The sequence below is a fragment of the Nicotiana sylvestris genome, chromosome 2 (assembly GCF_000393655.2).
Source record: "Nicotiana sylvestris chromosome 2, ASM39365v2, whole genome shotgun sequence".
NCBI lineage: Eukaryota > Viridiplantae > Streptophyta > Magnoliopsida > Solanales > Solanaceae > Nicotiana > Nicotiana sylvestris.
The window spans coordinates 172,827,640-172,899,728 of record NC_091058.1 but is presented as its reverse complement, the minus strand read 5'-3'; the positions used below and the strand labels follow the sequence as shown (position 1 = coordinate 172,899,728).

The 72,089-nt window shown below is 40.0% G+C and overlaps 2 protein-coding genes across 2 annotated transcripts; both read left to right on the top strand.

The window, feature by feature from the left end:
- Nucleotides 1-17,960: 17,960 nt before the first annotated feature.
- Nucleotides 17,961-19,056, top strand: LOC138885978 (uncharacterized). Its single transcript, XM_070166996.1, has 2 exons — nt 17,961-18,534; nt 18,704-19,056. The coding sequence occupies exons 1-2, from the start codon at nt 17,961-17,963 to the stop codon at nt 19,054-19,056; spliced, it is 927 nt and encodes a 308-aa protein (XP_070023097.1).
- Nucleotides 19,057-41,811: 22,755 nt separating this feature from the next.
- LOC138885977 (secreted RxLR effector protein 161-like) lies at nt 41,812-42,327 on the top strand. The gene has a single exon (XM_070166995.1). The coding sequence runs from the start codon at nt 41,812-41,814 to the stop codon at nt 42,325-42,327; it is 516 nt and encodes a 171-aa protein (XP_070023096.1).
- The last annotated feature ends 29,762 nt before the right edge of the window (nt 42,328-72,089 follow it).

The window sequence follows — 72,089 nt, the reverse complement described above, 5'->3', positions numbered from 1 at the left end:
GGGGATTATAAGAAGTGTTGCGATATTTAAACACATAGTGCAAAAATGTAAATCGTGTCCTAATTTGGGAGCCTCGTTGTGCCCGAGGTAGGCCTAGCGACAAATTGATTTGGAGAACTTAGAATGCTAAATGCCTCATTTTATTGATAAAAAGTAGACGAATCCCAAAATGAAACTAAATAACAAGGAATAAAATGTCACTAGTGGCCATTGGCCTTATTACATTTCATAAAGGAAAAGAAAACTCCTATCTATTTTGTCCCAGAAGGACCTTCCCCAAACTCGGCATCTTTGGCTCCATCGAACAGCTTCAGCAGCTCACGAAGTCCCAGTAGCAGGTAGGCTCTGGCAAGGTGTCCACCTTCATTTCCTTCAGCATTCTGGCAGTCCTCGATCCTCTTGAGAAACTTCCTTTCCAGCTCCACTAAACCTCGTTCCAGGTATCCTAATCGCTTGTTGGCACTGACAGCCATGTCTTTCCACTCTTCAATGAGTTTTTGGTGGGCTTCTTGAATCTCACGGTGCTCGCTTTCACATTCCCGAATCCTCTTGCGCAGTTGGTTGTATTTGACCTGTGCTTCAGCCCTATCATAGATGATTCTGTGACCTCGAACAAACCTGGGTTGGCCTAGACTATTGTGATTATCCTCCAGCCAGCCTGAATAGTATGGGGTGCATCTAGCATGGTATCTGTCTGGTTCGATAGTATCTCTTCCCATGATGATCTTGCAATGCCACATATGCTGAGGTTGGCACTTATAAGGACTGTCATCAGCTTGGAAGTCAGCCCGGAAGTGACTCATCTTGTCGACCCTTGGTATAACCTGCTTCCTACCAGTCTGTCTCATAACTCGAAGAGGGACATAAAGGTAGGTTCCTCTAAAACTGATCAGTATCAGAAATGGTGCGTCCCTGGATCGGGCGATGAACTCTTTAGTAGGGAACCACTCGAACATCCATTGTATTTGATCCTCAGTTAGATTTTCAAACAGCTCCACCCACCCCTTGGCATCTTCTGGCTGAGCAAACATGTTGGGCATGTAGTTCATTCCCCTTGGTTGATGGAAGGCTATATGATCGTCCCAGTCTCTACGCTGAATCTCTTGGCGATATTCACCCCTTTGAAGGTGCTCCATGAGCCAGAGCTGGAGTAGCAAGTTGTATCCCTCGAAGTGTTGGGCTCCTTGTTGACACTTTTCCAAGGCTCGGTATATCTCTACGATGATCATGGGCACTATACTAAATGGTTGTCCACCAATTTCCTCCATCAAAGTTTTGGTGACCATGGCTAGCCTGGTGTGGATCCTTGCTTTCTTCATTGGAAACACTATCATCCCCAAGAAGCAGAATGTGAAGACAAAGACCCTTCGGTGAATATGCCCCAACGATGTAAGGGCGAACTCATCCGGATAAGTACGGTAGGATTTGCTGTGACCGTACCTCTCGTACAAATAATCAAAGGGAATGTAGGACTCCTTCAAACATGTCAAGTTTGGATTCTTCTTTAGGCCCATCATTTTGAGAAAACCTCTACCCTTGCGATTTTCCGACATTAACAACCCGGGGTATCCCATGGTATACCAGCCAATCCTCCTATTTCCTCTAGCAGAAGTGTCATCTCAATCTCTCCAAAGTGAAACACAGACCTATCACAATCCTAGAAAAGAGTAGCAGCTTCTATGATTTTGTTGTTGGGTTGGACCTCCAGGAGGGAAGGTAGATTTCCTAGGTATTTCCGGACAGGAGTCTGATCACTCGAATGAAGATCCTCCCACCAGCTTAGCAACCTTGGGTGGATGTTTGTGACTATACCGAATTTGGGGACTTCATGCCTCATGTTTCTGCAAGACAAAAGGGTTAAGCTCTTACCCCCACCAGACTCGACTATTAAATACCAATAATTGGCATAAAAGCATTTAGTTCTCCAAATAAATGTACAGAACATGATAGTGTCCGTTTGGGTTTTTAGGAAACCTAGTGGACTTTGGATAAGGCTATCTTAAAGAGTTATTATGCGGACAACATAACTAACTCGGCTAGGTTTGACCATGATGCATGCACAATTAAATATATTAAGGTTTTTATGGGGGTTTTTAGATTGGTACCCTTGAGCAGACAACTCAAGAGGGAAAGGCATGGAACCGTCAACTATAGCATTGATCGACTGGTTTTACCGCAAATACGCCTTTGCCGGATTTAAAGGGTGATAATATCGGAAGAGCGCAACCATTCAATATAAGCGTTGCTATGGTATTTGTTTGGCACGAGTGGAATATAATGTTGAAAACATGCTTATGCAATAATTAAAATAAGTTGTCACATATTTGCACGTTCATAAAGTAATAATTACAATAATTTAAAACAGTAATAAATGAGTGCAGTAAAGGAAAGCAGTGAAAGAAACAAGGGAAAGAAACAAGAGACAAGTTAGTTTTTGTAGTAGAAGAGGGAATTAAATACTTACAGGTATTAAACAAATAAAGCACATAAGAAATGTAAAGTCATAGTAATAGCTTGAAATGGTAAAAGCCTAAAAGTCATCCCCAGCAGAGTCGCCACGCTGTTGCGCCCCCTTTTTCTTGCAAAATTGGGTTTATGACATTTGGGAGAAACACTCGTTCCCTTTCGGGAATTGGGTTTTGAATTGAAGAGTCGCAACCTAATGATTAAAGTACATTAGGACACTAGGAGGGGTTTGTTTTGAGTAACCAGAGATTGGGTAAGAGCTTGAAATTATCCCAAGGGGAAGGTGTTAGGCACCCCTCAGGATCCACTAGTGTGGTTCCCGGTCAAACTATTGTTGTGACTTAAGTGCAATTAACACATAGGCAAATGAAGGCCTCAAATAAGAGGGGATTTTCACGTAATGGTTACAAATAAACAAAAATAAGAAAAAGGAACTAAAAAGAGTTGATTTCCTAAAAAGAAATAGTTTAAAAAGAATTAAAAGAAACAAAGAAAACAAAGGGAAGGGGGGGGGGGTCCTAAGTTTATTGATAATATGGATCACCCCACACAACATCCGGTAATCACTCCTCAGTGAGGGTCTACACGTGATGTTATCGCATGGTCATCATATCCATATCTACCCTTTCCCACTCCGTTAATGTATTAAAGCGCGGAATGATCTCGTTTACTTATTATATGCTATTACCCGCCCCAATCCTATCAGCCCCAGAGGGCTCATTTGTGGTTTCAAAAGGTAAAATACTAAGGCGACAAACAAAACACATATAGCAAGTTTGGGGAAGCATATAAACAAATAAAAAGGGCTCAAACAGACCTCCTTTAAACCAAAGAAAGAACATAATGTAGCATGACTCACATGTACTGTTTAGGGTCTGATTAAAACTTAAAGGGTCGAGGCAGACTGATTTATTACATAGCTCAGATAAGAAGCTCGAATCAGGCCTGCCTGCTGGTTGTAGCATATAAAATCTGATTTAGTTTATAAACTTTCACCCTATGACTTGTGTAAGTATTAGACGAAGACCCTATAGGCATGATATCTACTGATTCTAGAAATAATGAAGTGAATACATACTGGTTTAAGAAAAAAATCGTTTGTTATTAAAGAAAGACGAGTTTTAGCAAAATAGCACAAGTCATTTGTGACTGGTTTTAAACTTATAAGCAAATGAAGTGGTTCAGATTCGATTAAAGCTCCTCTAGGCATGCTTTCTATGTGTTGTCGATTTTGGACACTTTTACAGGCATATCAAGAGTGCAGAAATCCTATAGGCATGACATCTAAATATTGTACTTCGTTTAAGCCTATGAACATGATATCTAGATGCAGTTAGTTATTTAAGCCCAATAAACAGGTTTGCCTAGTGACAGATGCATATGCATGATTCGAATTTCCGGTTAACTATAAGCACGGTCTCTATATGAGAGATGCAGAAATTTAACTATAGGCAGGATATCCATATGAATGCAGAATTTCAGAAAACTATAGGCAGGATATCTATATGGGTGCAGAATTCCTTATAGGCATAGTATCTACATATGAAAGTGCAGAATTCCTATAGGCAGGATATCTATGTGATATGCAGAGATCAGAAATTTCCTATGAGCAGGATATCTACCCCTTTTACATACATTGTTATTCCCCCCTTTTTCACTAGCCATCCCAATAGTTTATTACAAAGTTATTACAGTCCAGAAAAATAAAGTAAAGAAAATACATCAGAAGTTGAAAATTACAACAAATGAGAGCCTGATTCAGACTTCATGTCTGAAGTATGAAGTAAACCAACTCCAAAGATCATGTTTCAAAGCCTTTCTACCACTTAGGTGTGTTAGAGTTCCCTAAGAGTTTCATAAGAACTCCAGGCAGTCCATACATCCAAATGTATCGCCATATTAAGCCAAAGTGCAGTGTGGAAGGGCCATCCCTCAGGTGTCCAAGTTAAGAGAGAACTCAAGGTCCCAAGGCAAGGCTCACAAGAGAGAGGGCAGAACTTAAAGACTAGAAGATAGTGTAAGTGCAGAATTCTGAAAGGGGAAAAAAGGGAAGTGAAACAGTACACATAGGGATATAGGGAATGGGGGATTGCGAGAGCATAAGAAGAGCAGGCTGATGGGCATACCCAGTAATGGGATATGCTGGCACAGCCTCCAGCCTGTTTAGAGGTTAAGACCCCATTGGTTCAAAGCTCAATTCATGGACAACAACTCATATTGCCATGCCCTAAGCCACCATTTACAAATACATAGGGGTAATGGGATAGGGAGCAAAGATTCACAATAGAAACAGGCAGTAGAACATAGGCATACTAAGCTAAATGTCGAACTCTACAAAAAACAATAAAGTAGACATGGATACAAAGACTGTAAGTAAACACATTGGGGTGATGCTGAAACTTAAATCAGGACATACCAGTTTCGAAGAAGTAAGTAGAAAAAGCAGTAATCTTGTAATAGCCAAAGTGCAAAAAAGAAGACATAATACTATAAGTGTGAGTTTAGAAGAGATTGTGAAATTGTGAAGTCTGAAGTGTGTGTTTGTGAAAAGGGTCGTGCCTTTTATAGTGTAGAAAGCATACAGAAATAAGGTAAGAAAATAGTTTGAAAACTGATTATTAATCAATTACACAAGGCTTCCATTAATTAAGGGATTCAGATTCAAAATGAGTAAAACCATTTAAGGAAAGGAATTGAATAAACACTTTGTGTAAAGCATGCAATTGAGGGCAAATACATAAAGGTTATTTAAGGACAGAGGTTTGACAGTACACGATTTGTGCAAATAAGGTAAGGGAGTCAATTAATAGCTAGTAAATCACAAGGTCTGAGATTTGGTATGAATGAAGCAAGTCAGAAAAGATGAAGAAGGGTTTTACTTAAGTCAAGTAACAAAGGAAATCAGTAAAAGATGGAAAGAAGTCAATCAAGCTATATTCAGAAGGAAGTGTGCACTAATTGCAAATTTGAAAACCATTTAGAGGAAAATTCATCATATATAAGGAGCATGAGAGCATGAAAGAAGACTGTCGTGTAAATCAGTAGAAAAAATTCAGTGTAGAAGAGTTTAGCAAAAAGTTCAGCATTGTATGAAAATAAAGATGTCCAAACTCAGTTCAGAGACTCGAGGTCAGTCTGAAAGAGTTAAGGGTTCTAAAATAAAACCCTAGTTCAATCAAACCTCGGCAGAACCCCCAAATTCTAGGGTTTCCACCTTGAATTAAGTACACAGATGAGGAGGCAAGTAGTCGAATCTAAACATGTTTAGAGGTTTCAGAAAAGAACTGAAACTTTTAACATGCTTCTTCCAGCAACAGAACTCATGAATAGCATGTAAATACAGCAGAGGGGTTCAAGGCAAACAGAGTAAAGAAAATAATTCGAAACATGATGAGAAAAGACTGATAAGAACAGTAGAAGAAAGCATGCTTAAGAAGATCCTTTTAAAAGAAACTTAAACAAAGTTCAATAGAAAAAAAATAGTAAGAACACTTAAGAACACGGTAGAAGAATACAGTAGGCGAAACATACCAGAACATAGTAGAAGAAAATAGCAGGAGATAGTAGAAAAGCATACAAGAACAGACTAGAACGAAAATATAGAAAGCACAGTAGAAGAACATACATGGTAGAAGGAAAACATAGAACACAGTAGAGGCAAATACACACAAAAGAAAAGGAAAAGAAAGGTAGAGAAACACTTAAGAATTTTCAGAAATCCCTGAATCGTAAAAGAAAGATCTTCAACAGAACCTTCTCGCCAACCATGTAGAACACATTTCGAAACTTCCTATCCGCATAACTCTTTTGCCTCGACTGCACAGTACGAAGCCTCTCCTGAATCACCTTCACCTTCTCCAAAGCATCCTGTACCAAATCAGTCCCCAATAGCCTAGCCTCACAGGGCTCGAACCAACCAATTGGAGATCTACACCGCCTCCCATACAAAGCCTCATATGGAGCCATATGAATACTCGACTGGTAACTGTTGTTGTAGGCAAACTCTACAAGCGGTAGAAACGCATCCCATGATCATCCGAAATCAATGACATAAGCACGCAACATGTCCTCCAATATCTGAATAGTATGCTCGGACTGCCTGTCCGTCTGAGGATGAAAAGCTGTGCTCAACTCTACCTGAGTACCCAACTCTCTCTTCACGGCTCTCCAAAATTGCGAAGTAAACTGAGTTCCTCTATCTGAAATGATGGAAACCGGAACACCATACAAACGAACAATCTCCTGGATATAAATCCCTGCCAATCGCTCTGAAGAATAGGTAGTATAGACAGGAATGAAGTGCGCGGACTTGGTAAGCCGATCCACAATCACCCAAATAGCGTCGAACTTCTTCATAGTCTGCGGGAGTCCAACAACAAAGTCCATAGTGATCCTCTCCCGCTTCCACTCAGGAATAACTATCTGCTGAAGCAAGCCACTCGGTCTCTGATGCTCATATTTCACCTGCTGACAATTGAGACACCGAGCTACAAATCCCACAATATCTTTCTTCATTCTTCTCAACCAATAATGCTGCCTCAAATCCTGATACATCTTCGCGGCACCCGGATGAATGGAATACCGTGAGCTATGGGCCTCCTCCAGAATCAACTCCCGAGGCCCATCCACATTGGGCACACAAATCCGTCCCTGCATCCTCAACAAACCATCATCACCGATGGTCACATCTCTAGCATCATCATGCTAAGCTCTATCCTTAAGGACAAGCAAATGCGGATCATCATACTGGTGCTCTTTGATGCGATCATATAAGTAAGACCGAGAAACCACACACGCCAACACCCGACTGGGCTCCGAAATATCCAACCTCACGAACTGATTGGCCAAGGCCTGAACATCAACTGCAAGAGGTCTCTCCCTAACTGGAATATATGCCAAACTCCCCATACTCACGGCCTTTCGGCTCAAAGCATCAGCCACCACATTGGCCTTTCCCGGATGGTACAATATAGTGATATCATAATCCTTAAGCAACTCCAACCATCTCCGCTGCCTCAAATTAAGATCCTTTTTCTTGAACAAATGCTGAAGACTGCGATGATCAGTGAACACTTCACAAGATACGCCATACAAGTAATGCCTCCAAATCTTCAATGCGTGAACTATGGCAGCCAACTCCAAATCTTGAATGGGGTAGTTCTTCTCATAGGGATTCAACTAACGAGAAGCATAAGAAATAACTCTACCCTCCTGCATCAATACACAACCAATCCCAACTCTCGAAGCATCACAATAAATGGTATATAAACCTGAAACTGATGGCAAAACCAATACTAGAGCTGTGGTCAAAGCTATCTTGAGCTTCTGAAAGCTCTCCTCCCACTCGTCCGACCATACAAATGAAACACCTTTCTGAGTCAACTTGGTCAAGGGCGATGCGATGGATGAGAATCCCTAAACAAACCGACGATAATAGCCTGCCAAACCAAGAAAGCTACGTATCTCTGTGGTTGAAGACGGTCTAGGCCAACTCTGAACCGCCTCTATCTTCTTTGGATCAACCTGAATACATTTAATATTTCTTGGCCCACTATTGGCCAAACCACCTGGGCACTAGGCCCAATGTGAGTTGGATCACTTAGACACACTACATAATTAGAAAAATGAGCACCATGGAAATACATGCCGCTCAGCCCCTCGCTAGACACCATGTGCCCCAAGAAAGCCACTGAGCTGAGCCAAAACGCATACTTGGAGAACTTTGCATAAAGCTTCTCCTCCCTCAATCTTTGCAATACAATTCTCAAATGCTCTGTGTGCTCGTCCTGACTACGAGAGTACACCAGAATATCATCAATGAAGACTATAACAAACGAATCAAGATAAGGCCGGAACACGCTGTTCGTCAAATACATGAACACTGCTGGGGCATTAGTAAGCCCAAAAGACATTACAAGGAACTCATAATGACCATATCTGGTCCTGAAGGTTGTCTTAAGAATGTCTGAATCCCTGATCTTCAACTGATGATAGCCCCAACGGAGATCAATCTTGGAGAATACTCTCGCCCCCAGAAGCTGCTCAAATAAATCATCAATGTGAAGCAAATGATACTTGTTCTTAATTTTTACCTTGTTCAATTGCCTATAATTAATGCACATTCTCATCGTGCCATCCTTCTTCTTCACAAACAGAACTGACACACCCCAAGGTGACACACTAGGCTGAATGAACCCCTTATCTAGGAGTTCCTAAAGCTGATCCTTCAATTCTTTCAACCCCGCTAGAGCCATACGATACGGCGGAATAGAAATGGGATGAGTGCCCGGCACCAGGTCAATACCAAAATCAATATCCCTATCCGGTGGCATGCCCGACAAGTCTTTAGGAAACACATCAAGAAAATCCCTCACAATTGGGACAGAATCAATACTAGGAGTCTCAGCTCCGACATCCCACACGAATGCTAGATATGAAAGGTAACCCTTCCCAACCATATGCTGGGCCTTCAAGAAAGAGATCACTCTACTAGGGACATAATCAGTCACACCACACCACTCGATCCGCGACACACCCGGTATAGCCAAAGTGACTGTCTTAGCATGACAGTCCAGAATAGCACGATATAGAGATAATCAATCCATGCCCAAAATGACATCAAAATCCACCATGCTCAATAGCAAAGATCCACTCGGGTTTCCAGACCCCCAATAGTCTCCACACATGACCGGTACACACGATCTACAATAACTGTATCGCCCACCGGGGTAGATACATGAACATGTAAAGCAAGAAACTCACGGGGCATACCTAAATAACGAGCAAAGCATGATAACACATAATAAAAGGTGGAACCGGGATCAAATAATACAGAGGCATCTCTGTGGCAGACTGAAACAATACCTATAATAACAACATCTGAAGCAATAACTTCTAGCCTGCCTGGGATAACATAGAAATGAGCCTAGCCACCGCTTGATCGACCTCCCCCTCTGGGGCGACCCTTAGCTGCCTGACCTCCACCCCTAGTTGGCTAGGTGGGTGATGAAGTAACCAGAGCAGAAGTCAAGGGCTGACCCCTCTGCTGAGACGAACTAGCAACTCGACGAGGACACTACCTCCACATGTGGCCCATCTCGCCACACTCATAACAACTCCCAGGTACTGGAGAAGGCAACTGAAGGGAACCCCTCACACCGGAGTAACTAGAAGATGCGCTCGGCATAGAAGAACCCTAAGCCGATATGGCACGAGATGAACTCTAAGCTAGGAGGGCGCTGAGTGATGACTGGCCCTGCTGAGATCCATGATGACCATGACCTGAAGATGCCCCACGATAACCTGGATGGGCGGACTGAACAGGACTGAATGAACAACCTCTACCATGCTAAAACTGGCCCCTCAAAGGAGCACCACTATAACTGCCCAATCCTTGAGGCCTCTTGGCCTTCCTCTCCTCTCGCTCCTGACGACGAACAGTCTCAATCTCCCGGGTGATATCAACAACCTCCTCGAAGGTAGCACCTATCACACTCTCTCTGGTCATAAGAATACGGAGCTGATAAGTAAGACCATCAACAAACCTCCTGATCCTCTCTCGATTTGTCGGAACCATCCAGATGGCATGACGAGCCAACTCAGAAAACCTCGACTCATATTGTGACACAAACATATCCCCCTATTGCAACCACTCAAACTGTCTACGCAACTCCTTTCTGCGGGACTGCGGTACATACTTCTCGAGGAAGAGAATGGTAAACTACTGCCAAGTAAGGGGCGCTGCACTAATAGGCCTACACCTCTCATACGCCTCCCACAAAGTGAAGGTAGCCCCCGAGAACTAAAAGGTGGTAAATGCCACACCACTAGACTCAAGAATCCCCGCTGTACAAAGCATCCACTGGAACTTATCCAAGAAACCCTAGGCATCCTCGCCCTCTCCTCCGCTAAAAGTCGGAGGCTAGAGTCTACCAAACCTCTCAAGCCAATGCTGCTCATCATCCGGCATAACTGGCACAACAAACTCCTGAGCTGGTGCAAACGACTGGGCTAGAGGTGCCCCCGGCGTCTGAAGTCCCTGCACTACCTGCTCAGGTGTGCGAGCAGCGGGAGTCTAATTGCCTCCCCCGACTTGTGAAGTAGCTTCTGCTGTAGTGGCTGAAACTACCTGAGCCAGGCCAGTGCAAACTGATAATATCTGTGCCAAGGCCTCCTGAAGACCCAGAATCACGATGGGCACAGCTGGTGCCTGAACTGGTGCTGCTGGAGCATCCATAGCTGGAGCCTGATCCTGAGCTAGGGCAGCTAGTGGGTCTACAGGTGTTGCCCTTGCTGCTTTGCCTCTGCCACGATCACGACCGCATCCACGACCTCTGGTGGCCTCTACTGGTGGCACTAGTGGTCATCCACCACATCCGGTAGCTCGTGTCCTCACTATCTATGAGAGAATAGAATAACAGAAGTTTAGTACTCGGATCAACAAGTTTACACGATAAGAATTTCAAGAATATGAAGTTTTTGTCCTAAAGGTTCTGCAGCCTCTCGAGGATAAATACAGACGTCTCCGTACCGATCCGCGAAACTCTACTAAACCGGCTCATGACTCGCGAGACTAAGGGCGGGCATCGATCGGTTTGGTTCGGTTTTGAACATTATCGGTTTTGCCTATCGATTATCGGTTTACAAATATCATAACCCGATAACCAAACCGATAAGATATTGGTTATCGGTTATCGGTTAATCGGTTATATATCGTTATCGGTTCGGTTATCGGTTTACCCGATAAGATAAAACAACTAAAATTTTTTGCAATATATAAAACAAAGAAATCAAACTGCCAGAACGTGTAAACTGCCAACTTTTGTTGTTTCTTAACAAAAGCACGCTCCCACTTCTGTGCAGTATCTACTGATGTCTGGCGGAGAACTGGTGGTGAGTCTTGCGTCTTGACTCTTGGGGGCTGCGACGGAAACAAGAATGAGAACTGAGAGACAAACGACTGAAGAGTGAAGAGTGAAGAGGGAATTAGGAAAATAAATAACCCTAGTATATACTTAAGGGTAAATTAGTAAATTACATCATTCTTATTGGGTTATCGGTTTTTACCCAATAACAAAAATGCAAACCGAGCCCGAACCGATAACCCAATAAAAAAAATTTAACCCGTTACCGAACCGTTAACCCAATAACCCAATACCGATAACCCAATAAAGAATTAACGGTTCGGGTTATCGGTTTTACCCGATATATGCCCACCCCTACGCGAGACCTATGTAACCTAGGCTCTGATACAACCTTGTCACGACCCCAAATACCGGTTGTGATGGCGCCTATCATATTACTAGGCAAGCCAGACCAATGATAAACCACAACCCATTTTCATTTTAAATAAATCATTTACTAACACGGTTTAATTACCAATTATCATAATAAGTGTTTAAAATAGCAAGATAGATATGTGAAAGTCAACAATACATAGAAACTACACAACCCACACTGATCTGGTGTCACAAGTCTAGAGCCTCTAATACAAGTCTGAACAACCTACTACGTAGATAGTCTAGGAATGCGTAAAAGTAATAAGATATAAGGGAGAAATCAGGGCTGCGGACGCCATGCAACTACCTCAAAATCCCTGACAAATTTTGAACGACTGAAAGCTCTCACTCGGCCTCTGGGGTATATAGATCTGCACGCAAGGTGCATGAAGTAATGTGAGTATTCCGACCCAGTGAGTACTAAAGGTAAATAATGACTAAAAGTAAGAAAACACGTATACACAAGGTATTCTATAATGAAGCAATTAAATAGGTAATTTGTAAGCAGTAAATCAATGAAAAGCGAAATAAAGTACTTCTACAACAAATAAGCAGGTAATTGACAGACAATTATGATAAAGTAAACACATAGAAGTTCGCCCCTCGGGCCCAATATCAACAATTTCCGCCCCTCAGGCTCAATCTCACATCACAATGGGTACCCACACTCACTGGGGGTGTGCAGACTCCGGGAGGGGCCCCTTACGACCCAAGCGCAATAACAAGCCATCTCGTGACATCAAATCTAGGCCCTCAGCCTCATTTCAATCAAGCCACCTCGTGGCGTATATATGTATCTCAGGCCCTCGGCCTCATATCAGTATCAATGTTCCTCACAATATAGGCCCTCGGGCTTAATTAGTCCAAAAATCATCACAAACCTCTCGGGCTGTAGTAAAACAGTAGTTCTCAGCCCAAAACATCATTTAAAATATTATTTAAGTCTCAAAACTGGGTAAAAGTGGTTGAGTTGCAAAATAGTGGAAAACAACATGACTGAGTTCAAGTAATAAGTCAAAACAGTGAAACAAATCCCCGAAGGGTTCAAATAGTTGGCATGAAGCCCAAATATGGCAATCAGCCCAAATCATGATGATAACAAATAAGTTTCAGTCAAATACGCGGTAAAATCATCAATCCGGACAGACCAATTAACAATCCCCAATAGTAAACGACCCCACGCTCATCATCAAGCGCATGTATCGCCTTAACATAGCACTACAATGTGCAATCCGGGGTTTCAAACCCTCAGAACATCATTTACAATCATTACTCACCTCTAACCGGCTAAATCTCTAGCTCGCGATGCCTTTGCCCCTCGAATCGGCCTCCACGCACGTCGAATCTATCCAAAATCAGAACGAATACGTCATAATATGCTAAGGGAACAAAGCCCAAGCGAAAAAAATCGAAAAATACCAAAAATCCCGAAATTAACAAAATCCGAGCCCCGGGCCCACTTCTATAAACTTAGAATTTTTCGCATCAACGGATTCCTTATCTCCCCACGAGTTCACACACACCAAAAGTTCTCAAATCTGACCCCAAATGGTCCTCCAAATCCCCAAATCAAAAGTCCAAAATTCCAAGCCTTAGTTCTTCCATTTTTAGCTTAAGATTCCATAATTTCTAGGTGGATTTCACAATAGATTCGAGTTTTAGGTTCGAAATTCTTACCTCCAAACGTTTCTACTTGAATCCCTCTTCAATTTCCTTCAAAAAGCTCTCAAAAGACCAACTATGGAGTAAATGAGCTCCATAAATCGCGGATGAAATGAATTAAAACATTCTGCCCAGGCCTATTTTTTCCTTCATCGCGATCGCGACACTTCCCACGCGATCGCGAAGAACAATTTTAAGCTCCCCAAAATAACTCTATGCGATCGCATCCAAGACCCTGCAATCGCAATGCCTAAGCCACTGACCCTATGCGACCGTGAACCACCTCACGCGTCGCGATGCACACTCTCCCCGAACAATGCGATCACAAGTCAAGGTCTACGAACGCAAAGAGAAACTGGGCCACTTCCTCAATTCCTTCTATGCGATTGCAAGACTCCCCTCGCGATCGCGAAGTGCAAAACCCTGCAACAGCTGAACCTGAACTTCTGCAATTTTTCAAACGTAGAAATGGTCTGATTGACCACCCGAAACTCACCCGAGGCCCCCGAGACTCAACCAAAGGCACCAACACATCCTAAACCTTATACAAGCTTGCTCCAATCATCAAAACACCTCAAATAACATCAAATCACTCAAAACACATCGGATTCAAGCTTAAGTTTCTAAAATCTTCCCAAATACACTTTCGATAAAAACCCCAACCAAACCACATCCGAATGACATAATATTTTCTACACACATCCCAAATGACATAACGAAGCTACTGAAACTCTCGGAATTCCATTCCGACCCTAATATCATCGCCAAAATATCAACTTCGCCAATTCAAGCCTAATTCTACTCTGAATCTCCAAAACCAATTTTGATCACGCTCCTAAGCCATAAATCACCTTCCGAAGCTAACCGAACCATCGGGACTTACATCCAAGCTCTTTAACACATAAGTCAACATCCGGTTGACTTTTCCAACTTAAACCTTCTTAAAAATGACTAAGTGTCTCATTTCTTACCAAATCCTTTTCGAACTCAAACTGAACAATATGATCACATAAAACACGGATAATGAAGCATAAAGAAGCAGAAATGGGAGAAACGGAGCGGTAACTCATGAGACGACTGACCGGGTCGTCACATATATAATTGAGAAATAAGGATGTAACAATTATTGAAGTTTGAAGTATTGGAACGTATATATATATATACGGTGAGGTATTGAAAACATTGTGGGTTCTAACACAAAGGATCACAACAATAAAGGGATTAAATAGCTTAAACATTTGAATTGAGAACAACAAATAAACATAGCAGCAGAAAGTACACGACATCACCCTTCGCGCTTTTACTCTCGTTCTCACCATAAGAATCAATATCCACTTTTATTCTTTCTTATTGTGGCATGCAACCCAATCCCAATCCTATTGTACTGTTGCAGCGTGCAACCCGATCCAAATCATATAGTGATGTTGCGGCGTGCAACCCAATCCAAATCATATAATATTGTTGCGGCGCGCAACCCGATCCAAATCATATAATGATATTGCGGCGTGCAACCCGATCCAAATCATATTACGGCGTGCAACCCGATCCAAATTATATAATGATGTTGCAGCGTGCAACCCGATCCATATAATATTGTTGTGGCGTGCAACCCGATCCCAATATACAAATCAATACCAATCACGAAAGAATCCCGGCAAGGGAATAATAAGGAAATAATAATATCCCGATAAGGGAGTCAACAACAAGAAAAAATACATCCCGGCAAGGGAACCAACTGTAAGAACTAAATATGTCCCGGCAAAGGAATCAACTATAACCAAACTTGTACGAATAATTAACTTCACAATGAAATCTCAACTACACAAAAAGTTATAATAAGCACGTGGTAACTATACCGACAACCACAACAATTGGACATGTAACCGATATGCATGATGTCATAGAGGAACTCGCAATCAAGAAGTATCAAAACAATAAGGAAGGCAATCACTTCAATTAAGGCAATTAAGGGTCAATGTAACACGTAAGAATTAGAGGAAAGCTAACAACGTCATATGGAGCATATAGAGACAATTTAAGCAACTAGGAAACCCAATCATAATAGGATACTTTCCACATAAGGACCTAAGAACCCTAGAGGCAAATTTCCCACAAATTAGTCCGAGAACACACTCGTCACCTCGCATACATGGACTATAATTAGCATAGAAGACTCAATTCCTAAGGGGAAGTCCCCCACACAAGGTTAGGCAAGAAACTTACCTCAAAGACGACAACTCGGTACTCTAAAATGGACTTCTCGGGCGAAATGACCTTCGGACAGCTCAAATCCAACTATAATAACTCTAAAACACACATAAATCGAATAAAGGACTATTTCGAATAATAAAGTTTCAATCTTTACAAGAATATAAAAATCAACCCAAAAGTCGACCCTCCGGTCCCGCACCTCGGAACCCGTCAAATTTTACAAAATCCGATCACCCATTCCAAAATGAGTTCAACCATACAAAATTTATCAAATTCCGATAACATTTGATCCCTCAAATCATGATTTTTCATTTTAGGAATTTTCTTCAAAAAGCAACATTTTACCCAACCCAAATCACAAATTAAATGATAAAAATAAATACAAATTCATGGAATATAATCAATTCTAGGTGAAGAACACTAACCCAATCGTTTTTCTTTAACACCCCACAAAAAATTGCCCAAAACCGAGCTCTAGAACTCCAAAAATGTTAAAAATGGCCTAACCCTCGATTTGGAAAACCTATATTCTGCCGAGATATTAAAGCATCGCGAACGCGGAGGAAGTATCGCGTTCGTGAAGAAGAAAAATGAAGGCTGCCCAGATGTGCTTCGTGAATGTGACAGCATGCACGCGAACGCGAAGAAGGAAAATATTATGGCCCAGAGACTGCTCTTCGCGAACGCATGAAGTAGTATGCGAACGGGAAGAGTGGAATTGCATAACTACGGTAATGCGTGAGGGGGACACGAACACGATGGGGGATAAAGCAGAGCTTCGCGAACGTGAGGAGTGTTACGCGAACGCGAAGAAGAATTTCTAGGTGGTTAGCAACAAAGCTTCACGAACGCGACAGGTTGTTCGCGATCGCGAGAGGATACGAGAAGCAGTAAACAACAGTTCAAAAACAAGGGAAAATGACCCGTAGCCCAACCGGAGCACACCAATGGCCCCTGGGACCCCGTCCAAACACACAAACAAGTTATATAACCTAACACGGACTCGCTCGAGGTCTCAAATCACATCAAACAATGCTGGAACATCGAAACACACCAAGAATCGAACTTAAGAACTTTCAAACCTTCTAACTTCCAAAACGCATGCCAAAACCTATCAATTCAACCTGGAATGATGCCAAATTTTGTAGACAAGTCCAAAATGACATAACAGAGCTGTTCCAACTCTCAGAATTGCATTTCCACCCCAATATCACAAAAGTCAACTATGGGTCAAACTTCTCCTTTTTCCAAACTTCAACTTTTTCAACTTTCGCGAAACACCTCAAAGTACCCTACGGACCTCCAAATCCGAATCCGGATGCGCTCCTAAGACCAAAATCACTATACAAAGCTGTTGAGATCACCCACGACCCATTCCGGGGATGTTAACTCAAAAGTCCAATTCCGGTCAAATTTTCACAGTTTAAACTTCCAAAACTAGGTTCCTTCTTCCAGTTCAACTCTGATTCATCCGGAAACTGAATCCAACCATGCACACAAGTTGATATACAAAATGTGAAGCTGCTCGAGACCTTAAACTACTAAATCGGTTGCAATTGCTCAAAACGACCAGTCGGGTCGTTACATTCAGTCAAGGGGGTTAGGAGTTTTCTTGGGCATGCGGGGTTCTACTGAAGATTCATCAAAGACTTTTATAAGGTAGTGAATCCTTTGTGAAAATTATTGGAAAAGGTTGCCAAGTTCGTGTTTAATGATGAATGTATGAAGGCTTTTGAACTTCTCAAGTACAAATTGACAACCACTCCCATTATCACCGCACCCAATTGGAGCTTACCTTTTGAGCTCATGTGTGATGCAAGTGATGTTGCGATAGGAGCAGTCTTAGGTCGAAGAGTAAATAAGATGTTTCACCCAATGTATTATGCAAGCAAAACAATGAATGATGCTCAGGTTAATTATACGGTGATAGTTCATACTGAACATGCAACACTCCGCTACTTGATGACAAAGAAGGATTCTAAGGCTCGGTTGATGAGATGGGTTCTATTGCTCCAAGAGTTTGAGATTGTTGATTGAAAATGGAGTGAAAACCAAGTGGTGGACCACTTGTCCCGCTTGGAGGAGGAGGGGAGACCCCGTGATGGCCTCAGAATTAATGATTCATTCCGTGATGAGCAACTTCTCTCTGTATTTGTGAATAGAATGCTTTGGTTCGCGGATGTTGTCAACTTTCTTATGACCGGTATTGTTCCATGTGAGTTGTCTTCTAACCAAAGGAAGAAGCTTAAACAGGATAACTTGGACTACTACTGGGATAAGCCTTATTTTTTTAAAATTTGTAATGATGGTGTGATCCGGAGATGTGTTCCGGAAGAGGAGTAAATGAGTATTCTGGATGCTTGTCATTGCTCTCCCTACGGTGATCATCATGGTAGGGCGAGGACAACTTCAAAGGTGCTTAGCTGTGGTTTTTATTGGCCTACATTGTATAATGATGCGTGTGAGCTTGTGAAGAGATGTGATGAGTGTCAGAGAGCAGTTGGAATTTCAAAGAAGGATGAAATTCCTCTCACCACTATTCTTGAGGTTGACATATTTGACGTGTGGGGCATTTACTTCATGGGACCTTTTGTGAGTTCATGTGGCAACACATACATTCTGGTGGCAGTTGGCTATGTTTCCAAATGGGTTGAGGCCGTGGATTTACCCAACAACGAGGCCCAGAGTGTGGTGGCTTTTCTTAAGAAGAATATCTTTACTCGGTTTGGCACTCCTAGAGCAATCATCAGTGATGGGGGTTCTCATTTCTGCAATAAGGCATTTGACACTTTGCTTGCAAAGTATGATCACAAGGTTTCAACCCTTATCATCCTCAGGCTAGTGGGCAAGTTGAGGTCTCCAACAGGGAGATTAAGAGCATATTGTCAAAGACTCTCAATGCAATTAGGACTGACTGGTCAAAGAAACTGGATGATGCTTTGTGGGCTTAAAGGACTGCTTACAAGACTCCGATTGGTATGTTTCCATATCGGCTGGTGTTTAGGAAAGCTTGCCATCTACCGGTTGAGTTAGATCACAAGCCATGTGGGCTTTTAGAAAGTTAAATCTTGAATGAGATATTGCAGCAAATCTCTGGATGGAGACACTCAATGAGCTTGATGAGTTCCGGTTTCATGCCTATTCCAACACATCTTTATATAAGGACAAGATTAAGTACTTACATGACAAGTATGACCGTAGCAAGGAATTCAAGGAAGGTGACTTGGTTCTATTATTCAACTCCCGGTTACGACTGTTCCCTGAAAAGCTCAAGTCAAAATGGAGTGGATCTTTTGAGGTGGTGCTTGTAACTCTGTTTGGTGATCTTGATTTGAAAAATAAAAATGGTGAAATCTTCAGTGTTAATGGGCATAGAGTGAAGCACTATCTTGGCAAGTTTGATGATAGCCACGTGGTGGCAATGATCCATCTCAAATGATTGATGGTAACCTGCATCGTGCATCGACGTTAAATCAGGCGCTTCTTGGGAGGCAACCCATGTGTTTTTCTTCTTTTTGATTTTCTTCTTAGTGTCGGATTTATTTTTGACTAACTAGTTGTGAGATGTGTAAAGGAATATTTGATGCTCTGCAAGACTAAGCTAGAAATTTTTTGGCATAGTCTGAAGTTGGACCGCTGACAACGCTCCATTTTCCTTGGTCAGCGGTGGCCAGTTCGCGGAGGCATAATTTGGTGGCGGATGCGGGATTAAAAGTCCAAAATGAGACTTCTCTAAAGTTTCATCCACGTCTATGGTACATTTTTCGCGGTCAGCGGTGCCTTTCCACAACTGCGTGCCATTTTCCGCTCTCAGCGGCAATTTCAATCAACCAACCCATATGTTCGTCAACAACGCAGACTGCGGTGATATTCCACAGCCATGCCAGGTGAGTTCTGTGGGTCCCAAGATATTTTCTATAAATAGGAGGTCATAAGACCTTTTACCCTTTTCTATCTTTTCACTCTCAAGCTAAAATTCTACTGTTCATTTGAGCCCTAATATGCACAAACATAAGATTAAAGTTTATTTTCATCACTCATTACATAACTGGTAATTTTACTCCTTCATTAGTCTTTAATTTGCACTTGATTTTCTTTTATTTGTTAGTTTTTACTTCTTCTTCTTCTTTTCTTTTAATTTTGACCTAGGGTTCATTAGTGTTAATTACATTAGGCTTAAGTAGTTAGGGTTGATTATTTAATAGCTAGTTGGGGTTAAGAGCGTAGATGATATCCGCTAATGGCAAGAATAATAGAAACCCTAGGAATTGTTCAGTTTGTTTTTGAATTCCGCGGCCGCGGTGCTATTTTTGCGGTCAGCATTCATATGCAATATGAGTTTGGCAAGTTTTTGATAACTGCGGTCAGCGGTGGAAAATTCCGCTGATAGTGGCCCACCTTACGCGGCTGTGCTGCATTTCTCGTGGTTAGCAGTACTCAAGTTCAGAGAAGTAATCAATATAGGTCCGCGACCGTAGTTGTTTTTCGTGGATAGCGGTGCAACTTCCTCGGCCGCGCCAAATATTTCGTGCTCAGAAGGACCATAGAATCAGAGGATTGGTAGTATGATCCCCATGCCTCCGCGGCCGTGCCCCTTTTCCGCTCTCAGCGGTACTCATTCCGCGACCACACCTTTTTATCCGTTATCAACGGTTCTGAACATTGTCACACCATTGTCAATTGTCCATCTGCTTTTCTTTACTGCTTCTTCTAAACCCAATACTAACGAGATTTCACTGACTATGTATGCAGACAATGGCTAAAACAAAAGGTGGCAATGACAAACAAAATGGGAACGCAGAGTCCTCCCGGGGTAGGGGCAAGGAAATATCAAGGTGCCCCTAGCAGTCTGGCAATCAATTGGAAAGATGCACAAAAGTATCAGAGCTACAGACAAAGCTGTATCCCACTCCGAGGGGAGTGAGTATGTTCCCTCCCGGGAGGCCTGAGAGAGTGACTCTATGCCCACACATGTACCAGACTTTCCGGAGAGATTTCGACTGAGAGATACACCCCAAGCTTCTCCTGAGTCATCTGATGTCTCAGCGGAGAATAGTGAGTCTTTAGCATCAACCTTTCCTACTGCCTCCCCACATAGATCGAAGCCCATTAATGTAGATGCTGAGATACCGGATGATGGGAGAGGGGGGGGATACCTAGACTGGAGGCTTGGAGAGGACAAGAAACCCGGAAGTGTGGCAGCAGAGGTTTGTCAGTGAGTAGGAATATCACAAATTCAGGGAGTGGTGGCCTCAAAGGTCACTCATACATGATCGTCAGTTTGTTGAGAGGGATCTTCTGTCCCATAACCCCAATGTGAAGCTGCATTTTGATGAAAGAGTGGGGTGGAAATACTTCACAAGTAGGGTTCCAGATGCTAATGAGCACCTAGTCAAGGAATTCTATGCCAATGTCGCCCACATAAAAAATGGCACATTTGTGACTAAGGTGCGAAACCTGAAGATTAGGTTTGATGGGAAGACTCTGAATGATTATATCGAATTCAATGATGAAGATGAGTCGCTGTACTTAGAGAAAGTGGCAATGGATGACGCAGGCCTCCCATGGTTGGCATCACTACTAGCTCTCCCAGATACTACTCCAGCTTGGTAGGCAGCGGGGGTTCCTATCTACAGGAACACCCTGAACTTTGAGGCAAAAGGTTGGGAGACATTTGTGTGCAGCAGACCAGTTCACTACTCATGACAGTGACATACCAGTTTCTCATGCGATTATAATGGCGGCTATCTTGCCGGGGTTCCCGATCAATGTCAGGAATATCATATCTAGGGTGATCACCAAAGTGGTCAATGAGGGTGATAGATCCTACCCCTTTCCGGACTTCCTCACCATGTACTTGGAGGATAAGAAGCTTGAGAAAAGGGATTTCGATATCAAGGTGAAACCCAAGAAGCCCTTCTCATGGTACAACCTTCAGGGTCCAAAAAACCCCAAATCCAAAGGCAAAGCGACTACTTCTACTGGCCAGTCTGAAGAGCCAGCAGTGGTGGTAACTACTTCTGAGCCTCCCACTCCCATACCGGATACTGCCCCGGACCATCTACTTCCTTGCCTTCCTCAGTGCCCTCCTCATCAACATACGCTTTGACTGCATATAGGCTAAACCAGACTCTCTCCAGCATAAACAACTGGATGCAGGCAACAACATCAAAGTTGTCTGTGCTATCCAGCTTAGTGGCAGCCTAGTCAGTTCCCGCACAACCCCAGGTGCCATCTTCAGTAGAGGAATCTCTCAAGGAGCTTTCGGAAAACCAGAAGAAGCTCCTGGACAACCAGAAGCTCATCATGGATGCTCTTGCAATTCAAGGAAAATCAATTAAGGAGCTGAGCAAGCAGACGAAGAAGTTGAAAAAGACTCGGGCCTCAAAGGAGTTCGTGACGCTATTGAGAGGGGAGGTGGAGAAGATGAAGTCAGCCGACGACCTACCATTAGAGCTATTATGATAGGACCAGATTCCAGCAGCTCAGACAGAGAAGATACCGGAGCAAAAGGCTGATGGCGAGCCTAGGAGGAGATGAGTGATTCCTCAGGCTGATGACTTGGAGATTCAGCTGGAGGACCCCGAGGGAGGTGCTTTAGGCCAGCTACAGGACCCGAAGGGAGGTGATCCAGGGACCCAGCCACAGGACCCCATGTAGACAGAGGACCCATACAGAGTTTTCTTTACTCTCTAACCCCTTACTTGATCTAATTTTTTTCTATTAGCATTGAGGACAATGCTAGTTCTTATTTGGGGGGTGGTCCTATTTTGATTTGTGATACTGGGATGTAAATATGACACTTATTTTTCTTTTATTGTTATTTTTCATTTTTGGTATGTATATAACTTTACCATTTATATCACTTCTCGTTATTTTTCAATCTCGGTTTGTATATAAAGTTATTTCTCATGTATATATTCATTCCCCTTATGTATATTCATATAAATCCCTTATTGTACATATTCAGTTTACTTTCTGTATTTTACTTCATAACTTCTTTTGCAATTTTCCTTAATATCATAGCTTCTTATTTTATTTAGTAGCCTCTTTTTCAGTTGTAGCTTCTTATTTTTACAAGTTTTCAGAATCAATAAGCCTTTGGTTTTCTTAATGCCACGGTTCTTTCCAAAGGTGGAGTTTGTCTGAACCGGATGGTTCTTCCCGATGATGGATGGTATGACAACCTTCTTAAAGGTTTGAGCCTGTTTTCTTTTCATTTTTGTGTAAATAGTAGCTAGTGAACAATAGTGCCTCAGGCAAAGCTTCACTTGGGCCTAACACATTTACCTTTGACCTTATGGTTAAAAACAAATTGGTGTGTATAGGATGGTGATAGTTGTGACCTTGAGACTTTTGTGTTAACTAAACAATCATCGAGTGGTTTCTCGAAACCATTTGTGTTGCTCAAATCTCAGCTAAGGTTGTTGTGGGCCATCGACTCTGTCTCTTTTGCAATCCTATAGCTTGTGTGGTGAGGTTTTAATTTGCAAGTTCAAGTCCCATGCTAATAAGTCTAGAACTTGCCCTGAATGTTTATCTAGGCAAAATCCTAAATGTAGCTCGACTTGAGAAGTGATTATAGGCTCTCTTTGATCCAAATTGAGACTTAAAAACATCCATAGTTCACCAAGAATGATATCCCTAGTCAACCTCGTTGCGCCATACCCCTTGTTCTTTCAATAACCATGATACACACCTTTATCCATTCTAAAATGATCCTCTCTTGGCACCCGATCTTTCTTTAGCACAAGGCAAAAATATAAGTTTGAGTGGAGAGACGAGGAATGCAAAAGTGATAAAAGGTACAAAAAGGAAGAAAAGGGATGCAAAAAGAAAAAGAAAGAAAAGCTAAAAAGTCAAAAAGATAGCGAACAATGCGGAAAAAAAGAAGGGATTCAATAAAAGCAAAGATGAAAGGCTTGGAAAGATTAGAAAAGAGAAAAAGGATTGAAATGAGCAAGAAAGAGTGACAGTGTGTCTCTCTAGCCCCTAAGGAAGAAGTAAATGACTCAAAGAGTCAAGAAAATGTGAGCCAAAATGAAGCAAATGAAGTGCTTAAGGAAAGATGAAACCTTCATAGACCAATATATTCTACCCTGAACCAAAAGCCTTTATTACATTTCCGCAAAAACCCTATATGATATTGAGTTGAGTGAGCGTACATTAGTGGTGACTCACATGAGGGGCAAGCTTGTGGTACTTAGAGCCGGACTTGTGACCTTCCTTTGAGAGAGATGAGTGTGTTTTACACAATCCTCGTTCTGAGTGCTACAATCTAAAAGTAAGGTTTGCATATAGAGAGTCGAGAAGTATGAGTTTGGGTTCCACAACGGCCAATATAGTAGAAAGAATTTCCTTGAAGAGTTGAGTCAACTCTTGATGCTTTTGTGTCGCACTAAAGCCATGGTGCTAAAAAGGTTGAGTATTGTTAATAATGCATTTGAGTTGCGGGTAATTATTAGTCCCAATTGATTCTTGATGAGGTTACTTTAGGACAGCTGGAATTTTCCTTTCTTTTATTTTGAGGAGGTGGGAATTACTTTGTTTGCTTGAGGACAAGCAAAGCTTAAGTTTGGGGGAGTTAATAGCTAGGGATTCTAGCCTATTTTATGCTTTTTTTTGCTTAGGTTTTGGATTAAAAGTACGTGCAAGTATTCCCAAAAGCTAATTTAGTGTGCTTGTTTGCAGTGTTTGGTCAAAACACGATAAGGAAGTCATAACCATCTCAAAAAGGAGTGAAACATGCATAAGTTCAAAGTTGAAATAAAAGGGGCGATGACAACGAGAAATAGCAGCTGGCGCGAGGGGCTTACCGCTGAGGCGGTCCTGATACCGCTCTCAGCAGATTGAGGAATTAGAGAAGTATTTATGAAGCTTAACAAGTTACCGCTGCCTGCGTTGAAATTGTGAGGCAGCGTTGTCATCAAACGCGGCCGCGGTCAAGTTCTCGGCCTCAGCGGAAGTGAGAATCAGTGAACTAAGTTTGGAGCTCAAAATTGAAGACCACGACGTGCACATATTTTGCGGCCGCGATTGGAGGAGCACTGAGGGGGTAGATTTTCCCGCTCCCAGCGGACTCAAGTTCAGAACCAGGCGGCCGCAGTTGGAAGAGCACTGAGGCGGTAGATTTTTCCCTCCCAGCGCACTCAAGTTCAGAACCAGCTAAAAAGAGATGAACCGCGGTCCGTGCTTGCTTTTGTGCGGCTGCGGTAGTCATAGCGCTGAGACGACTTATTTTTCTCTGTCAGCGGAATCTCCATAGGGACAATTTTGTCCAAAAAATTTAGCTATGTATAAATAGTTCTTTTTCAATTTTTTAGGGCATCTGTTGTTTTGTAGAGTACGTGAACCACCATTTTTAGCTTTTTAGAGTAATTTTAGAACATCTTTAGCAATTAATCCTAGATTTTACTCTTGTATTACTTTTTATGGATTATATTTCATCTCCATCTTTGATTTTTTCTTTGATTATGAGTAGCTAAACCCATTAGCTAGGGTTTTCACCCAACCCTAGTGTGGGTATTTAATGGGTCTTCAATTTTAGGGCTTAAATATTTATTGGTTAATGATATTTAGCTTGATTTATGCTTTAATTGTTGAATTGGTGGTTGCAAACACTGATTTGTGCCTTTTTGACTAAGGCTCTTCTTGATAAAGAGAAACTAAGTCTAGGAAATTCAAGCTAACAAGGAATTGGGGTGCATTCAAGATATTGATAGCTCCAATTAAAGGGTTAAACCTAGAGATAGTGATACCCGACTTGAGCCAATTCTGCTTGCATTGTTTGAATACTCAATTGAGTTTGAGAAAGCCAATTAGGGCAAAGTCACTCAAACTACCGAGAGGTATAGAGTGAGTAACTATGTGCAATGGTTATATCATGATCTCAATCACAATAAATTCGCCCTAAGTTTTAGACCCCGTTAGATACCCACCTAGGTGTAAGTCACTTCCCTAGTGCCTTTTTATCAATTAAGAAAACCTTACAAAAATATCATACTTAGCTTATCTTCATTCTTCATTAGTGTTAACAATAGAGTAGTGATCAAAACAAAGCATGATTGGAAGTGCAATTAAGAACATCGCACATAGCTAGATTAGATAGAAACCCAATTCCAAACCAATATTAGCTCTCTGTGGATTCGATTCCGACCTTTCAGCTAAAAGTTGCATCGACCACTCTTGCCATTCTATAGTGGTATAGGGTTGGAGCCGATCAAATAGCCGGTTGAGGATGAATATTACGGCCCCCTATCCTTCATGCATGACCGTTCACCACGTCTCCCGAAGTCTAGAAGTTATACTCAGTCCGGGGTGCATCGCTTTACTATGTCCGATGTTGGATATATCGTTCATTCTTCCTGGGTCTCGATATGAGAGGTTTTTGGCCTCGATTATAATCATGTCGATCCGTGCTTCCCGTTCATTCTCTCATCGGAGAATTGGAGAAGACATTGTCCCGATATAACCCGTATACAATTTTAAAGATAAAATTCATATTTTCAAAAAATCTACGAAAAATATTTGCAATTCTTCTCATGTCAATATGATCATAAATATATTTTAAAATATATGTTGGTCAAACTTTACATAATTTGAATCTGGAAAAGCGAAAAAGATTACATAAACTAGAACAGAGTGAATATTGTTTTATTAATTCCCATATTATTATCTCGACCTTATAATTCTAGTATAACTTGTTTGGGAACCAAACGACCCTTGCATAATAATTTTTTTTATACTATCAGAGTTCAATTTAACGGACTAATAGCAAATTATGACTCTATTTCTTGTGTTACCACAATGCACTTGTTACAAAGAGTTACTAATTGTAGGTCAACTTAACATGATAATAAAAAAATTAATACATTATTAGCACGCAGAACTAAAACTCTTTTTAAGTTCAATCAAAATATTTGAAGTTTATAACTCGACAACTTCTTACAACCTTGAATACATTTGACATAATAGATTCAAATCTATCTTTTATTAAACCTATGGAACAAAATCTTAAATGGTGGCACAAATATTGCAATTTTAACATCGAGAGTAGCATCTCATCTTGGTTTATGCACGCAAAACAATTACATTTGTACATGAAAATGTATGTGTCTGATTATTACTTGCATCCAAATATAGACATGTTCTCTCAGCTTCATTTACATAGCAAGAAAGCTCTGACGGAAAAAAGAAACAATAAAATTTGAAATGTCAGCATGCCTTTTCTTTTCTACGTTAAGTACTATAATTTGTTACTTAATTCAGTCATACTCATTTTAAATGACTTAATCTCAAAATTCTCCATTTTTATGATTTTTATATCTATTAATAACACGTAAGGTATATCGGAGTAGATGAAGCAGATGAAGTCCAGCTCTTCTATTACTTTATAAAGTTACAGTCAAATAAAGTCGATCCTCATATACTGTGGATTGTTGGAGGACATGGTTGCTCCGCCCTATATGCAGTTGTAACTGAAATAGGTAAACCATATTTTTCTTTATTCCAAAAAGTTCAATAGTTTTGCATCTATATGAATGTTTGCTTTGAACACATGATTTTTTCAAAAAATTTATTGAGGTGTGGTTGTTATTTTTACTTAGTTTATCGTGCTAAGAATTATTGAATAGCCAACATACATCAAAAGTATAGGGGAAAAATGTCAAGTGTGTTTGACCAAAAAGTATAATCCTTGGTTCAAATAATTAAATTTATGTGATAAGAGGTTAAACCTAGTTAACAATAATATTTCTATATGCGAGTTCCGAAAGTGTGATTAACGTTGGACAAATCTGGCAGAGATATAATAATGGTGTGCAATAATCAATCCAAGTAGTGTGAGCAATAATAGAGCATTTAATAATAATGAATAATAATAAATGGCATTTGAGTAAATAGTAGGAGTGATTCATCCAATAAAAGATGAACTAGGTGATTGTTCCTCCTGACAATGATGAGTAACAGACAAATCCATGAATGTTCGAATTATTCTAGGATCTGATGGAAAGTAGGGAATAATTTGGACAAGAATCTTGATAAAAAGGTTCCTGCTTGTATCTTAGTAAGGTAGAGAATATTTAGCGAAAAGTTTGTTCTACATATGAATCTCACGTGCCTCACATCATTGGCCCAGTTTCTATTTATATGAGACAAATTCTAATAAACCGTAATAGTACAAATTCAGAGAATATTCACTAGAATATTCCCTTTAACATCTTATTTCGAACACTAGCCGTTACAGCTTCCTCAGCGATGTTTGACCCCGACCATTGTTGACATCTCGATCATGGCTCCCGTCGACTGTTGGGCTATAAGCATTTCTACCTCATGGCTCACCTCGACTAATGGTGACTCGAGAATTCTTCCTTTAGAGTAATCTTATCTTGAATATTATTTGGCAGATTTCGACCCATACAGTTAGTCCCTCCGCTTATTGAGGCTGGCCTCAGGCGGGCTTGATGAGCGAATTCTATTCGTCGTGGTCGAGATGATTGGAAGAGTGGGTCGGGTTATGATGTTTGAGGCAAGCTGGGAATGTGGCCTTTCATGAGCTGCAACTTTTAGTGTTACGTTGTTCATGGATCAAAGTGACGTCATGAAGTCATACGTTATTATGATGTATTTTTCCGATGCGTTGCATCGTTTTGCATGCATCTTTTGACTGGATCTACCGCTTCGATAGTGGTGCCAAGTAATGATGATCTAATTTCCATATTCCGATGCCTGAGCTCTTATTAATAAGGATGTGAAGACACAATCTCAAGTTTTACGGATTTTCCATATCGAAACCCTGTGTCTTCTTCTTATTCTTCCATTGTTGTGCATCTTCTTTCCCTGTCCTAGAGATACCTATTATTTTTAAGTCTCTATTTCTTTGAATACTCTCTATTTCATTGGAAATATGTCTAACGTATCTTCTGGTCCCAGTGAGGAAAGTAACTCGGTTCCCCTAGCGATAGTTTTTCCTCCTCACGTGGAGGGTGTTTCCATTGCCATTGAGGACGAAAACATTTCTACGGTAGAGGAGATAGTTCCTCGTAGTGAGAAAATTAGGTCTGATTTTACAAAGGCGCATGAAGCTTAGGCCAGAACTTTTGAGTCAGCGATGAAAGAGGCCAATTTGTTAGAGCTTAGGGCTAAATATAGCATTCATGCTCGCATCAAGTTGATTCCTGCCGGGAGGGACGTAGCACAAGTCCACTACCCCGAGTATTGTGCATTCTATGCTTACCTCTTTCATGCCATCTACACTCTTCCCCTTCTTTCACTGGCGGAGGAGTTTTGCCGTTTGTACGGCATTTTCCCGGTTCATCTTGCACCGTATGTCTAGAAGCTCATAAGGATGCTTACCAAGTTTGCAGAGTTGGCCGGGGTTGCGATCACACTTCAGCACCTGATACACCTATTCGCCCCCAGTTTCTATAGAGGGACGATGTTAAACCTTCGCCACCGAGGGGGCAAGTGCCTGGTGGTGAAGATGGACGACAAGGCTAACCGCCAGTTCTGGGTTAATTTTTTCTTCGTTAGAACTGAGGACGTGGTGGCCAACGCATACGGCTTCCCTGAAACTTGAAATTGTACTCGTAAACGTCTAAACTTTCTAAATTTAGGAACTTGATTTGCTTCGCTTAGTCGTGGGTTCTGATCTCTCGTTCCTTTCTCATGCAGCCAAGACTTCGCCCCCTCATTTGGTCGGGGATATTTCTGATTGGGTCAGCCGGCTCCTCCCTCACATCGTAGGGATTCGTGAGTGGCCGGGCTTTTTCAAGAAGTTTGGGCCTACTCCTCCATTGAACAGTGAATTTCTTTGTTTTGGCTTTTTAGTCACTTATCTTTTGCGGTTTATTTTGGTTGACCTTTTCCTTTTACCCTTCCCTTAACTCCAGCTCGAGGGTCCTCGAGGAGGCCGAAAGCTCCCCCACCTACATTTTCTAAGAGGAATATTGTTGCCTCTTCATCTCCTACCCATTCTACGACAACAAGTGACTCTGCTCACTTCTCGGTCCCATATGCTGTTGCTTCAGCATCAATTCCTTCTTTATCTGCAGAGACTTAGGTAGAGGAATCTATGGCTTCTCCCTTGTATCGTCTCATAGATGAGGAAGAGGAATTGCTGCTAGGTGATGGTGACTTGATGCACCGTAAGAGGAGGTCGGTGGATGTTGGCGACGAGACTACTCGGGTCGTTGACTCGGTGATAGATGATTCTACACTTTGTGAAATAGATACCATTGTCCTTGAAGATGATGTCAGGACGACGTCTGGGACTCCAAGGGCAATGGAGGCCGATGAAGACTTACCTGCACTAATTAAGGCCGAAGGGCCAGCCACTAGGGTTTCTGATTCTTCGCGGCAAGAGGGGCCGTCTGCTTCGCAGCCGGTTGATGATACTTCTTTGTCGGTCGATGGGAGAGGCAAAGATGTCGCCAAATATGGTTATGAGGCGGATCAGGCATTGATGTTGCATACCTGAGGATGATGAAGGAAGGGTTTGCCCACCTCGAGGTGAGGCTGGAGGGATCTACGAGGACCATTGTGATCCCTATTGATCATGATTGGCTGAAGAATACAGAGAACGTGGTCCCTGCCTTCAGACCTCTTTGCTATGAAATCGAGGGTGAAACCCTCAAATAGCTAGACGATGTTACTTTGTCGAGAAGCATAGTCGGCCTTGCCCTCAGGGTGAGTATTTTATTGGTTCGTAGATCGAGGTTACTTTTGTTTAGTGTTTTGCCTTTGTTAGCGGGGGCGTTCTCATTTTTTATTTCCTTTTTATTTTTCTTATTCTTATGATTGCAGACCATGATTTTGGAGAAAATATTTGAGAAATTGGATCACAAGTATTTTGAGTACCGCGGGAAGTACCGGGAGATTCGTAGGAATTTTGGCGTGGGCGATAACTTGTAGGCCCTTTGTGATGAATTGAATGAGAAGGGTGATGAGCTGGTGAGAGTCATCGAGAAGTGCGACATCCTTGAAGGGACATTGAGAAGTAAGGAGGAAGAGCTCGAAGTCAGCAAAGCAATAGAAGCCCAATGTGATGATCTTCAAACGTAAGTGGTCGAGCTGCGCAAGCAATTGGAGGAATTCCGGTTACAAATGGAGGTCCTTCGTGGTAAAGTTGCCAAGAGGCAGAACGAGTTTGAGAAGGCGGAGTCTTCCTGTTTAGAAGCTCGAAGAAAATTGAAGATGTTAGAGTTGGCGAATATGACTCTATGGGCTGAGCAGAAGGCTGACCAATCTACGGCAAAGGCAAAAGAAGATAGATTGGAGGAGAGGATTGACGAGTTGGAAAAATACAACTCCTTTATCCAGGACCGGGTGGACGCCTTAGAGGCTGAAAAGGCTCAACTGCTAGCGCAACCGTCTTCTTCTCGCGCTTCAGAATTTCCCAACGTTACTCGAGATCAGTACGAGGAATGGATTCATGTTGAAGCTTAGTTAGATGTGTTTCGGGATTTACATAAGATGGGGTTTGTTTCTGCGTCGCCTTTGAGGATGCTCGTGTTAAGGCCCGCGAGGCCCCGGTCGCTTATGGATATGATCTCGCCACACCTGAGGCTGGTGATGATGTATGGGACGGGGGTGTGGACCAGCTTGAAAAGAATGCCTGGTATGATGCTACGTATCTTGAGGGCGATGGTGATGAAGAAAGGGAACGAGATGGCCCAGGTATCGGCAGTCAGGGTGATGATGCTGAAGGTCCTTGTGGCGGCAAGTATTTTTTCTCTTTTTTTTACAGGCTCGTGTATTTGTCGGTGTCTTCATGAGCCTTTGTAAAAAATGTTTATGAAATGAAATATCCAAATTGCTTTATGCATCTATCTCTTTTTTGTGGTTAGTTTTCTATACTTGTGTGTTTTTTGCGTTTGTTTCTTGTTCGAGCGAGGTTGAATCATGTTTGACCTTAGTCTGGCCGGGGGCCGATAGATGTTAGTTCAAGCGAGTTCGAATCAGAACCTTAATTTGATTAGGCCTGAGGGCGGGTAGGTGTTAGTTTGAACAATGTCAAACATAATCTAAATTTGAGTACGGCCGAGGGCCGGTAGGTGTTAGTTCGAATGAGGTCGAATTGTAACTTGTATTTGATTACAGCCAAGGGCCGGTAGGTGTTAGTTCAAACAAGGTCGAACGTAACCTAAATTTGATTACAGCCGAGGGCTGGTAGGTGTTAGTTCGAGCAAGGTCGAACGTAACCTAAATTTAGAAAGATGTGCTGATAAGTGCGAAGTTTTCCAAAACCATAAACTTTAAGCATTGTTGCTTTTGTCATACACTTGGAGAAATTTATAAATTTTTGGGTGATGGTTGGCGTTCCAGTCCCAGTCTATCTAGTCCCTTCATTGGTCGACCTGGAGAGTGATTGAGAGGTTGAGCAATGAAATAGCCTTCCCTATCTCGTCTTTGCGTACTTCGACTTAAAGTGTTCCCTTCATCGCCTCGTTAAAAATCTCTTTGAGAAAACCTAATTGGGACAAAACTCAAGTGAGGGTAAAAAGAGTACGACTTAGGGGACACTTTATCTATTAAAAGTTGAAGTACTTGAGGTGGGTAATATTCCAGTTATTTGGTAGTAGGTTTCCTTCCATTGTTTCTAGTTGGAACGACCCTTTGTTTGCTTTTGCCGTGATTTTGTACGGACCATCCCAATTTGTTCCCACGTTGCCTTCCTATGGGTCTTTGCTTGCTTGTGTTTTAGCTTTAAGCATGTAGTCCCCGACTTTGACCAACCCGACCCTTGGTTTCTTGTTATAATAGGGTTCTACTTGCTGTTTTTGGGCGATCATTCTTATATAGGCCATGTCTTTTTGTTCTTCGACTTTGTCGAGCTCCTGCCTTCTTCTTTCGTCGTTGTTTGTACCACTCTCGTGGGAGTACCTTAGGCTGGGTTCTCTGACCTCGACTGGTATTAATGCATCGGTCCCATAGACTAAAGAGTAGGGTGTCTCTCCTGTGCTCGTTTTTGGCGTTGTTCGATAGGCCCACAATACTTCTAGTAATATTTGCGGCGACAGTCCCTTGGCGTCTTCAAGCTTTTTCTTCATGATGTTCAGTATCATCTTGTTGGAGGACTCTGCTTGCCCGTTACCTGCGGGGTGGTATGGCGTCAAGAGTATTCTTTTGATATGCCATTTCTCAAAAAACTCGGCGGTCTTCTTTCCCGCGAACTGGGGTCTGTTGTCGCAGCTAATCTCATTGGGGAGGCCGAACCAGCATATGATGTTTTTCTATATAAAGATGATCACTTCTTGTTCACTTATTTGGGCGAATGCTCCTGTTACCATCCATTTAGAGAAATAATCAGTTAAAACCAAAAGGAATCATATGTCACCTCACCCTACCGGGAGGGGGCCCACAATATCCATTCCCTATTTGATGAACGAACACTGTGAGGTGACCGAGTGGAGGTGTTTGCCCGCTTGGTGAATCATCGGAGTGTACTTTTGACATTGCTCTCATTTTTTCACAAAGTCTGCGACCTCCTTTTTCATGGTGGGCAAGTAATATCCTGCCCGTATGAGGCATCTGACTAGAGCCCGATTGCCGGAGTGAGCTCCGCAATGGCCCTTATGGACCTCTTCAAGGGTTTGGGCCCAAGCATTTTGCTAGAGGGTCGCCGTAAGTTCTCTTAAACAGGTCGTTGTGGATGATACTATACCTGGCCACTTGCATTCTCAGTTTCTTAGCCCTTTTTTATCATCTTGGAGTGTGCTGTCCAACAAATATGTAATAATATGATTGCTCTAGTCCCCAAGTTAATCTTACGGTTCATAGATCAACTTGATCAAGCGATGAGTTGAGGAGGTGGACTACGTTTTTGTCACCGGTTGCATGCTTTTGGTGGCTGCAACTAGTTTTGCAAGTCCACCGCTTCAGTGTTCTATGCTCGGGGAATTTGGTTGAGCTGACATTCGTCGAACTCGGACAGTAGCTTGTAGATTTCAGTCTGATATTTTTGCAATCTTTGTTCTTTGATATGGTAAGTCCCTGTGACTTGGTTGACTATGAGTTGGGAATCCTAGTGTAGTTTTAACCATTTTGCCCCGTACTTTAGTGCTAGTCTCAAACCTGCAATTATGACCTCATACTCGACCTCATTGTTAGTCATATCTGGGAACCTTATGGACTGGCGAATTACTTCACCTGGTAGGACTTCGAGTACGAGTCCCAGTCTGGACCCTGATACATTGGATGCACTATTAGTGTATAGGACCCAGAGGTCTTATGTTTGGGGGGAAGTTTGAGCGGCTTCTTTTTCAACTTCGGGCATTACTTTTGCACTAAAGTTGGTGATGAAGTCAGTGAGCACTTGTGACTTTATCGCTTCTTGTGACTGGTAAGTGATATCATGCTCGCTCAGCTCGATGGTCCATTTGGCAGCCTTCCCGATAGCTTGTGTTTATGCAAAATTCTTCTCAAGGGGAAAGTCATGACGACCAAGATGTGGTGGCATTGGAAATACAGTCTAAACTTTCGTGAAGCTACAACTAAGGCGAGGGGCAGTTTTTCGAGGTGAGGATACCTCATCTCCGCATCGACTAACATTTTGCTAATATAATAGATGGGGGATTGCGTACCTTTATTTTCTCAAACCAGGACTGCACTCACAGCTACTTCGAATATAATGTCATAAACAAGGACACGTTCCCCTGGATCTAGTTTTGAAAGCAGTGGTGGCAACGATATGTATGCTTTTAATTCCTTCAAGGCTTGGATGCATTCCAAAGTCCATTGGAGGCCGTTATCCTTCTTGAGTATGGCAAAGAGTTTGTGACATCTATCCGATGATCGTGAAATGAACCTTTCTAGTGTGTCAATTCGGCTAGTCAACCTTTGAACCTATTATTTAGTGGTCAAGTGTTCCGGTATCCCTTCGATGGCTTTAATTTGGTCAAGATTGACCTCGATCCCTCTATGTGATACCAAGAAACCTAGAAACGTTCCTGAGGCCATGCCAAACGCACACTTTTTGGGGTTCAGCTTCATTCCTTATCATCTAAGTATGTCAAAATTTTCTCTCGGATGGTCGATGTGATCTTCTTTCCTTTTGGACTTGACCAACATGTCATCTATATATACTTCCATCATTTTGCCGAGTTGGTCCTTAAACATCCTCGTCACCAACCTTTGGTACATCGCCCCCACGTTCTTTAAACCTAAGGGCATGAGCCTATAAATGTATGTCCCTTAATGGGTGATAAATGTGATTTTTTCCCGATCTTCTTCTTCCAAGAGGATTTGATTATAACCTGAATAAGCATCCAAGAAGCTCAGTAGTTCGTGCCCGACTGTTGCATCGATGAGTTGGTCGATATGGGCTAATAGGAACTAATCCTTGGGGCATTCTTTGTTCAAATCTGTGAAATCCATGCACATCCACCATTTCCCATTCTTCTTCTTTACCATGACCATGTTGGCAACCCACTGAGGGTACTTCGACTCCCTGATGGAGCCATTCTCCAACAGTTTTTCTACCTCTTCATGTACCATGTCATTTATTATGGAGTTGAACTTACGTTTGACATGTCGTACTAGGGGTGGAATGGGTCGACGTTCAGTTTGTGTGTGGCAATTTCCTTTCAGATACCTGGCATATCTGCATGGCTGAAAGCAAACAAATCTGCGTTAATTACTAAGAATTGATGGAATTTTCCTGGTTCCTAATGTTTGCAGCCAATGTAAGCTTTCTTGCTGTGGTCGTTGAGGTCTAATTGAATGGGGTCGAGGTCTTCTATGGTCGATCCTAACTCTTTGACCATATTGGGGTCTCTGATGACATGCTCAATATCTTCACATGTTGACCTCTACCCTGTTGATTGCTATGCCTCTTTTTCTTTTTCCCGTCGTGCTATCTAGGGCGATGAGATAGCATTACCGGATGTGCATTGTTCCCCTCGTATACTGAATATTCTCCCACGGAGTCGGGAACTTGATGACCTGGTATAAGTTGGAAGGGACGGCTCTCATGGTGTGTATCCATGGTCACCCTACTATGGCATTGGACGCTTTGTCTTGGTCCATGATATGGAATGTGGTTTTCAGAGTGACGCCACCAGCCAGAACGGGCAGTGTGATTTCACTAGATGTTCGCTCGACTGCATTGTTAAAACCAATTAGCGTGATGCAATGCGACACCATCTTATCTTTGAGTTTTATTTATGCAAGTAATCGAGGATGGATAATGCATGCGCGCTCCCATCATCTACCATAACGCGTCTCACATCGGTATCTAAAATTTGTAAAGTCATAACATAGTGAGTAAAAGCCAAACCGTTAGTATCTGACTTATCAAAGATGATACTCTCTTTGAGTTTGTCATACCGTTCGCGGGTGATTAACCATTTGAGCTTGTGGGTAGTGGTGAAATTCACGCTGTTAATGGAAGCTTCGTCGTTTCCGCCGATGATCATGTGGATGGTGCGAGCTGGTGAGGGCGGCTTTGGTGGTCCTTGATGTTGTTTGAATCCTCTGGCAAAATTGGTACTTCCCGATCGCTCAACAACTCTTTGAGGTGTCCTTGTCGTAACATGTTTACGACCTCCTGCCTTAGGGCGATGCACTCTTCAGTTTTGTTCCCTCATTCTTGATGGAACTCGTAGAGGGCGTCTGACTTTTTGGTACTTGGATCCGACCTCATCTTCTGCGACTACTTTACCTTTGGTCTGAGCTTTTCCAGGGCGTAGACTATCTCTATAAGTGATACACAAAAGTTGTTAGTGGATAATAAAATGGTCATACCTCTTTCATTCCGATGAGTCCCTGCCCTTGGTCTGGGCGGGCCTTCTTCGTAGCGGGAGGAGGACGCAACGACCTTTCTAACATACAATTGATGTCATTCCCTGTTAGATCACAGAGCTGCGAGATCTCTTCTGGTATTATTTCTTCGATCTTTTCTGGATTCGGACTGTACCGAGGTCAATCGATGAGTTTGTCCGTTGAGATCCTCATTCTTTCGGGCCGTGACACAATATGCATTGTGTATTTCGTCCCAAGTGGTTGGGGGTAATTCATCAGTCAACTTAATAACTTTCTAGTGCCCTCGAACCATCCCTATTCAACCTGTTCTGAAAAGGCTGCGACCGCCATCTCTTCTGACACGTTCGACAGGGTCATCCTTACTCGGTTGAACTAAGCGAGGAAGTCCCTCAATCCCTCTCCCGGAAACTATTTAATAGCAAATATGTCGTTCACTCTCACCTTAGCCTTCTTGGCCCCAACATGGTCCATTACGAACTTGTCGACCATCTCTTCAAAAGTATCTATGGAACGCGCATGTAGTTTTGAATATCATGTTAACGCTCTTCCTATGAGGGTTTCACCAAATTTTTTCAACAAATGGAAGACACTTGTTCTTTGGCGAGGTTATTGCCTTTAATGGCGGTGACGTAGTGAGTCACATGATCTTCAGGGTCGGTTGTGCCATTATATATCCTGAGGTAGGGCGGTATTTTAAAGGATTTTGGTATGGTATGTGGGACAACGTCATCACTATACAACTGGCTGCTCGACGAACCGACCAATATCTCTCTTTGGCAAGATCTTAGGGGCGCCTGATATTTTATCGACCTTTTCTTGGTGTTCTTTCATTTGGTCTCGGAGTGCTTTGTTCTCATTCTCCATTTCCTCCATCCTTTTCAGAACGGCTGTGAGAGTGTCGTCACCTACACTATTAATAACATTGTGAGTAATACCTGTCATTGGGGGAGGACGGGTTTGGTTGTGCTGCTTGTTTGATGGTTGTATAACGCAAGTCCTTGCATTTTCTATAGTCGTGTCCCTAGAGGGTTGTGGAGGACGCTGGTTAGCGTGTCAGTTAGCCATGCCTCAAGAACCTTTTTTACAACTACGGGGGGGGGGGGGTCTCCTTATCCACAGATGCGGAGGCTCCTTTACCAAGAAATTTTATGATGTTGCAGTGAGGAGGAGGTGACTTATCTCGTCTAGGTCACTTATTATTCTTGGCCTTTCATGAGATTGGTTGGGAGGTCAGTTATTATTCTCTTCCTTTCTTCTCTGTTACCTGCCATATTGGGATTGGTTCACCCAAAAAAGGAGATTTTTTTCTTGCTTTTTTTATGTTAGTGATCCGTGTTAGTTGTAGATCTAGAAGAAACTAAAAATTTAACTAGAAAATCTCCACAGACGGCGCCGAATTGTTTGACCTAAAGGTATAATCCTTGGTTCAAATAATTAAATTTATGTGATAAAGGGTTAAGCCTATTTAACAATAATATTTCTAGATGCGAGTTCCGAAGGCGTGATTAACATTAGACAGATCTGGTAGCGATATAATAACGACGTGCAATAATCATTCCAAGTAGTGTAAGCAATAATAGAGCATTTAATAACAATGAATAACAATAAATGACATTTCAATAAATAGAAGGAGTGATTCACCCAATAAAGGATGAACTAGGTGGTTGTTCCTCCTGACAATGATGAGTGACAGATAAATCCTTGAACGTTCGAAATATTCTCGGATCCGATGGAAAGTAGGGAATAATTTGGACAAGAATCTTGATGAAAAGGTTCTGGCTGTATCTTAGTAAGAGAGAGAATATTTAGCCAAAAGTTTGTTCTTACAGATGAATCTCACGTGCCTCACATCATTGATCCCCCTTTCTATTTATATGAGACATATTTCTAATAAACCCTAATAGTACAAATGCAGAGAATGTTCACTAGAATATTCCCTTTAACATCTTATTTCGAAAACTAGCCGTTACAGTTTCATCAGCGATGTTCGACCGCGACCATTATCGACATCTCGACCATGACTCCCGTCGACTCTTCGGATATGAGCATTTCTGCCTCCTGACCTGGACTAATGGGTACTCAAGAATTCTTCCTTTAGAGTAATCTTATATTGAATATTATCTGGTAGATTTCTACCCATACAAAGTGGATATCGCTACCATTTTTTATTACCCAGTTCAGGACAAAAGAAGTATATCTTTTGTATTATTCAGATACTTCCAATCTTTGATAGACAAAATTTCAATTAAAACAATTCCATGATTAAGAGTGACATTTTTGTATGGTTAGCTCACTAGCTAAAACCTATAGGATCTGTGCTATTTGATGACAATGAGTATGATAGGAAATTGCCAACATTATCATTTAATCCATATGCTTATACAAAGGTAAAAGTAAAAAAAGGGATGTGCTCCTGTGAAACGAATTATGTTACGGAGATATAAATATTTGTGAAATTACTTGATTGTTTCTGCAAGTTATAATAATTAAGTTTATTTTTAGGTGGAAAGCACAATATTTCAAGATTTGCCAGCAGGAGCTGGATTCTCTTATGCTACTACATCAAAGGCAAACCATTCGAATAATATACAAACATGTGATAATGCTTATCAATTTCTTCGCAAGGTAAGTGTTAAGTTTAGAATTTTAATAATGATCAATAACCCTAAAGAAGCCTAGATTAATGTTATATTATTGTATACAGATTCCGGTGAGCAACAACATTGATAAAAGGAATGAGGATCCTCTCAACGACTATGTATCTTGAACCATTTCCTTACATGGTAAATAAATCAGTCATCCTAAGAAGAAGGGAATCAATCATTCAAGTGTGCAAAAATGGAACAAATCACGGATAGACAAATCAGTGTTAACCAAGATCCTTAAATGTGCTAGAATGGAGAAAATCACAGATAGCAACCAAACCCGCAAGATTCAGCAGAAGCTCAAGCCAAGAAAGCTAAAAAGGAATGACGAAAGCAATCCGCCAAGATTAAAGCAATCAATCAAGATTATCTCCAGTCAAGGAAGCAATTTCTAAGGAAAGAGAAACAAATTTAGCTACTATTTCAAGCTAGATTCATGAGGCAACCCTTAGGTCTTTCTCTTAGAAGTACATTCCTCACAAGGAAAGGATTCCTAGAATTGCTCTGTACAATCCCAGAAGTCAAGGAAGCAGAAGACTCATGAAGCTATAAAGGAAGAAGCATAAAGATATTGAACTTTACGCAACCACAAAAACTGTTATCTAAGCCTTTCTAGTTCTTAGTACAAATACTGTATTCCTGAGTCTACAAGTGTCACAAAAGATAGAAAGAGTTAGAACACAAAAGAGAGTTGTGTCAACATTACAAAGATTACAATTGCTGAATATCGTTGATTGTGAACACACTAAAACCATCACCTTTGTAATCCTTTATCAAAGATCTAAGAGAACCCTTGTGACCCAAGGGAACTGGACGTAGGTACCACACCAGTACTAAACCAGTATAAAAACTGTTGTGCCTTCTTTACTTTTCTATTAATCTATTTCATTCTTATTGAAGTTGTTCACTGTGCAAAACCTAGTTGACTAAACTCACACTTAGTCAACTGGAATTTTAATTGGCTACAATTCACCCCCTCTTGTACTTTCAATTGGTATTAGAGCAAGGATCACAAACTTTGCTTAACAGCTAGTGAGGAAAAGATCATGGGATCAAACATAGTCGTCGGTGCACTATTTCAAGAAGGAACCTCTCAGGTATGACCTCCATATTTCAACGGACAATACTTTTCTCACTGGAAAGTGCGTATGGAAACATACACTATGTCATATGACATCAAAGTTTGGCGTGTCATCAAAAAAGGAAATCTTCCAATTCCGCCAAAGAAAGATGAGAATGGTCAAGTCATAGTATCAACTGATCCACTTGACTTAGATGATTACACTGGTGAACAAGCTGCTGTCATAACTGTGAATGCCAAAGAAAAAAAATCTATTGTATAATACTATAAGTGGAGAAGAGTATGAAAAAATTTCAATCTGTGAAACTGCTAAGGAAATATGAGATAAATTGGAGGTCACATATGAAGGAACTAACAAGGTGAAAGAAAAAAGGATCAATCTTCTAGTTTGTGACTATGAGCTATTTCAAATGAAAGATGGAGAATTAGTGGAATGTTCTCCAGGTTCAGCAAAATCCTTGGAGATCTAAAATCTTTTGGTAGAGCAATAAAGAATAGAGAACATGTCAGAATTTTTTTTAGAAGTCTACCCACAATTTGGTCGCCCAAGGTTATTGCTCTGGAATGTCAGGACCCTGACAAAATGTCCTATGATGAACTTAGAGGTGATCTAATTGCCTTTGAGAAAACTCACTTGGATAGGCAAATTCAACAAGAAAAGAAGAAAACAGTTGCTTTTAAAGCAACTGTGGATGAACCAGAAAATGAAGAGGAAGAGGAAGGGGAAGGAGGAGAACAGGATGAAAACATAGCCATGCTCTCCCAAGTTGTAACAAGCATGATGAGGAAAAACAGAAATAGCAGGAGAGGTAAATCAAACTTCAGAAAAGTATGATGAATAATGAAAATGATAAAAATGATGGAAGATGCTATGAATGTGGAAAATATGGACACATTTAAGCTGATTTTCTGAACTCAAGAAGAAACTCAGCAGGAACCTTCAAAAGAAGAAGTCTTTTGGAGCCTGGAATGATGAAGAAGAATCTGACCATGAAGAAATTGCAAATATGTGTTTCATGGGCATAAAAGAAGATAACAATGAGGACTCAGGTGAACTTGGGCTCATGGCAGACGAAGGAGCAGATGAGGAAGAAGACTCAAGTGAACTTGGTCTTATGGCAGATGAGGGAACCAGTCGTGCGAAATAAAGCAAGACTAGTTGCACAAGGTTATTCACAACAAGAGGGAATTGATTATGAGGAGACATTCGCCCCTGTTGCCCGGTTAGAATCTATTCTCTTTTTATAGCTTATGCTACTCACAAGTATTTCAGACTATTTCAGATAGATGTGAAAAGTGCCTTCTTGAATGAATTCATCTCTGAGGAAGTTATTTTTAAGAAACCTCTAGAATTTGTAAATGAATCCTTTCCTAATCATGTCTACAAATTGTCCAAAGCACTGTATAGCCTAAAGCAAGCCCCTAGAGCCTGGTATGAAAGGCTTAGTTCATTTTTAATTGAACATGGGTTCGACAACGGTAATATTGATACTACTCTTTTCATCAAACGATCATCTCTCGGTAACTTAATTGTACAAATTTATGTAGATGATATTATTTTTGGCAGTACTAACACTATTTTGTGCAAGGATTTCTCAAACATCATGAAAGGAGAATTTGAAATGAGTATGATGGGAGAACTAACTTTATTCCTTGGACTTCAAATCAAGCAAGTATAGAAAGGAATCTTCATTAGTCAAAAAAGTACATGAAAGAACTCATCAAAAAGTTTGGTATGTCTAATGCAAAGGCCATAGGAACACCTATGAGTCTATCGACTACTTTGGATGAAGACAAAAATGGTAAGAATATTGATGAAACAATGTATCGAGGTATAATTGGCTCATTACTATATCTTACAGCTAGTCGACCAGATATTATGTTTAGCGTTTGCAAATGTGCTAGATATCAGTCAGCTCCTAAAGAATCTCACTTGACTGCTGTTAAACATACTATTAGATATTTGATAGGGACAATCGATTATGGTTTATGGTATGAAAATTTGGAAAATTTTGATCTCAAAGGCTTTTCAGATGCAGACTTTGCAGAAGATAAACTTGATAGAAAGAACACGAGTGGAACGTGCCAATTACTTGGAAAATCCCTTATATCCTGGCATAGCAAGAAACAAATATGTGTAGCCTTCTCTACCACAGAGGTGTATTATTTGGCAGTAGGCAACTGCTGTACACAAGTAAGGGGGCAGAAGGACCAGGAAAAGTAATTACCTACGTTTAAAGAACGCTGAGATGGAACGAAAGGAATTATTCGATCAATGATCCAGAGTTAGTTACGTTATGAACGCACTTCAGATTTCGGTGTATTATCCATGCAACATATATATTGACATTCATACAGCCGTAGAAGACTCCGGTATAAGTTAAAATAAAGAATTGAGTCCAGGTCATACACAAAGGATTGAATTATTAAAAGATTGTATTATGGATATTCCATAGCGCCCATGAAAGTCTAAAGTAATACCTAAATACTAGGAGCCGTAGATCAGAAGATAGCTTAAGCCTACATAAAGGTTGATCAAAGGGAAGAAGAAACTAAAGAGTTACATCAATTAAGCAAATCAAGAGTCTGATTATTGGACCCAATTTTTTTTGAAATCGTGATTGAAAACATTGCAGAATCACTCTTAATATCAGAGGTACAAGAGAGATAGTACAACAACCATATTCTATAACGATTCTACGATAAAGACAGTTAGAAGAGTACCAACCTCATAAGAAGTCAGTATGAAGTACTCACCGGATTGTGTAAAGAGGTGAAAGTATTATAATAGAGCTTCAAGTTGTAGATGTGAATCATACCTATGCAGAAGGGAGGTTATTAAAGGAATTGAAGATGTAAGGTGACATTTTAAGGTAAGTAAGGTAAAGGGAAACAATGTACGAGATACTCAAGTGCAGAAGGCTGTGAATAGTCCATACTTCAGATAGAGGTCTAGAAGCTCTGGATTTAGTATCCAGGAATGATAGTGCCATCATTAGTGGCATTTCTTCCCAAACTATGTTTTCTACATATCGATAAGTCTAGTTAAGAGAGCAAAGAAGAGTTAGAAAAGATGCGATGTCTCGCTTGATGTTCCAGAATAACACAAGGAAATTATGGTGCAATGAAGTTAAAGGAAGGCTGCGAGTAGTATAAATAGATATGTGTAAGTCCCAAGCTAAAGTATGGTAAAGCGACAAGGTTTTAGGAAGACATGAGTAAGGATAAGAAAAGGCAAGTGAGAAGCTGACGAGAATAGATAAGTCCTCGAGATTAAGCCCATAGCTGATGGTTTCTCGAAGTTATAGAAAGTTCAGTATAACCTGAATGAACTCAAAGGAGTCTAAGGCTACTAGCATTTATAAAAGATGGGATGCTACCCCAGTAGTAGAATAAGGGTATAATTATGATAGATAAAGGATGACGTTTGGGCCTTGGATTGAGTAATAATTTGAAGAAAAAAAAGAGAGGAGGGATTTCGTGAATTGTACATGATTAAAATACCCACGTAAGTGAATCACATTGGGATGCTATGAAATATGATTATGGAAGTATAGTATCGCCCTAGGTGGATCAGCCTAATCATTTAAGATGTTCCTCGATTAGACGTGAGCCCTAGAGGCAGTGTTACATAATAGGTCAAGTTGTCAATGGTAGATTATAGATCAATATTATGATGAATCAATAATAGATGGATAAAAGTTCAACAGTAGGAGGTGAGATTATGCTATCATTATTGAGATGAATAGTAATGAAGAAGCATTTAATGACTACCTAGATGCAATAAAGTCATAAAGATGGATAATCGGGTCTATGAAATAAGATATAGCAATAGGCGTAAGTTCAACAAAGTACCGAGCGAAGAACTTTAGTATACCTATAGATGCCAGAGGGACATCTTGACAAGCTCTGTATATGTTTACAAAGTAAGGCCTAGAGATTGGCTAAAAGTTGGAGGAAAAAGGAGAAAAGAGTCGCATAGACGCACTTATAAAGTCAGAGTCGTACAGGCTGCATGATAAAATGTAGCAACAGTTATAAGATTTCAAAGATTCCAACCACAAGCCGCGGTACGAGAAAGAGGCCTAAAGGGGGGAATGCCCTGGTCTTTGAGTTAGTCGTCGAACAGTTACCTAGATGGCAAGAAGAGTACTAAAGTATTCGGAAGACATAGGTTATGAAAATGATAAATGTATCAGTCAACATTCGAGGAAGAATGTTCCAAAGGGGAAATGATGTTACACCCCATGTTTTCGTACGTGACAGTATGCCATAAGTAAATTTATGAAAGCTCGGAAATGAGATGCTACACCCGCATTTTTGTATGTTAAAGTTTCATCGTAAGTTAACCAGCGTAAGTTCAGGAATGAGATTATTTTGAGATTATAAGCACTATGCTGTTTCAAACAAGTGATAAGTAAATTCATGAAAGTGAGAGGGTAAGAGAATTGAATAAAATAAGTTTTTTTTAGATTTGGCATTTTAGGATCCGAGCTATAATACCCGATATTTATGGACTAGTGTCATACAAGGTACCACATGACCATGATAGTAAGGTGTATAAAGTGTGTTAAAAGTTAGTAGTATTTTAAGTAATTTGAGATAATTCTTAATTATGTGAATATGGTTTATTATGGTGTTTTGAGAGATTAACAATTTAATTGGATAAGCTTGGTGGAAACATTATGTGGCAGCCAATGAAAGCCAAAAGAATGACTCTTGAATCATACGACAATGTGTCACATTTAAAAAAATTTATGACCAAGTCATCACATAGTGGGCCCCACACCAATTAAGAATAAAAAGCCCTCTAAATCACTTAAGAAAGGTGCTTGAATCTCTAAATGAAGTGAATGGAGATGTATGAGCTAACGTAACAGCTGATTAACCTTTCCTAAAGACATTTCTTTGTTCATCTTTTCCAAGTAAGAAATTTAGCTTCTATATGAATAGTACCTCTAAAAGTATACTATTTTGAGTATATAAACACAAAAAAGAAAAAGAAGCGTGAATCTAGATGAATCGAGATGCAATTCTATGAGAGCACATTACAATCTTTCTCAATAATATCATACGGATTTTCGCCTACTTCGATCCACCGTTACGTGTTGTCACAATTGAAGTGTGTTAGAGGATTATCAAGAGAATTGGCTCAGGTATGTTAAGGCTATCCCTTCTTTCCTTTTGGCATGATCCATACGATACAACGAAACGAGCAAATGTACAACTTCCATAAATGACTCTATTCATAGAAATACTAGAGATGCTTACGTTCTTGATTCCCCATGTGTCATATTATTCTATCATCTGTTCATGGATCTTAGAAAATACGTAAATTGATAAAGTTTATTTTATGATATTAATCAGAGGCATAATGGAATGACGTTCTGAAAGATTTTATTGAAGTACTTCTCATGCATTGCATTCATTTATATTGACTCATGACCAGATGGCGTTATATACGCGTATATACACACACACACACACACACATATATATATATATATATATATATATATATATATATTATATATATATATATATATATATATATGATATATATATATATATATATATATATGTATATGTATATATATATATATGGATACATATATATATGGGATATGGGAAAAGGTTACGACGTTATATACGCACCACCACCCGATCAGCTGGAAGATGTGGATGATTTGCCTATAGTGGCCGAGATGATATGATAGGATGTCCTCAGAGGCTTGATGAAGTTATGAACACATGTACCTATGCACAACATGACATTCATATGCATATGCATGACACTATCAATATTTCATGATTTACAGAGTTATCCAGACTTACATGTTGAGTCTTTTACTCCATGTTTCTCTCATGTCTATTGTTTACTGATTTTCATTCCTTATATACTCGTTACATTATTTGTACTGACGTCTCTTTTACCCGGGGATGCTGCGTTTCATGCCTACAGGTTCTGATAGACAGGTTGAGAGTCCTCCAAGTAGGCTATCAGCTCAGCGGAAGGTGTTGGTGCGCTTCATTTGCTCCAGAGTTGCTTATTTGGTCAGTATAATAAGGACATGTATTGATTGGTATGGCGGGATCCAGTCCTAACCTTTATGATACTTATGTACTTTTAGAGGCATGTAGACAGATGTCATGTATATAGATACTGGTATGGCCTTGTCGGCCTATGTTTTGAGTTTACAAATAATCATGTTGGCCTTATAGTCCCGTATGTCATGTATGTAAGTTTTATATCAGGTTGGGTCGTTCTATGTCAAGTATTCTCTCATGTTTATTCTACTTATCTCACGACATCCTCTCCAACTCATTTACCTATAATAGTATGATACGAGAGATACGTTACGTTGGTACTCGGTTGAGTAAGATACCGGGTGCCCGTGCCATCGATTAGGGTCGTGACACTTCCGTAGATACCTTCACTAACCAACGAAGACTATTTCAGACATTTCATAAGATCATAATTATATACGTGATTTCTACTCATGAGCCATTTATAATTTACCATTAAACAAAAGCTATACTTCCCGACGTAGACTCAACATAAGTTCCCTGAGGTCTCTACTTATTTCTAGGAATCATCCATGGATTGCAACTATGAGTAACTCATTCTTATCTATATTTACTTTTGAACTATTAGAGGCACTTAACCCATCAACATAGAACATACACTAAGACTCATCCCCTTGAACCTCTTATAAGGGTGACATCTTTATGGAATCATGCTAGAAGAAGAAAGGGAAAGCCTTATATACCTTTAAGTCGATCCTTCTACGAAGATGGTGGGAAAGTATCCTCTTCAATATAATCTACACCAATGAAAATAACACTACTATCAACAATAGTAACACATCAACTAGCTACCAAGCGAAAAGCTTGTTCTATGGCAAATCGGACAGCATCTCCCCCGTTTCTTTCACCTCCCTCAAGGTCACAACATTAACAACAATAGACCACCCTTAATCCATATATACATCAGCCTAACAATATAAGAACGTCCCAATAATACAATATAACAACAACAATAGGGCCAACGTTAATCTTAGAAATAGCTAGATTACGATACATTGAGCGACAAGCTTGGTCCTTAAATAGCAAAAAACAATAATCTACACTTCTTCTTCTCATCAGGTTACATATTAAAAACAAACACACACACACACACACACACAAATATATATATATATATATATATATATATATATATATATATATCTCCCAAAATTCTAGCCACAACAATATCATAAAACCACCTCAAAACAGTCCAACATGGTATCACAACTTCTATACGTCTTTTGACCGTCAACTCATAACTTCTAGCTTCAAACAACTTAGCTAGGGCTTAGATACGATCAAACTTATGTAGGAGAAGAAGAGAATACCTTTAAACAGTAAGAAAATCTCCAAGAACAACTCTCATTAAACTTGAAAGAACTCACAACACATCAATAACAACATATAAGTGATCTCCACCACTTCTACAACACTTTTGATGAAGAACTTAGGTGGTTTGGCCTTGGATTTGTGTATGAATCTTTAGGATATGCTTAGAGAGAATTTAGAGATGCTTGGATGTCTTATTTTGTCGAAAATGGTATTTAGATACGAAAGTTATCACTTTATATAATAAGGTAAGCTTCCACCACTTTGTGAGTCCTAAGGAAGCTGCTTGCGCAGTCTCGCGAAAACGCAAATATATCTCTATTCCGACATTGTATTGATGAACGGTTTAATGCATTGGAAAGTAGACTCGTAGATCTGCAATTTGATGGTTGTATCTCCCCGTAAATCAAAGTATATTTAGAGAAAATCATAGTGACATTAGACCCAAATTTAGGTCAAATTATAAATGTAACTTGCGACAACCTTTTCCGTGTTTTGTTTTACAACTTGTTTGACTTGAAAAATAGACATACAAATATTATATGACTTAATTACTTTAAAACATGACCTGCTTAGGATATTAAGCACACCTAGTTTACCCCAAAAGTACGGGTTATAACATCTTGGATTCATTTAACCTCCAACCCTCATGATCCTTTCTTAACACTTGTTTTAACCCATAATTATCTTTGTAAAGGTCCTTAAGCTCTCCCGCATACATTTATTCACTTAATATGCATTATAGGATGAAAGTATAGGGTATTATATCCTTCTCTCCTTAGGAACATTCATCCTCGAATGTTAACCCTTAGAGACTTGCAAATATTTCGCCAAAGTCTCCTTTGACCACTTGACTAATACCAACTTGCACGCAAACAGAAAATACACTATACATGCCACACATGGCCAATATCTGTAAATGGAAATAATTGGCCTCACACGACCATTTATTTTGAATAGAGCAAGATATAATTACAAATTCATTTCAACATTCACCGTTTATACTGGTAGGGTTGTAAATAATATCTAACTATGGGAAAAGGTTGACATCTTATAACATAATATTATCATCTTCGTCGTGATTGTTGTTTTTCTTATACTAGTACCTTCATATAGGGACATTAATAACTTATGGATATTGCTTCTACCTGATACTCATGCTCCTCTGATTCAATCTTATTCAATACATTCTAATACCGTTCAATATCTATAAAACCACCTCCCTCTTGGCCCTCTAACTCAAGATCCTTATTACCTTACTTATTGAGCTTTCTATCTCACACTTCCTTAAGAAAGGTTATCATCCTCATTATTAAACCTATAATTGTCATTATTGAGTAATCTTACTGCATCTATATAACCTAGTTCTTACTATGACTTATATCCCACTTCGGGAGTTCAAAGATGTCTAAGCCACGCTCGTGTTCATTACCTTATCTAGTCTTTCCGTCTTTTAATTCTACTTTGCAAAAATTTACCTTAAGGTATGACATGCCAACTCTATTAACAATCAAGTTACTATATTATCTAACAATACTATATATATATATATATATATATATATAGAGAGAGAGAGAGAGAGAGAGACCTAGTAGAACAATTACACATACTCTCATTCTAAAATAGGTAACATACCTAATTGCCTATAAGATGGGGGCTCGAAATACCACTGATCTCCTAATGCATACATCTGATTCTGGGTCCCTTTTAAGCCTGATGCTCTCCTTCTACCTCTGCCCCAGCTGAAATGATGGTACTGAGCCCCTAGGCTACCTTGAATGACTGCTACCCTCATAACTCAATATCAGACAACTCTGTGCCATATGAACTGGAGTGCTACATCTGAAACATGCATCCATACCTCATAAGCACAGTCCCCCATATATCCTTCTACACTGCTCACATCGAGGTGGTTTCATTTGTCCAATACTCTCTTGATCTTGCACTCTTTGTGCCCTTGATCCATGACCTATTCTCAACTGACAACTTTGAGAATATTGGGTGTCCTCAGGCCTAGATAAATTGCCCCTGCCTGACCTCGTCTCTTCTGAGACCTATTACTACTCGCTACCCCTACATACTCGTCAAGTGGTCTGTCTCTCTTACCTTGCTGCCTTTCTCGAGCTTGTTCTAGTTGTTGTCACTATTTATGCTCCTCTAGATTATGGGCGAAAGCCTGAATCCGCGATATGTCCATATTGTCATTCAACGAGGCTGTGGTACAAGCTTCAACTAACTCTAGTGCTGTCCCTATCACAAATTGATGTATCCTGGCTCGCATCGTATCAACCAAAGATGGGGCGTACCTAACTAACAAATCAAACCTGAGGCTGTACTGGCAAACACTCATGTCACCCTACTGTAGGGCTAAAAACTGATCAACTTTGGCTTCCCGAATCTCCAATGGTAAGTAATTCTCCAGGAAGGCTCTGGAGAATTATCCCCACTTTACTGGTTGCGCATTCTGCCCTCTGGATAATTCCCATGAATCATACCAATACACAACTATATCTGCAGCCTGAAAGCTGCTAACTTCACTGCCTCCGACTCGAAAGCATGTATAACTCCGAAGATCTTGTAAAGCTGGTTAATAAAATCTTGGGGATCCTCATACTGGTCTATCCCCATGAACTCTAGAGGGATCAAAGCAATAAACTCGTGAACCCTCGAACTTTCGAGGCCTTCAGAAGGTCCTACACTAGTTGGAACTCTAGTTAGTCGTTGTGTAGCTACTAACTGGGTCGAAAGATGCACAAAACTGCTAAGATCCTGATCAGTAGGGGCTGGTGGTGTTACTGGTGCTCTATGAAGCTCCTCTTGTGCTAGTGGAGTAGGGTATACTCGGGAAGGTGACTCAACTCAGACCTCTGACGGATCTACATAGACCGTCGCCGATCTACTAATGCCTCCTCCCTCAACAACTTTACCTTTCTGACTAGCTAAAGCCATTCTTATATCAGGCATCTCTGTACAACATATCAAATATGACTTAGACATTTACTCCTTATGACTCAGCTCTGTACCACGCGATATAGATCAGAAAGATGGGTACCAATCCTAAATGCCTTGTAGCTTCTTATTTATAAATATGGTGCACAACACATCCATAAACAAGATTCTACTAGACATGACTTCGTAGACTCCCTAGGACAAACCTGCTCTGATACCAATTTGTCACACCCCAACCTATGTGAGGCGTAGCTAGCACTCGGTGTCGTACTGGTCCGAGCGAACCATTTTGCAACTCTTGAATGCTGGACGTAACCCAGAACATACATATTCCAACATGGCCGCAACTCGTAATATATCATAGGCATCCAAGCATCATATCATCTAGCCATCATATTCAAAACATCAATACATGTTCGGGCCGAGGAGGCCACTATGAGTATCAATACCGGACAACCCAGAAAGAAAACATAAATGAAGGCTGACAAGGCCACAAAAACATATTGTACATGCTGAACCTGTGTCTACAAAGCCTCTAAGAATATCTGACATCAAAATATCATCGGGAAAGGGCACCGACCTACCCATAAGTCTATAACAAAATTTTATATCATGACCTCTAGACTCGGCTATACTCCGAAAAGAGATGGAGTCTTACCGATTTCCCATTGAATATCAATCCCGTCTACTTTGAGGGCTCGCCAAACTGATTACTTGCACCTGCAGGCATGAAGTGCAGTGTCCCAACAATGGGACGTTAGTATAATGAGATGTATCAAGTATGTAAGGCATAAAGCAATACATATAAATAAATTTTGAAAACTGAAAAGCATGAATGGATACAAAAATAGTCTGTTGAATGATAAGATTAAGAGTGAGCTTACCATGTCCTTTAGATCGACTTACTAGATCGCTATCACTTAGACCACTTGGTCCTTTAATCTGATTGAAAAACTCAACATATCATAAGATTCTGAACTATTTCTATCAATTGTTGCTCAGTGATCTCTTGTTGCATCGTCGTTGTTACTTATTATAAGAATACAATGTGGCTCTTACGCGTAGCAAGGTAGACCATATGTAAGGCACACTACAACATTACTATCTAGTGGCACGTATGCGTAGCAAAGCAGATCGTCCATACAACTCAAAATATTCGGGTCGGACTATGCGTACACATGGGACCGTCCATAGCCAATCTTTACCTTACAATGTGTTTCATAGACCGTCCATAGGTTAACCTTCATTACCCCCCTATGCGATCATAGATCGTCCATAGGGAACATACTTATGCATAAATTACATTACAACAACATGCAACAGTCAATATCTTACAAGCTAGGTACTCGTGTCTATAACGTATAACTTCTTCAACTAATTTCGGTAACTCTCAGTTCGTATCCGGCAACTCGTAATCCCTACTTATTAGCTTTAAGAAAACTCATAACTACTCTTAGATTTACACATCCATCATGACATACTAGTAAAATACTTTCGAGATTTGTATAATCTTACCTTTACAAAATCATTTGGTACATCGTAAGGCTCGTATTTCATACTGTTTCAAGCGACTCATCACACTTGTTAACTCAATATATACTTCCTTTAATGTATGGAATATAATTACTATTCCTCCAGCGCACGATTATTATAGTTAGGTAGTACAATGTGTTTCATAATTTATGTGACCTTACGTTTTTCTACATATGATCTATTCTTCATTCATCAGTTTTCTCATTCACAACCTTTAAATTTATGGGGAGATTATTGTTATGAAACTTATCACATCTCTTAATTTACATATCTCTCTTATTAGAATTAGGGATCTTTCGTAGCTACCTTCACTAACCAACGAAAAGTATTTTGGACATTTCAAAAGATTATAGGTTCTATACGTGATTTCTACTCGCGAGCCATTTATAATTTACCATTAAACGAAAGTTATACTTCCCGACGTAGACTCAACATAAGTTCCCTGAGGTCTCTACTTATTTCTAGGAATCATCCATAGATTACAACTACGAGTAACTCATTTCTATTATATTTACTTTTGAACTATTAGAAGCTCTTAACCCGTCAACATAGAACATATGCTAGGACTCGTCCCTTTAAACTTCTTATAAGGGTGACATCATTATGGAATCATGCTGGAAGAAGAAAGGGAAAGCCTTACATACCTTTAAGTCGATCCTTCGACGAAGAAGGTGGGAAAGTATCCTCTTAAATATAATCTATACCAATGAAAATAACACTACTATCAACAATAGTAACACATCAACTAGCTACCACGCGACAAGCTTGTCCTACGGCAAATCGGACAACATCTCCCCCGTTTCTTTCACCTCCCTCAAGGTCACAACATTAACAACAATAGGACACCCTTAATACATATATCCAGAAGCTTAACAATACGAAAACTTCCCAACAATACAATATAAAAACAATAATAGGGGCAATGTTAAGCATGGTATCACAATTTCTATACGTCTTTTGACTATCAACTCATAACTTCTAGCTTCAAACAACTTAGCTTGGGCTTAGATATGATCAAACTAATGTAGGAGAAGAAGAGATTATCTTTAAACAGAAAAAAAAAATCCAAGAAAAACTCTCCTTAAACTTGAAAGAACTCACAACACGTCAAAAAAATCATATAAGTGACCTCCACTACTTCTACAACAATTTTGATGAAGAACTTAGGTGGTTTGGCCTTGGATTTGTGTATGAATCTTTATGATATGCTTAGAGAGATGCTTGGAGGTCTTATTTTGTCAAAATTGATATTTATATACGAAAGTTATCACTTTATATAACAAGGTAAGCTTTCACCGACTTTGTGGGTCCTAAGGAAGCTACTTGCGCAGTCTCGCAAAAAAGCAAATAACTCTCTATTCCGACATTGTATTGACGAACTTAATGCGTTGGAAAGTATACTCGTAGATATTAAATTTTTGGGGTGTATCTCTCCGTAACGCAAAGTATATTTAAAGAAAAGCACAGTGACATTAGTCCTAAATTTAGGTCAAATTATAAATGTAACGTGCGACAACTTTTGCCGTGTTTTGATTTACAACTTGTTTGACTTGAAAGATAAACATACAAATATTATATGATTCAATTAATTTAAAACATGACCTCCTTAAGATATTAATTACACTTAGTTTACCCCAAAAGTATGGGTTATAACATCTTCAGTTCGTTTAACTTCCAACCCTCACGATACTTCCTTAACACTTGTTTTAACCCATCATTATCTTGGTGAAGGTCCTTAAGCTCTCCAACATACATTGATTCACTTAATATGCACTTTATAATGAAAGTATAGGGTGTTACAATATCCTAGTTGTGGATCCATTAGTTTGGTGAGATGTAAGATGTAATAACAATTTGTAAAAATAGTTTTTGTAACGACCCGACCGATCATTTTGAGAATTTCCATTCCATTCAGCTATTTGAAGTCTTGAGTAACATCGTTTGATGTATTATGACTAGTGTGAATTGTCGGTTTTGGTTTTCAGGTTATTCGGGATTGATTTGGAAGAATGATTCTCACCTAGGAAGCTTTAAATTTGAAAGAGTTGACCAAGTTTGAATTTTTTAGTAGTTGACCTTGGATTGGATTCTTGATTGTTTCATTAGTTCCGTTGGATGATTTTGGACTTAAGAGCGCGTCCGGATTGTGACTTGGAGGTCTGTAGTAGAATTTGGCTTGAAATAGCGAAATTTGAAATTTTGGAAAGTTTGATCGAGGGTGGACTTTTTGATATCGGATTTGGATTTTGGTTCTGGAAATTGGAATAGCTTCGTTATGCCATTTGGGACTTGTATGAAAAATTTGGGGTCAATCGGACGTGGTTTAATATGTTTTGGCGCGAGTTTTGGAAATTAGAACGTTCAAGTTCATAGATTTTTTATTTAAGGTGCGATTTGTCGTTTTAATGTTGGTATATGTGATTTGAGGCTTCGAGTAGGTCCGTGTTATGTTATGGGATTTGTATATTTAGACGGGGTCCCGAGTGGCTTGGGTGAATTTCAGACGAGGTTCGGATCATTTTGGAATCTTTGGCTAAGGCTGGTGGCTGCTGGTTCTGGTGTAATCACATATGCGATAGGATTTGCGCAGGTGCAATGGTCGCAGAAGTGACACAGAAGTCACAGAAGCAATGGAGTTCTGGCTTGAGAGGCATCGCAGAAGCGTATCTTCAGGCACAGAAGCGCGATCGCAGATGCGACCATGGCCATCACAACTATTTTCATTAACAGCATTTAACCAACCCAACAACCAAATGCTTCGACCCGCATTGAATGCTGGACCACTCGTTGAAGATAAAAGTACATCGAACCCATATAAATTTTTACCATGAGCAAGCGGCATGTCTCACAAATGAGAGCCTTTTTCCCGTAAAAGCGAATGTCGCAGATGCGACCTATTGTCTGCAAATGCGGAATCTTTTGGGAAGAAGCTATAAATCGAGGTCTTGGTTCATTTATCATATTTTGAGCTATGGACTTTGGAATGGAGTGATATTTGGAGAAATTTTTATCCCAAGGATTAGGTTAAGTATTCTACACTCGATTTTGATTACATTTAATGAATCCATCTTCATTTTTAGCAATTGGTTGATGAATTTAAAGAGGAATTGGGGGTTTTGGCCTAAAGTTTCATAATATGAATTTTTGAGTTTTGAACATCGATTCAGAGTCGGATTTGAGTGAAACTACAATGGTTGGACTCATAATTGAATGGGTGGTTGGATTTTATGAGTTTTGTCGCGTTCCGAGGTGCGGGCCCAAGTGTGATTTTTGGTCGATTTTGGATTTTGATTAAGGATTCTATATTTATCATTTGGAATTTTTTGCTTGGGTTTTATTTAATGTATTTGAGTTACTTATGGCTAGTTTTGAGCCGTTCAGAGGTTGCTATGCCGTGATGGCATTTTTGGAGCATCGCTTGGCTTGCTCTGTATTGGAATTGGCTTGTTCGAGGAAAGTAACTCTTCTAAACTTAGTGTTCAGGGTATGAGACCCAGAATTACATGCTATGTGATTAGTGTCTAGGTGACGCACCTTCTAGGTGACTGGCGTATTGGCGTGCACCGTATGAATTGTGACTCTGCCATTTTTGTGGTACTGTGTAGTTACCTGATCTGACCTATAATCATGAAATTTCTACGTACTTGAGCTATTAAGCTGTGACCCATGCTAGAAACCATATCTATGCTACATGTTCATCTTATTTGGATCCGGTGAAGTCATTTCTGTTGTTGAGATACCTACTTTATACGCATTCATATGCATATAATATCTCAGTTTCTATTGTTATTTATTGATACATCATATCATCATATTCGGGCTAGTTTTATGACATTGTGAGCCCGAGAGAGAGATAGAGATAGAGAGAGAGAGAGAGAGAGAGAGGTTGGAGAATTTGATGACTGAGTGAGGCCGAGGGCCTGATTGTGAGGATATTGATACTATAGCATGTGAGTTGTTCGTGTGGATTATGATATTGATAATATAGCATGTGAGTTGTCCGTGCGGATTCTGATATTTAAACTTTAGCATATGAGTTGTCCGTGCGGATTATTAGCGCTTGGGATAAATGAGCCCCTCCGGAGTCTGTACACCCCCCAGTGAGCGTGGTTGATTATATTGAGGGATGGATCTTCCCTGGACATGGATCTTGTCCAAAGCATTATATACCTGGAGATGGATCTTCTCCACGGGCCAGATTGCACCTACTCAGTACTGAGCGACTGTTGGTAAGTTGATGTGTATATTCCGGGATGGACCTTCCCTGGGCCAGATTGGCCATATACAGTACTAAGTGATTGAATATGATGAGCAAAATGTGTGAGACAATGATATTGAGTACTATGAGAGTGTGAGTACATGATTCATCTCTTAGATACATGGCATTGGCATGCACACCCGACATACATGCATAGAGATGCATTTTTCCTTATGATGTATGGTATCACATCATTCATGACTTTTCACACATATTGATATATGGGCATAGAGAGGTATTTCACACATGATATCTAGAAAGGAATTGAAACATTTTACTTATTGTGGAAAGGATATTCGGGAAATATTTATAGTTTTCATACTTATTCATATTTTCGATGATTTCGGTAAAGAATTTGGGTTTCCACTGACATACTTACAAGGCAAAACTATTTTTTTTTGAAAAACTGTGAAAATGTTGAGCATTTTACCTCCGTGTTACTTCTTTTATTACATGTTTTACGTTGTTATGAACTGTTGTGGGCTATCGGTGTTGGATCCGACCTATGTTCCAACTAGTCATTACTTTCAACCTAAGGTTAGGTTTGTTACTTATTGAGTACATGGGGTTGGTTGTGCTCATACTACACTTCTGCACCTTACATGCAGATGTTGGCTAATGATGTTGCTGTGTTAGATGGGAGCTGGATTTGAAGATATACCTTCGTTCTTGCTGTAGCTGCCTTTTGTTCATGGTAGCCTTAGATTCATAAAGCTCTGTTTATGTACTTTTCAGACAGATGATGTATTTACTTCATACCAGCTTTGTAAACTCTATTCTTTGAAGCTCATGATTTGTACTACCAGTCCTTGGCAAATGTATAAGATTCAGATAACTTTTTTTGTTTAATTGTCTTATTAAATATTATTGGAATTGGATAGTTATTAGTTGGCTTACCTAGAGGGTTGACTAGAGGTTTTCAGGTCATGACAGATTGGTATCAGAGCTTTGGGTTCATAGGTTCTACAAGTTATGGGCAAGTGTCTAGTAGAGTCTTGCGGATTGGTATGATGTCGTCCATACCTATCTTCGAGAGGCTACAGGGCATTTAGGATATACTTCCCATCTTTCTTTCCTTATCGTACAACATCGCTTCAGCTTGAAGCGTAACTCTTTGAATTCCTTCCAAGCATTCGTATGCGCACATGAGCGCTCGGTATCAACTGTGCATCGACGACTTGTGATTCTATGGATGAGGTGTGAGATGTGATTTCAGTATGCTGATGATGGGTCAGTCTGGAGGACTTGAGGCATGGTTTTGTTTGTAGCTTGAGCACAGAGATGTTGATTGTGTGAGCACTTGCTTTTGGATTTATATGCCCGGTAGTGTTCATATTAGTGGAATTTGTGATTGGATGACTATGTGATGAGTATGATGTGACTTCGGGATGTGTTCAGATAGATTGAATTTGATAAAAAAAAAGTTTGATTGAGAAGTAAATTGGGTGCTTGATTTCCATCTTGATTTGACGTATAATCTTGAGTTATGGGTGTGTTGAAGGACCTTTCATGTTGTTTAAATGTAGAGTGAAGTAGAATTTCATGTCTTGTTATGAGTTTAGACTCGGGAAGATTAAGTGATTGCGTAGTAGTTGTGGCTGTGAAAGGGTATAAAGAGATGTCAGTTTGAGGCTAAGTAGGTGGGTTATAACCTTCTAGGTAATATGCGGATGTTTGATTTTTATGATGTTGTGTGGAGGCTTTCTGTTTTACCAATGGGTTATATTTGTGCGATTTGAGGTATTTGAGCTTATGAAGTATGGGTATTGTAAGTTATCAAATACTTTATTCCTTGGCCTTGAGCCAAGTGGGGGAGTGTGCTATCGACGGGTTAATTGCACGATTATGTGTTGTATTAGTTTCAGTTTGAGGTATACTGGTGAATCAGTTATAACTTGTAGAGGTTGAGTTCGAGAATGACTCGAGTAAGGAAATTTCTGGATACGGGTTGTATTACACTCAATGGGTATATGGGAATCATGGAATGAATCGAGTTTGTTATTCGTTGACGGATGTAGTATGCTGGGAGTAGGGATCTACTCGGTTTCTTAGAGGTGTGAATTACTTCTTAGGGTGTTGGTCTGAAAATGGGGCACATGTCGTTCGGTCCGTTTGGTCGGTTTAGTTGAGAGTTGAGTAGAGTGGAGGACTATTGAGAATAGTCCTAATGGACTCAAGATTTAAATGTAGAAATTGGAAAATTTTCAGGATTGGTATATGGCTAAGGTCTGAGATTTTTCATTGGATGGTGTCGAGACTTGTGGCATTTCTATATCCTTATGGATTCTATATTTCAGTATCAGGAAGGTAAAGAAAATGACTTTAGATTCATAGAAGGTCTCTTTAGAGTAGGTGTCTCGGTTGTGATACTTTTGGGGTGCTTAAGAAGGAATACAATTACTTATGGGCCTTAGGGCAGTGTGATTTTATGCTAGGATCTCTTGTGGTGAGCGTTAGGTTAAGGGTCATAGTCTACTGGCAAGGAGAAGTATAATTTTGAAGGCAATTCGGAAGGAACTCGGAGAATTATGACAACTTGGTAGTAGGTTGGATCAACACAATAATGGATATGATCGGTTCTTTAGGTATTTATGATGTGGTGAGTCTTTACAGGTGTTTTATGGCAATAATCTTGGGTTTGGCGACCTGCATGGTTTGGTTGAGTTAGAGAGATTCAGTCCTGGTGGCCAGATTATTTGCAAATGGGTCCCGTAGAGTTCTCTATGGTTTCTACCATGATTTGATATGGGTATTCCCTACTAGCATGAGGAGCATGTTGCATATTGTGATTTGTTTTTTCCTATATGAGATCAAGAAGCTTCTTGGCTAATTGAATATGTATCCTACTTGTGACTAAGAGTTGATTTTGAGATTTTCGTACTTTTCATATAATGGCATAATAGGTATGGTGCGTTGTATAGGATTAAGATTCGAATGTGCAAGGTCACGATTCGATTTTGAAAGGAAGGTCCTGAATACTTAGGCATCATAGGCGGTTTCAGACGACTAGGTAAATGATATTACTATTTGGTATTGCTGATGAGAGTGTACATTTCAGAAGGGACAATGTGTTTTGATTTATGGATACTTCATTGGTGCTGCAGCACTCTCCTGGTTGATCGACTGTTGATATTCAAATTTTGCTATGTGGAACGAAAGAATTATAGAAGTATTCCTCGTGAGATTATCGTGTATGAGAGATGTGTAGACATACAGGCGATGGAGTTGGATCAGATATGGTGATTCGTGTGTTATATGGAATTGGAGATTGGGAGTTCTCAATAGCAGATTGTTTCATGATTGTGGACTGTGAAAATGTGTCCAAGGTTAGTCAGAGGATTGTATGTGTTATGGTTAGGTCATTGTGAACCTTCAGATGGTTATTTATCTATTTGTGGGTGACTAGAGCTAATTTGGGGGTCTATTGGTAGGCCCAATTAGGATGTGTATTCTACACCGGGTCGGATTGGTTGACTCCATACTGTTGTTACAGAGGGAAGTGCCATTCGATTAGAGTTGCGCTTATTTGTGTTTCGATATGTTCTATGAGTTACTCTTCTAGGCTACAGGGGTTGTAATTTGTTGGTTATATGCACACATGGTGCGGTTCTATTGGGGTCTTATAGCGGAATTTGAGCGAGATGAGTAATTGGGTATTGCATGATTGATGTCATATTGGCTATGTTCTTTCGGATTTTGTATGGCATTATGTGATTTGCTTCTCCGTGGTTATAGTAATGCACTTTGGGTACTTGATGTCGATTTCGCGTGGTTGTTGATTTTGAGCATTGTGACTTGAGGTATTTCATGTGAACCACTGTTTGGATGGGGTCGCGCATTGCAACAAAGTTATATTGGGATATGATCCTTTGTGATAGATTCGTGTGTTATGGTTCTATGGTGTGATGGATTTTCAACATTTCATTGTGGCGGTACTTGTTATGCTTGTGGGGCAGTTCTCTCGTTTGAGTCATTTTTCATGATTGAGTACATTTGGATTGTTACTTATTGGTGCACGGATTGCACGGGTTGTGGCTTTAGATTGTAATGATGTGGCATGTCACTAGAGTGGTTGTGTTAGATGAGATGAGGTCATCGGACCTAGAATGGGTTCTATCGGATCTGATTGCGGTATATTTGGAAGGATATTGTTGCGGATCGGCTTAGAAATTGGCTATAGTCTTGTCGAAGGAGGTGAGTACCATGACCTATTGATCTGATGAGTGGTTAAGGGTTTCTGCGTGTTTCTTATATCATTGGCAGTGTATGAAGGTTTTAGAATGGAGTTTTGTTTAATATGAGGTTTATTACCGGTATTGGGTTATTTTGAGCAACTACTATGATTAGAAATTATCTCTATGAGTATTTGAGTTATGCGATATATCATGTGATTACACCTTGGGTTATGGTGAAGGCTTGATACAACTTGTTTAAACTTATACAGTGTGTAGATGTGAGATGTTGATCTTATAGACATTTCAGATGTTAGAATTTTGGTTCTAAGGTTTATGGGCTAGGTTGAATTAAGAAATTTCAGTTATGTTGTGGTAGAAAACCTATATGAGATAGGGTGACGTGGGATCACCCCCGGGTATGTTCATGGTAAGGTTACACTGTGGTTTGATGGCTTTGAGAACAACTGTAGGCACGTTCGAGGACGAACGTATGTTTAAGTGGGGGAGGATGTAACGACCCGATCGGTCGTTTTGAGAATTTCCATCTCGTTTAGCTATTTGAAGTCTTGAGTAGCATCGTTTTATGTATTATGACTTATGTGAATCGTCGGTTTTGGTTTTCAGCTTATTCAGGATTGATTTGGAAGAATGATTCTCATCTAGGAAGCTTTAAATTTGAAAGAGTTGACTAAGTTTGACTCTTTAGTAGTTGACCTTAAATGGGATTTTTGATGGTTCCGTTAGCTTTGTTGGGTAATTTTGGACTTAGGAGCGTGTCCGGATTGTGATTTGGAGGTCCGTAATGGAATTTGGCTTGAAATGGCGAAAGTTAAAATTTTGGAAAGTTTGACTGGGAGTGAACTTTTTGATATCGGATTCGGATTTTGGTTCTAGAAATTGGAATAGCTTTGTTATGTCATTTGGGACTTGTGTGCAAAATTTGGGGTCATTCGGACATGGTTTGATATGTTTCGGCACGAGTTTTGGAAATTGAAAAGTTCAAGTTCAAGTTCATAGATTTTTTATTTGAGGCGTGATTCATTGTTTTGATTTTATTATGTGTGATTTGAGGCCTTGAGTAGGCCTGTGTTATGTTATGGGATTTGTCGGTATATTTAGACGGTGTCCCGAGTGGCTCGGGTGAGTTTCGGACAAGGTTCAGAGCTTTTTGGAAATTTTAGCTAAGGGTGGGGGTTGCTGGTTTGGGTGTGATCGCACCTGCGGCTTGATTTGCGCAGGTGCGATGGCCATAGAAGCGACAAACCAGTCGTAGAAGCGATGGAGTGCTGGCTCAGGAGGCATCGCAGAAGTATATCTTCAGGCGTGATCGCAGATGCGACCATGTCTATCGCAGAAGCGGCCTGTCTTACAAATGCGAGACTTATTCCCGCAAAAGAGAATGTCGCAAATTCGACCTCTTGTCCACAAATGTGGAATCTGCTTGGTAGAAGCTATAAATCGAGGTTTTGGTTCTTTTATCATATTTTGAGCTATGGACTTCAGAATGGAGCGATTTTTGGAGCAATTTTCATCTCAAGGATTGGGGTAAGTATTCTACACTCGGTTTTGATTACATTTCATGAATGCATATTCATTTTTAGCAACTGGTTGATGCATTAAAAGAGGAAATTGTGGGTTTTGGCTTAAAGTTTCATAATGTGAATTTTTGAGTTTTGAACATCGATTCGGAGTTTGATTTGAGTGAAACTAGTATGGTTGGACTCGTAATTGAATGGGTTGTCAGATGTTGCAAGTTTTGTCGGGTTATGAGGTGCGGGCCCGGGTGTATGTTTGGCCAATTTTGGATTTTGATTAAGGATTCGATCTTTATCATTTGGAATTGTTTCCTTGGGCTTTATTTGATGTATTTGAGTTGATTTTGGCTAGTTTTGAGCTGTTCGGAGGTTGCTACGCGCGTGATGGCATTTTTGGAGCATCGTTTGGCTTGCTCGGTATTGAAATTGGATTGTTCAAGGAAAGTAACTCTTCTAAACTTAGTGCTAAGGTTATGTAACTCTGATTTACGTGCTATGTGATTGGTGTTGAGGTGACGCACGTGCACCGTGTGAATTGTGACCCTGTCATTTCTGAGGTACTGCGTAGTTACCTGATCTTACCTGTAATCATGAAATTTCTGTGTACTTGAGCTATTAAGTTGTGACCCATGTTAGAAACCATGTCTAGGCTACATGCTGATCTTGTTGGGGCCCGTTGAGGTCATTTTTGCTGTTGAGATACCTGCTTTCATTGCTTTATATACTTAGTCATATGCACCCATATGCATATAATAGCTCGGCCTCTATTGTTATTTATTGATACATCATATCATCATATTCGGGCTAGTTTCATGATATTGTGAGCCCGAGAGAGAGAGACTGGAGAGATTGATGACAGAGTGAGGCCGAGGGCCTGATTGTGAGGATATTTATACTATAGCACGTGAGTTGTCCGTGCGGATTCTGATATTGATACTATAGCACGTGAGTTGTCCGTGCGGATTCTAATATTGATACTTTAGCATGTGAGTTATCCGTGCATATTATTAGCGCTTGGATTGAAGGAGCTCCTCCGGAGTCAGTACACACCCCTAGTGAGTGCGGTTGATTATATTGAGGGATGGATCTTCCCTAGACATGGATCTTGTTCGAAGCATTATATACCTGGAGATGGATCTTCTCCAAAGGCTGGATCGGCCCTACTCAGTACTAAGCGATTGTTGGTCAGTTGATGTGTATATTTCGGGATGGACCTTCCCTGGGCCGGATTAGCCATATACAGTACTGAGTGATTGGGCATGATGAGCAGAATGTGTGAGATAATGAGATTGAGTAGAGTGTGAGTACATGATTAATTTCTGAGATACATGGCATTGGCATGCACACATGACATACATGCATAGAGATGCATATTTCATCATGCTGTACGGTATCACGTCATTCAAGACTTTTCACACATATTGATATGTGGGCATAGAGAGGTATTTCACACATGATATCTGGAAAGGAAATGAAATATTTTACTTATTGTGAAAAGGATTTTTAGGAAATATTCATAGTTTTCAAACTTATTCATATTTTTGACGATTTCGGTAAAGAATTTGGATTTCCACTGACATACTTGAAAGGCATAACTATTTTTTTTGGAAAAACTATGAAAGAGCTGAGTATTTTACCTCCGTGTTACTTCTTTTATTATATGTTTTACATTGTTATGAACTGTTGTTGGCTATTGGCCGTTGGACCCAACCTATGTTCCAGCTCATCACTACTTTCAACCTAAGGTTAGGTTTGTTACTTATTGAGTACATATGTTGGGTTGTACCCATACTACACTTCTGCACCTTGCACGCACATGTTGGCTGCTGATGTTGTTATGTTAGATGGGAGCTAGATTTGAAGATGTACCTCTGTTCCTACTGTAGCTGCCTCTTGTTCATGGTAGCCTTAGATTCATAAAGCTCTGTTTATGTACTTTTTAGACTGATGATGTATTTACTTCATACTAGCTTTGTAAACTCTATTCTTTGAAGCTCATGATTTATTTTACCAGTCCTTGGGATATAACGACCCGGCCGGTCATTTCATGTGTTACCACTTCGTTTCCCCCATTTCAGCTTCTTATTGTTTTGTTTAGCTGTATTGCATGTTATCGGGTTGATTGATTCGGGTTCAGAGAGGTTTTGGCAAGGTTTGAGACACTTAGTCTCTTTTGAGTAGGCTTGAGTTGGAAAAGTCAACTGGATGTTGACTTATGTGAAAAAGGGCTCGGATGTGAATTTCGATGGTTCGGATAGCTTCGGGAGATGATTTGATACTTAGGAGTGTGATCGGATCATGTTTGGAGGTCCGTAGTAGATTTAGGCTTGAATTGGCAAAAATGGATTTTTGGCATTTTCTGATTGACAGGTGAGATTTTGATATAGGGGTCGGAATGGTATTCCGGGAGTTGCAGTAGGTCCGTTGTGTCATTTGGGATGTGTGTGCAAAATTTCAGTTCATTCGGACGTGGTTTGATAGAACTTTTGATCAAAAATGGAATTCGGAAGATTTTGGAACCTTAGGCTTGAATCCGATGTGATTTGGTTGATTCGATGTTGTTTAAGGTGTCTTGAAGATTGGTATAAGTTTGGATATTGGTATGTGACTTGTTTGTGCTTTTGGTTGAGGTCCCGGGGGCCTTAAAGTAATTTCGGATGATTCACGGAAAAGTTAGGAATTTGGAGTTGCAGCTGAAGTTTATGACTACTGTCATAACCGCATCTGCGGTTGGGAGGCCGCAGGTGCGACTCCCGCAGATGCGGAATCAAGCCGCGGAAGCGGCTAAGAGGTGAGTCGTGAGGAGCCGCAGAAGCGGATGCCTGGACGCATTTGCGATGGCGCAGGTGCGAGTGAGCTACCGCAGGTGTGTCCCAGGCCTTTAAGTGAGAACCGCAGATGCGGTGGGTTAGACCACAGAAGCGGGACCGCAAAAGCAGAAAATGGACCGCAGGTGCGGAATCCCTGGGTCAGAAAGTATATTAGGTTTTCTTCGCGAATTTTTGCTAAGTTCTCCATTTTTAAGACGGGAAGTGAGCTAGGGCAGTGAATTTCAAGGGGAAATCAGAGATTATCAGTCAGGTAAGCTACCTAAGCTTCAATACTTGAGTTTATGATCATTTTTCCATGGTTTAATCATAGTATTAGTGGAAATTAAGGAAGAAAATTGAGGGATTAGGGCTTGATATTGGAGAGCTTTGAGTGGGGATATGAGGGGCCATTTGAGGTCCGATTTAGATGCTTTTGGTTTGAATAGACTCGTGGGGGGATAAGGATTCTATTGGCGTGGTTTTTATGGAATTTTGAGACGTGGGTCTGGGGGTCGGGTTTGGCCAATTTCGGGAATTATGTGGTAATTTGATTGTTTTTGCATGGCCTTCGTTTCCGTAGCATGTTCTAATGTTATGATTCTGATTTTGGGTAAATTCGGCGCGAGTTGAGGTCGAGGCAAGAGGTAAATGCATCGCGGAGTAGTATTTCATCTGAAACTGAGGTAAGTAGCCATTGTAAATCTGGAACTGAGGGTATAAAACCCCGGTATTTCATATTTTTTTTATAAATGAGGTGACGCACATGCTAGGTGACGAGCGTGTGGGCGTGCACAGGTAGGGATTGTGACTTGGTCCATCCCGTAGCGATTATTAAGCCGCGTATTTGATTTGAAATCTTATGATATCACGTATTTTAGAGATTGATACTATATTATGGGTTGTATGCCATGTTTAGGGCCTTGTGCCGACCTGTTGAGACCCTTAGGGCATTTTTACTGTTTTCCTCACTCTATTTATTTGAAAGCATATCATCAGTCATGTTTTACCTGTTTATTGTTTAAACCTGATTTTTATCACTCTACTTCTTAAAATGTGAAAACTGTTTGGGTTGAGTTTCCCTGATTTCCACTGTTATGCCCGAGTGGCTGTGAGGTTAATGACTAAGAAAGGTTGAGGACCTAATGGTGAGGATTATATATATATATATATATATATATATTATGGATCGGGCTGCATGCCGCAACGATACTTATATGGATCGGGCTTCACACTATAGCGATATATATATATATATATATACATATATATTGGATCGGGTTGCGCGCCGCATCGATATGACGCTTGGGCTGTAGGAGCCCCTCCGGAGTCTGTACACCCCCAGTGAGCGTAGTCGACTATAAACTATGGATCGAGCTGCACGCCGCAACACTTATTATTATTATTACTATTATGAGGTATTATTGAGCCAGAGTGCTGAGTGTGAGTACTGTGTGACGAGAGCTGAGTCACGAGTGATCAAGAGGTTGCCCGAGAGGCTATATTTATGAGTGATACCTTGGCCGAGGGGCTCATTTATGACATTTTTGCTGATTTCACTCCTCTTTTACAATGAGCTCCTGTTGAAAGCTGCTAAGTAAATGATTTTCAATGTATTTCAATTGAAACTGAAGTTTTACGAAGTATTTTGGCTCTTTAAACTGTTGAGTTGATTTGATACTCTGTTGTATACTCTTATATATGATTTTTAACTGCTCGCCACTGCACTCAGACCTTATTTACCTTAGTTACTTACTGAGTTGGCGTACTCACGTTACTCCCTGCACCTTGTGTGCAAATCCAGGTGCCCGAGCGACAGAGTGATTCCCCAGCATTATCGGAGTTTTCCGGAGACTGCAAGGTAGCTGCACGGTGTTCGCAGCCTTGCTTTCCTCCTTCATATCCTTGTTTTTCTGCATTTTTAGATTTGTCATGTATTAGACAGTCGGACAAGTTGTATTTACAGGCTCTAGACTTGTGACACCAGATTGTTGGGCTGTGTTGGCATATTTTGTACTATTTCCGCACCTTTCAGTTGTTTTATATATTGCTTATGAAATTCGAGACTTAATCAGTTTTAGAAAAATGGTTTTGAAATAAAAGGAATTTACTTGTATGGTTGGCTTGCCTAGTACTGTAATAGGCGTCATCACGACCATGTTATTTGGGGTCATGACATGGAAAATGTATAAGATTTAGATAACTTCTTTTGTTTAAATGTCTTATTAAATGTTATTGGAATTGGATAGTTATTAGTTGACTTATCTAGCGGGTTAAGTTAGGTGTCATCACGACTAGAGGATTATGGGTAGTGACAGTTTTAATATTATTTATTGAGTTATATGTTCATCATGCCTTTTAGGGTTAAATACTCATTATTAAGATTACATACCAACCTCCTAAAAGTTGTGAACTTAAATAAAAAAGACAATCCTAATTCTACATCCGTTGATTTATCACAAATATGTTTCAGGGATACATATTTGGCAATCCAGAAACAATTGTTCCTCGTGAAAATAGCTATAGGATTGCTTTTACGCATGAAATGGGACTTATCTCTGATGAACTATACGAGGCATGTACTCCCTATAAATTCTTCCATTTTCTTCGACATGTTTGGTTTATTAGGGTTCATGTAGTAATGATGGAAGTTATTTTTCAAGGAAATTTTTGTCCATCAAAAGAGGGTTCCTCTCTCATAAATAGAAACTCATTTTCCTTGCAACTATTTTAATGTTAAACTTCATAATACTTGCTCCAAGCCTCCAACTAATACTATATATTACTATTAATCTTTAGTACTAAGTAAATTTGTCAAGACATCGATTTACTAATTCTTTTTATCAATCCTTAATATATACTTTTTTTGAAATATTTTTCATTCACCAATTAAATACCGGAAACCATTTTTTTAGTTGGGAAAATATTTTTCGTTAAAAAGGACTTTCATTCTTCACTGTCTTAATTTCTACTTTTCTTAAACAGTAATAGCTATCTAATTGTGGAGGAGAATACGAGCAAATAGATCCAAGTAATTCAGCTTGTTTAAGGGATATGCATACATTCAACAAGGTTCGCAATTGTTTCCTTTTAATTAATTAGGAGCCCGTTTGGATTGAGTTAAAAAAGCCACAATTGAGTTAAAAAAAAGTGGCTTGTGCTTAAAAGCAGTTTTTAAGTGTCGGAGCTTGTTTTATAAATAAACAGTTATCTGTTTGGATAAAAGTGCTGAAACCTAAAAAAAGTTGTTGAAGTGTTTGGTTAACTATTAAAAAGACAAAAATATCCTTAAAGTTGTTAACATTCTAAAGGAAATGATTACTACAATATTTAATTATGAATTAATGCAAATAAAAAATAATTTATATTTTAATTTAATTTCAGTTTAAATGATTACTTTAGATAATTTTTATAAATATAATTCTTGAATGCTTATTTTTCACTACTTTCAATTAAGTAAATTTCATAAAAGTCTCAACCTATTTGAAATACCAGCTAATGTTTTTACTCTACAATTACAAGTATCAAGCTTCACAAATTTCATGAGCAATCAAATCATGAATTTCATTTCTCCATTTCAACCAGACAACACATGATATAATTACAAGCTAGAAAACATACACATACCGCAAGTCACGTCAATCCACAAAGTATATATTAAAACCAATGTTGCCTACAAAGATAAGAAATTAGTATTGTTCTATGATACATATAATAATAAAACCATAATAACTGAAGCTTACACACAATGAGCAATTTGACGAAACAATAACTGAAGCTTACACATAATATTTTGTGTCATGTTTGTTCTTTTGTCCTAAGAGATTTAGGAAACACAGCATGCATTTAAAATTGGCATTGAGTGAATATAATTGGGTGTGATGCTTGAGGAAAGTGCAGAAAATAAAGATGAAACAGAGAGGAAGAGGAACGAAGAGGAACGGCTGAAGTGAAAGAAATAGGAGAAGTAGATGTTTTAGGGTTTCTTTGATTGAGGGTAATTTTGGTATTATGAAAACTTATAATGGACAAGAAAGTAATTTTATTTGTCAAACTAAAATGGCTTTTAAGACAAAATCGAAAAAGTTGGGGTTAGCCAACTTGTTGCTTTAGACTTTTTTTAAGCACATTTTAACTTTTTTTAAGCAATTTTTTTTTTGCCAAGCACTCCATAAAATTAAAAAGTGCTTAAAAGCTAGTTTCATCACCTTTTAAGCCCATTCAAACACCCTCTTGAACTCTTTCCTAGTTTCCCCAACAAAAGTTTTGTTTGTCAAGTTAATATAATGTGTTTATTTTTATATAGATTTGTAAAGGAACATATCAATACCATATTCTGGAGCCACTTTGTGATCTAGTACTCATCCTAAAACCTCCTCAATCATTATTACTCCAGAAGAAGATCGGTGCATGAGATGGTCCAAAAGCTTAGAAATCCTGCAACACTTCCTGGAGTTAAATGTCGAGTAAGATATGATTATCAATTTACTAATTCCTCTAATTACTTTTCCTAGTCAGTATACATATATTATACACATATTATATATGAATTATACATATATTATATATTCGTCGGCTATTTTTAGATTAACCGGTCGAATGGGCAGCTATTTAGGTAAATTCTTTTATATGGAGTAAGAAGAAGAAATTATACCACTTCCTGAAATTTCCAAGTACATTTCTGTTATCATCTGAATTAGCACAAATAATTTGTATAACATATTACATTGAAAAAGCATCATATAATTCATATATAAAGGAACATTATTGTCTGAATTATTAAAATCATCATCATTATCATGTGATTTGGGCCAATGATGATAATGTACTAAGAAAGGCTCTTCACGTTAGAAAGGTATGTAAATTTTCTTAAACAAAGAAAAATTGCAGATTAAAATCTAGAATTTAATAAAATGCAGAGTTGAATATAGGGAACTGGAGCATGGGAGCAATGCAGACGCAACTTTCCCTTCACGTTTAACTATCAACAATACTCTTCCCTATCATGCATATCTTAGTAGCAAAGGTTGCGGCAATATTTTAAAGGCTTTGGGCAAGTGTCTTAGCCATTCTAGAAGGCTATGCTAAGTGGCAAACTTGATCAGCCAGTTTTTTGCCATGTACAACAAATTTATATGCAATTACAATTATAAATGAATATTTCCCGTATTCAAGCTTATGCCCAGACCCTAGAGGATCGTAAGCGCCAGCAGAGGGCAGTTAGGGAGCAGGATAGGGGCCAGCATAAGAGAAAGGATGGGAAGGTTAGAGTCTGTGTCGACTACCGGGATCTCAACCGGGCCAGTCCCAAAGACAACTTTCCTTTGCCGAATATACACATCTTGATCGACAACTGCGCCAAGCATCAGCTGCAGTCATTCGTTGATTGTTTCGCTGGGTACCATCAGATATGGATGGATGAAGAAGATGCAGAGAAAACGGCGTTTATCACGTCATGGGGGATGTACTGTTATAGAATGATGCCGTTTGGATTGAAAAATGCTGGTGCTACCTACATGAGAGCCATGACTACCATCTTTCACGACATCATACACAAAGAGATCGAGGTGTATGTAGATGACGTCATCATCAAATCCAGGAAAGCCGCAGATCATATGGAAGACTTGCGAAAGTTCTTCAACAGGTTGAGAAGGTACAATTTGAAACTGAATCCCGCCAAGTGTGAATTCGAGGTTCCTGCTGGAAAATTATTGAGTTTCATCGTGAGTCGTCGAGGAATAGAATTGGATCCATCAAAGGTCAAAGCTATCCAAGAATTGCCGCCGCCAAAGAACAAGAAGGACGTGATGAGTTTCCTGGGAAGACTCAACTATATCAGCCGATTCATAGCTCAGCCCACTGTCATTTGTGAACCCATCTTCAAAATGCTGAAGAAGGACGCCGCCACCAAATAGACCGATGAATGTCAAAAGGCTTTTGACAGAATCAAGGAATACTTTTCTATGCCGCCAGTCTTGGTTCCGCCTGAACCAGGGAGACCCCTCTTGCTCTATCTCGCAGTGTTGGATGGAGCATTTGGTTGTGTTTTGGGGCACATGATGGAACAGGGAGAAAGGAGCAAGCCATCTACTATCTCCGTAAGAAGTTCACACCATACGAGGCCCGGTATTCTCTTTTAGAACGCGCTTGCTGTGCTCTAACTTGGGTCGCGCAGAAGTTGAGGCATTACTTATGTGCTTACACTACTTATCTCATATCCAGAATGGACCCTCTGAAGTATATCTTCTAGAAGCCCATGCCCACTAGCAAGCTCACGAAGTGGCAGATCCTGCTAAGTGAATTCGACATCATTTATGTAACCCAGAAAGCAATCAAAGGGCAAGCCTTGGCGGACCATCTCGCCGAGAATCCCATAGACGGAGAATACGAGCCCCTAAAAACGTATTTTTCCGATGAAGAGGTATCTTTCATAGGAGAAGATATTGCAGAATCCTATGATGGTTGGAGGTGATTTTGTCATTTGAATTATCAATTTTAAAGAGAAACTTAGGATTTTCGTCTAAAATTAAATAAAGTGAATTTTTGAGTTTTGAACATCGATTCGGAGTCCGATTTGAGTGAAACTAATATGGTTGGACATGTAATTGAATGGGTTTTCGGATTTTGTAAATTTTGTCGGGTTCCGAGGTGCGAGCACGTGTTTGACTTTTTTGGTTGACTTTGGGATTTTGATTAAAGATTCGACCTTTATCGATTTGGTTTGCTTCCTTTGGCATTATTTGGTATTCTTGAGTTATTTTTAGATAGTTTTGAGTCGTTCGGAGGTCGGTACTCTAGGGATGGCATTTCTAGAGTATTGTTTGGCTAGCTTGGTATTGGATTTGGCTAGTTTGAGGTAAGTAGCACTTTTAAACTTTGTGATGAGGGTATGAACCCCTGAATATACATGTTATGTGTTTGGTGTTGAGGTTACACACATGCTAGGTGACGGACGTGTGGGCGTGCATCGTGTGATTTATGACTCAATTGACTCAGTGGTACTGTGTAGTTACCTAATATTATTTGTATCCATGAAATTTCTATATGCTAGAGTAATCGAGCTGTGATCTATGTTGGAAACCATGTTTAGGATGTGTGCTTATTCTGTTGGGACCCATTGAGGTCATTTTTGTTGTTGAGTTATTTGTCTAAATTACAATTACATACCCAGTCATATTCATTCATTTGCACACCATATCCCAGTCTATGTTATCATATATTATTACATCATGTACCATTATTTGGGCTGATTGGCATGAGATTTGTGAGCTCGAGAGACTGGAGAGATTGATGAATGAGTTGAGGCCGAGGGCCTGACTGTGAGTGATATT

Bases quoted from the DNA above. Each gene is read 5' to 3' on its own strand.
- LOC138885977 (XM_070166995.1), top strand. From the start codon at position 41,812: ATGAAAGAACTCATCAAAAAGTTTGGTATGTCTAATGCAAAGGCCATA.
- LOC138885978 (XM_070166996.1), top strand. From the start codon at position 17,961: ATGAGTATTCTGGATGCTTGTCATTGCTCTCCCTACGGTGATCATCAT. The intron at 18,535-18,703 runs GTCAAAGAAACT...GAGATATTGCAG, and splicing joins AATGCAATTAGGACTGACTG to CAAATCTCTGGATGGAGACA.